We start from the raw sequence: 72,089 nt of genomic DNA on the forward strand, positions 1-72,089 counted from the left end.
CTAGTAGAAACGGGTTCGAACGTATCAAATCTAAGTCAGATCAAAAGCTCATTCAGAATCGCCAGAAAATGTATTCTCCGGCTAACTCCAAATCACCGACATGGGTAGATATCAAAAGAGAATTCGAAGTAAAATTATTATAAACAAATTCATTAACAATAAATAAAGAAAAAGAGTGGTAGCAGACCGTATAGAATCAAGATATGTTTGACTTGGTCCGCAGACATAGTACCAAATTGTCCTGTCGCTTCGAATATCCGACAAAATTCCTCCATGTTAAAATAATTATAATTTTTTAAAATAAAAAATATCCACAGACAATTTGTTAACTAAACTATAATGAAAATGCACATGTGAACAACTAGTTTATTTAAAATATTATTAGTTAATTAAAATTTTAAATTTTAAATCTTATTTAATTCATAGCAACTACTCGTATCCTAAATCTTATTTAAAATACTCAATAAGTGACCCTACTATTCGGGTTAGATGCAAACACACACAATCATGAGTGAGACCTATCATATCAGTCTATATTCCTTAGGTGGTTATCTAAAACGGCCTAATTTGGTGTGTATTTATTAATCTACACATGGTACACACGAGCGAGTATGGACCCATAAGTCGGTTCGCACACCTTTTAGACCCCTTTCTTGTCGAACGAGCATTCTCTGATAGTTGTTGATGTTGGACACCTATTAGGAATAGCGACTATCGTATCAGCATTATGATAAACATAATGATCGTTTTCCTGCCTCATAACGTACGTGTCCGTATCATAGTAAGGGGTATCTTCAGATGTATGAACACATAATGATGCATGAAGTCCTAACATTTTTCCTTTTTTATTATCATGTATGACAACCCCTCTAATGGTTTCCTTCATATTATATCATTATCATAACGTTTTCATACGTGAAATCGAGGTTGTGTATTATGCCAAAAACGTCTTATTACATGTCATTCATATCATACATTTTATCATGTCACATGTATCATATCATAAGCATATCATATCATACCATGCATGTATCATGTCATAAGCATATCACAGCATGCATCATATCGTCAAACATATTATATCGTTCACGTATCATATCTAAAATATATCGTCAAACGTATCATATCATGGCACTTCTATCATATCATTCACGCAGCATATCATAACATAAGTCATAACATTTACATAACGTATCATAGTCATATCATTTCATAACACATATCTTTTTTTTACGCTCGATTATATCATCAAACACATTATATCATAACATATATCACATTATTCACATATCGTTATGTCCAAACACATCTCAACTATTAGATAATGTTGTTATACATCTATAGTCTCAATCACCCTCGTATGTAAATTAACACACTATTTCTCTCAAAGGAGACATGAATTGTAACAATTGCATCCGGTAGAAATTTATACTCATCATAACCCAACCATAATTCTTTATGGGTTAGGTTGAGTTGATTCGGGTCAGTTCGAGTTGTTTAAATGGTTTATTCAAATTTTTGTTTTTATTAAAAGTAAAATGTTAGTTTGTAAATTGTATATTTATTTATTTTCAAACCTCTAATTAAGATTTATAACACAATTTGAATTCATATTTTGAAACTTTATGTGATGTCTCACATTGGATGGAGGAGGAGAACAAAACACCATTTATAAGTGTGTGAAAACCTTCCTCTAGCAGACGCGTCTTAAAGCCTTTAGGAGAAATCCGGAAGGGAAAGCCCAGAGAGGACAATATCTGCTAGCGGTGGGCCTTGGTCGTTATAAATGGTATCAAAGCCAGACACCGGACAATGTGTCAGCCTTCTCGTTGTTCCCTGAAGGGGGTAGACACGAGGCAATATGCCAGTAAGGACACTAGGCCCCGAAGGGGATGGATTTGGTGGCGGTCCCACATTGATTGGAGGAAGGAAAGAACGTCCTGCCTGGGTCGTTACAAATGGTATCAGAACCAGGCATCGGACAATGTGGCAGCAAGGCGATGTGTCAGCAAGGACGCTGGGCCCCGAAGGGGGTGGATTTGGTGACAGTCCCACATCGATTGGAGGAAGGAAAGAGCGCCAGCGAGGACGCTGGGCTCCGAAGGGGGTGGATTGTGATGTCCCACATTGGTTGGGGAGGAGAACAAAACACCAACAAAACATCATTTATAAAGATGTGGAAACCTTCCCCTAGCAGATGCGTTTTAAAGCCGTGAGTAGAACAATGTGCTAGCGAGGCAGTGTGCCAGTAAGAACGTTGGGCCCCAAAGGGGGTGGCGGTCCCACATTGATTGGAGGAAGGAGTGACGGTGTGTCAGTAAGGACGCTGGGCCTCGAAGGGGGTGGATTTGGTGGCAGTCCCACATCGATTGGAGGAAGGAAAGAGCGCCAGCAAGGACGCTGGGCCCCGAAGGGGGTGGATTGTGATGTCTCACATTGGTTGGGGAGGAGAACAAAACACCATTTATTTGGACGTTGGCTCCGAAGGGGGTGGATTGTGATGTCCCACATTGGTTGGACAGGAGAACAAAACACCAACAAAACACCATTTATAAGGGTATAGAAACCTTCCACTAGCAGATGCGATTGAAAGCCATGAGGAGGAGCCCAAATGAAATAATATTTGCTAGCGATGGGCATGGAAGTAATAAAAAATAATAATTATATAAATATAAATAAAATAAATAATAAATGTATAATTAAAAATAATTTTTGAAGTGATTCAAATCTAATTTAGGGACTCATGAAATTTTCTTTTATTTGATGAACGGAATCTAATCCAAAATAAATTCATAATCAAACCAAAATCTACATTTTAGATTGGATTGATCGTATTTCTCGAGTTATCAATTTTTTTAACATTTTAAATAATGAATGTAATAAATGTATTCGATAATGGTTGAAAATACTTCGTATATAATTTTATATGGTAACATATAAATTTTGAATGCTTTCCTCTTAAATATTTGATAGTTAAATAGATAAAATAATAATAATAATAATAATAATAATAATAATATAAGGTTGAATTAAAAATAAAGTTAAATTGAAAAAAATAAAGAATAAACAAGATAATAAAAAAGAAATTATAAAAAAAATAATTAATTTAAGTTGAAAGATATTTAGTATAAAAAAAATGTTTAATAATGTATTAATTATTTTTAGTTAATGGTGGTTTACAGCTCTCTAAGCATCATTAACTCCCTCACCATACCAATTACAATAATTGAGCACTTAAATAATATCCATTTAATAAATAAATAAATAAATAAAAACTCTGAAATTATTAAAAAAATAATAATAATAATAATAAAATATTATCGAATTATATAATGATGTTGAGCTTGAAATATTGATGGCTGATTAATTTTCAAATTTCCACTTACCGACTGCTAAACGCGCTTTTTTTTTTTTCTTTTTCTTAAAATTATCTTTATCGATCGTTGAAATTTTTGGGTTTTCGTTCGTACTATCTTTTTTATCATTAGTAAAAAAAGAAAACGCTTTTCTTGCCTTCTCTCAAGATGATTCATCGAAATTTCGAGACGGTTTATATGAATATGACATAGGGATTATGTCAGGTAAATGTAATTTTGATCGATCGATCATAGTTAGCCTTGAATCTTTCAAAAGAAACGAAAACTTAACTAAGGGTGTTAGGTTTATATCGGGTTAGCCACTCAGGTGAGAGGTATGAAACAAGTTTGTGATGGTTCGACGTGTGATTCTAATTAGGTAACTTGTTGGGTTGGATAATCGAGATGACCTACAAAATAGACTAACATGCTCCCGTGCTTAAGTGAGTAACAAAATCGAAGGGTGTGTTGATTTGAGTAACGTTGGATTGCATGCATTGTTTAGAGAGTGTCTCCCAGTTGACACACTTATTAGATCGTGCATGAGGCTAGTGGTGTCAAAATGGGCGATCTTGTGGTCGTCGTTCTAATCAATGATTTCTCTTGAGACATCGTTACCCATTTGAGTAATTAGCTCTTACTTCATCAGCTTGGCTACACAACCCTCGAGAAATGTACTTTTTCCTGTAAGAACGTGCGAGCCTAATGATATGGTATGTGAATTCTAAACTTTCTTTTATGAGTTCAGAGATTTTGAACGTTTGATCTTTTGATCAACAATATGTGTCGTAAACAATATGAGATATGTATATGTTGACCCGTCAGATAAATACGACAACTAAACTAAAGCTGCATAGTTTTGTTTCTTGACTCTACAATCCTACGTACTCGACACTCCTTGAATATATATCGAACCGCTACGTGAAAAGTAAGGTGATGAATAAATTAAGAAAGCGAGGGAAACAGCTGCAAAGCAACAAAACATGAGAAAAAGGAGTTTTCTTTACAAAGATACTATGTTTGACTTTTTTTGAGATAAGCACAAGAGCCGACATTATTTTACTTTTGACTTAAAACGACAGCCAATGAGAGAAGAACACGTGTCGGGCTCGGAAATCCTTAAGATTCTTGTGGGCCCACTAAGGCAGAGGTTCTATGCTTTGGCCTTTGGGTTGAATCCGACAAAGATTGGGACAAAAAGTGACGGTGGAGAAAAACAATGAACTTTTTTTTTTTATTTTTTTATTTTTATTATTTTTATTTTTTTTATTTTTTTAATTAATTTATTTATTTAATTTTAATTGTAATAGTCCAAAAATAAATAAATAAATAAATATTATTATAAACAAAAATTGTAATAATAAATTAAAAAAAAAAGTCAGATTTGTGAAAACAGGAAAGTCTAGCATATTTATAAGTGATGTTGCAGATCTACTTAGAAAGAGATTTGTTCTGTAAGTTATATTTTCAATCTCTTTCGTCCTTCATCCATTCTGTTATAAATTTTTTTTCCTTGTCCAATTATTTAGATTTTTTGTTAGGTTAAAATCATTCTAGAATCAATAACATTTTAGGTAAGAGTTTTAGGCCAAACAATCATTAAAAAAAATGGCCTTGAATATATTAAAATAAAAATAAAATAAGAAAATACAGTAAAATTTGACCCGAAATATTTGTTAGAATTAAACTTGTAAGAAAATAAAATAAAATAAGGAAATACATTAGATTTTTGGGAGTAAGAAAATAAAAAGGGAGATAGAAAAGGTAAAATAAATTTTGGAAGGAAGAATCTATTAATAAAATTTACTAATAATATTTGTTTACAAAATTAAAAATAAATACTAGAAAAGATTCATAATTTGGACTATATAATAACAATATATTCTCTAAATAGTAAGAATAGAAAATAAATATTTAATGAAAATAGAATTATATATATATATATATATATATNCAATGAGAGAAGAACACGTGTCGGGCTCGGAAATCCTTAAGATTCTTGTGGGCCCACTAAGGCAGAGGTTCTATGCTTTGGCCTTTGGGTTGAATCCGACAAAGATTGGGACAAAAAGTGACGGTGGAGAAAAACAATGAACTTTTTTTTTTTATTTTTTTATTTTTATTATTTTTATTTTTTTTATTTTTTTAATTAATTTATTTATTTAATTTTAATTGTAATAGTCCAAAAATAAATAAATAAATAAATATTATTATAAACAAAAATTGTAATAATAAATTAAAAAAAAAAGTCNATTGACTTGGATACAAAGGACAAAATCGAACTTTGTTAAGGATAAATTGGTGACACCAGCCTAAGCTAATCATGTAAGTGGCCTTATTATCGGCATGGTTATATNTCAGATTTGTGAAAACAGGAAAGTCTAGCATATTTATAAGTGATGTTGCAGATCTACTTAGAAAGAGATTTGTTCTGTAAGTTATATTTTCAATCTCTTTCGTCCTTCATCCATTCTGTTATAAATTTTTTTTCCTTGTCCAATTATTTAGATTTTTTGTTAGGTTAAAATCATTCTAGAATCAATAACATTTTAGGTAAGAGTTTTAGGCCAAACAATCATTAAAAAAAATGGNTTACATTCATGAAACGTTAATGTTAGGTTACATACTGAAGTGCTATGGATATGAGATATTGATAAAGGAATACAGTTAAGTTATGGGTAGAATGGGATAGGTGTGTGATAGATTGATAGAACGATAGCATTAGGATNGACCCGAAATATTTGTTAGAATTAAACTTGTAAGAAAATAAAATAAAATAAGGAAATACATTAGATTTTTGGGAGTAAGAAAATAAAAANTCGACATGACTATGATAGGTATAAGAACGTTAAGGCTATGATAAGTTAGGGAACGATATAACCACGAAGTGTTTACGATATGATATGACATGTGAATGACAGATATATATATATATATGTTGTCATATGATATGAAATATGTTATGGTACGAGATATGTGATAAATTGACATGTTTATGATATGATATATTGTGATTCGATATGTTATGGTATGATATGTATATGATGAAATGTTATGTTAAAAGCATGGGACGTTCTGTTATGTTTCCTAAATTGTGTGTATACAACATGATATGAATGACATGAAATCACGATAGATGATATGAAATTTAACCCCGTTAGAATTATGTATGATATGAGAACTGAAGAATGAGAAACGAAATGATATGAATGATGAATGATATGTGAAATGATATAAAAAAGGATATGATATGTACAGAACGCTAGCGGGGTTGTATTAAATGATAATGAAGATGAAAAAATGTTGGAACCTCATGGATTATGTGTGTTCATGTATTTAGGGATACCCCTATTCCATCACGAGGGTATGGACACATACATCTATTAGGCAGACATAGTATCGTTATGTTTTACATAATGTTATCGTGACAGTTACTAATTCTAATGGGTGTCCGGCAAAAGTTGAGCTACCAAAGAAGGCTCACCCGACAAGAAAATGAGCCAACGGTGTAAGAACTATCTGGTGAGCCCATACTCGCATGTATGGGTTGTGTATATAGTATATGGTACACATCCAAGCTGCTCAATTAGAATAGTATCGTAGCAAAAAATAGACTGATAGGTCCCGTCATTGCATTCGCATGTTCTTGCATTTAACCCCGATAGTGGAGTCATTTGCTAAGTATTTTTAAGCCACATGCTACCTTTATTTCAGACAAAACATTCTTGTATGACTGACGAAAACATCGCAATTCGAGACTATGACACATGCATAGGCTATTTGTATTATTTTTTTTTAGACTTGCTAGAATAGGATGTTTTTTTTTTTAAAAAATTTAAACGCTTATTTATTTTATTTAGTCTTTTGTTGTGTCGTTTTTAAAAGTGTTTTTCAAAACACTTAAGTCCATGACAATGTTTTAAGCTAAACGTTATATTTTGTGAAAGTTTAAATAGACTATTTCTGCATTTAATGTTTATGATATATATACAGTAACGACCTTAAGTTAAGTAGAAAATTTCCGATCGTTACGATAATGAAGATATTAAAAACATTTTAAATTTTAGAGAAAAAGTTTTAATAAAAATAAATAAAGAAAATAAGTTAATTAATAATAATAATAATAAAAGGATAATATGAGATAATCGATCTTATCTCTCCACCAACCCCTCGTTCCTTCTTCTCTAGAATACTTCAATCAACCCCTTTATCAAACAACCTACCAAATAAGTTAATTAATAATAATAACAAAAAAAAAAAAGGATAATATGAGATAATCGATCTTATCTTTCCACCAACCTCTCATAACTTCTTCTCTAAAATACTTCGATCCACATACCTTGTATGGGTAATTCCAAGTTAAGAGTGTGTTTGGCAATGCCAAGTTAAGACCTACCTTGTATGGGTAATTCCAAATTAAGAGTGTGTTATGAACACAGACTCTCCACAATGGTATGATATTGTCCACTTTGAGCATAAGTTCTCGTGGCTTTGCTTTTGGGCTTCCACAAAATACCTCATACCAATGGAGAGAGTATATGATCATTCCTTAAATTAGCCGATGTGGGACTTTCATCGAACAAAGAGTATGAAAATTGGCAAAATTAACGTGTGAACAAGAGAAAAAAGGGAAACAAATACGGAAAAAGAAGATGATAGATCTGAGAAGTATTAAATTGTTAGTCACATGGGTCATTGGAAGACTCTACTCATGCAAAGTCTCTGATGTCCGGAAGTCTAACACATGGGCCATTGTAAAATTTAGAGAAATAGTTTTACAGCAGTTTGTACTTGAAATTGATGTCACAGGCACACATAGGTCATCAAGAATAAATTGGTGACACTAGCTTAAGCTAATCAGATAAGTGACCTTATTGTTGGAGTTAGATAATTGAATGATGTAGGATGGTGCATGCCCCAGGCACCTACATGCACCATATTATTTATGTTATGTATATGTGTTGTATGTAATGACATATGATGTTATGCTATATATGCATGTGATATCCATTATGCCGTATTGTGAAGGAAATGGAACACTGTGTAGGTCATGTTATGTCATGCATGTAGGTACTATGTCATGAATGCAAGGAGAAAGAAATGATGTTAAAGTTATGCTATGAATGTAAATCATAGGGACCTCATGCATGTATGTAGGTCATGTGCAACGGGATACTTCCCCGTTATGTTATGTTAGTATGGACGTGTACCTTCGATATTTTGGATGAGGCATTACGATTATGGTCAAAGTTTTTGATAGCATATAACCCGAATAGAAATAATTAACAACTAGTCACATCCCTCTATAGTACTTTTGAGAGTATTTTAGTTTTAGGGAGTGTAGACATGATTTTGGTGACGGGTCATACACCTCAGTATTGACATAACAATGATAGCAACGACCTATCTAACATGAAAGCTTCGCAGCGGAGGCTTGGAACAGGCATATGGCATGCGGCCATGGACAACACGTCCTAGACAAGTATGACCGGGATATCTGGACATGTGGCCACAGGCAACACGTCTTGGACAAGCATGACCATGACATAACGCACACTTCATTCCGCTCTCTAATCGATGTAGAATTTCACAATCTACTTCCGTTGGTAGCAAATGCCCTCGCTAGCACACCGCTCGGTGTCTGCTCTAATACCATTTGTAACAGCCCAAACCTACTGCTAATAAATATTGTCTACTTTAGCTCGTTACATATCACCGTCATCTTCACGATTTTAAAACACATCTACTAGGGAGAGATTTTCATACTCTTATAATGAATGTTTTGTTTCAATTTTTAACCAATATGGGATCTCTCGAGGAATATACTAAATGAATTTTAATTTATAAAGATAAAATTAAAAGTTTAAAACGTAATTGTCGATTTGACGTTCAAAGGAAACATATTTTAAGAAGTGTGAGAACGAACGTGTAATTAAAACGGCAATCCTAACTGGTTAGTTCATATTTAACCTTAACAATTACTAAAAGTGATTAAGATTATTATGTAATTACTTTTACCTCTCTAAGAACAATCCAAAACACACCTCCCAAGAAAGATAAAATGATTCGTTACTTAAAAACAACCGAGATAAGTTAGTTAAGCTATGTTCAAATTGGTGGAGTATTATGAAAACAAATTCTAGAGAGAAAAAATGATTAAGATTATAATCAAAACATAAAATATTATGCATTTTTTAATTTAATGATGATATAAAAAAAATTATTGTATTTACGACCAATTTTAAATTGATGTGTCGAAGTTATGGACTAGCAAAGCTCAAATTCAAATGATGAGACGGAAAAGTCATCTAAGCCCAAACTCACACTACCGTAAAAAAGCTCTATAAATAAAGAAGTCTCCTTCATTTTTTTGAGTTCAAGAATTCGAGAACCGAACACAATTAAGACGATTCAGAAAACTTTTACATTATTCAACATAACAACGATAGTAAACTATCCACCCTCCTATCCCGACAGACATCGACGAAGTAATCAGACGAGAAGTACCCTTAGTATGGCTTCAAAGGGTTGCCTCTGAACTAATAGATGGCGGAGCGAGAAGTGCCCTTAGTATGGCTTCAAAGGGTTTAGCCTCATGAACTAATAGATGGCCTTGATTTGGAATCTCATGATATTGAATCCATGTTAGCTTTTGTGCTATAAAACGGTTCAATTCAATGGGAACCATTCGGTCTTCACTACCTTGCCACATATGAACAGAGCCCTTATTATCGGGAAATGGATTGGTCAAGGCCATGAGATCAAACTCCCATTTTCCGTAACTACATAGTATGTCTCTATTAAAAGAATCATGTTGACCTTGTTGTAATACTTTTTTCTGAAATTGTTACAAAAGAGAAAAGATTTGAATGCTTTAGCATATTAATTATGTCGAACGTAATCATTTCAAGATACGTACCTGTTCAGGACGTTCTAATAGTCGGTTTAATATGACTTCATCCGAATCAGAAAACATGCCTTCCCTACCCAACTTTGGGAACCATTTTTGTGTCATCCACCAATAGAACAACCAAGGTGTGTAATGTGCAATCCAAAATGTACGTTTGTAAGATGGAGGAAGCTTCTTAAATGATTGTTGAGATAAAGCGGAAGGAAGAGAAGGCCACCAGAAATTAACGGTAGGAACCACCATGGAAGCGCCTAGGAGTCTGCAAATATTGCTCCATCAATCTATATAGTCTATACTCAAATCATTTAGATTGTTGTGTTTATCTAGTCTCTATACTTTCAAAATATTGAATTGATGATAGCGAAATAGACAAATACCTGTGTGGGATATACTTCAGACAACTCCAAATAGCGTATGTTCCAATTGAACATCCCATTACATAAAATTTTGTGCCGATCTCCAATCTGTCAGCTAGTTCTTGAATATCAAACGCCTCGGACTTCACTGAACGTGCTGGATACGCATCACTCTCACAGTAACCAGCTCTATCGTAGATCAATATATATACCTTAAGCTCTTCCATAAGTTCCTAAAAATCAAAAGATCGAATACATTTTAGTGGAGTAATACAAGTCGAGGGGAATATTCGAGCCATGAGTAAGAGAAAAGAAGAATAATTTAGTACTTGAGAGATATGCAATTCCATATCTTTGCAGCTATCAAGGCCATGGCAAATAATGACTTTGAATTGAGCCTCTTCCTTAGAAACTCCGAGTTCTCTATAGGCTAAGTACCTTCCATCATGGAGTTGTACTCGAGGTGAAGTCATCGCAGGACCATTTGGGAACCCACATTTCTTAGCCGGTGGAGGCTTCAAAAGTGCTCGATGAACAACCCATATGATTAGAGCACCTAATGCAATCGTTACTCCGATTGATATAATCATGTTCTAATTATCTGCAAAAACAAGAACATACGGTGATTAACGATCAAACCCATTAGAAACTACAAAAAGAAAGAGAAGAACGATAATCCAATTCGAAACTCAGATGAATTCGGTGCCTTTACCTTTGTTTTTGAATAAGAAACCCTAGCCAAGAGCAAGAATTTATACCATCAAACGAGTATTGAACTCGAAATTGTTTCATCTAGAGTGAGACCAAATAGCTTAGTTGTAACCTTACGTAACGTATATTATGCATTAATTTCAAGACGCTCGAGACAAAGTTAGTTTCAACAAGTTTCACTTTAATTTTGGGATAACTTAGCGTAGAATATACTCCGACATATTCCCTCTCATTACATGCAAGAACCATACGTTTCCCATTTCATTATGAACCTTTTCTCGTTTCTTCTCTCTCTTACATGCAAGACTTTCCATTCATGCCTTATTCCTCCTCATCCTCTCTCAAAAAAGTGCCAAAAACTCTCTTCACGCTCTTCGAGTTGTTTGAGGGGTCCATCATTTCATGGAAACGATATCTCGGGAGACCTGGTTTAAATAGAATTGAAAATTTCGATCGGGAGGGAGTTGAGAATTTTTTTTTTAATTTTTTTATTTTTGTTGGCTAAATGAGGTCGGAGACGATAATTATATTCCTCATACCCGTCTCCACCCATGACCACACACAAATCTCCAATCACTTATATTGAAAAATGGATGGTTTGTTTTGACCCGTTACGTATTGCCCTCAGCTTCACGATTTTAAAATGAGTCTGAAAAGGAGAGGTTTCCACACCATTATAAAGAATTGGGCTGTTACAAATGGTACCAGAGCCAGACACCGGTCAGTGTGACAGTGAGGACGTTGGACCTCCAAAACTCTCTTCAAATTGTTTGAGAGGTCCATAAGCCCATTGAAAGGATATCTCGTGAAGACCTGCTTTAAATGAAATTGAAAATTTCGATTGAGGGAGGGAGTTCAGAGATTTCTTTTTGTTGGCTAGATGAGGTCAGAGACGATAATTATATTCTTCATACCCGTCTCCATCCATGACCACACACAAATCTCCACTCACTTATATTGAAAAATGGAAACTATTTGTAACAGCCTAATCCCATTGATAGCAGACCGCTTTAGTCCGTTACGTCTTTCCCTCAGTCTCACGATTTTAAAACGAGTCTGGTAGGGAGAGATTTCCACACGATTATAAGGAATTGGGCTGTTACAAATGGTACTAGAGACAGACACCCGGCGGTGTGACAGCGAGAACGTTGTACCCCAAAACTCTCTTTAAGTAGTTTGAGAGATCCATCAGCCCGAGGAAGTGAAATCTCGTGAAGACCTACTTCAAATAGAATGAAAAATTTCTATTTCAACTAGCAATGAGGGGGGAGTTGGGAGATATTTTTTCTCGTTTGTTAATAGGGTCACGGGCGGAGAATATATTCTCCGCCGCCCTCGATAACATGCCCTACAAGTGTATGAATATTCCTTTTATTTATGGTTTGTCTCGTTGTCATGCTTTGTTGTAAATTGTCCTAAATTTTTATTTAATTTATAACTCTCTTTCAATTTAATAAATTCATTAAATAAGAATATTATTAATTTGGTTATTAATTTTGTAACCATTTTAATATAATCTTATTTAATTCCACAACATTTGATGATTCAAACAATTGTCCCGAGATAATGGGTCTGCCTAGGAGGTTGTTTATATTGGAATTTGATATCGGACAAGAAGCGGACATCTCCTGCAACGCAAGCTGCATTGTTCGCCAATCGTGGGGAGTACTGCCTGATCATTTCTACAAACTTAAAGTCAGGCAATGTTTTCTATTTACATTCACGTCTCTTAGAAAGAGCCTTGCCTTAGACTTGATTGGAACAAAGCTAAGAAAGAAGGAGGCGGAATGGAGAAAGGAAAGGGACAAGGGTGGTCTTGCTTGTCGGGAACGGGCTTCCCAAAAAGCCAACCCGGGGCCAGAGTCAGCATAGAATGATGGTAGGTAGGCCCAAACATCACACTACACGTATAGATGCGAACCCCCCTCGTTATCGTACGTGCGACTCGGGTCAGAGCATAAGCTAGTGATGCTTTCGGCTACTGGATTCTCACCATCTAGGGTGCAGACGCCTATTACTTACTTCCTTGAAGTCCAGCACTCGGGTCGGGTTGAGAAACTCATTAAGTCAATAGAAGCTAGAGAGGAACAGTATGAGACTCAGAGTAAATCAAATGAACGTACGTTGACCTTGACTTGACAGATTCATCCAATTGAACCCACACTAAAAGGAGGACCACAAGCTCGAGGCTCGATGAAAGGCCACTTCACCAACTGGCATTACCTGCGCTTTCATCTCTCTCAGTGTGGTCAACATTGGGTATTTCCAGAATTTGATAGAGTTTTGTGTGTCACATCACATTTTTTGAGTGACATTTTGGTGAGAGTCTTTGTAGTGTAAAAGTGAGGTATTCCCTTGTAACACTTTGATTATCAGTGATTGTTTGCTACGGGTAGATGTAGGAGAATTTCTTCTCTCTGAACCACGTAAATATCTTGGTGTCTCTTTGTGTAATTCCGTTCATTGGTATTGTGAGTACATTCGTTCCGCTTTCGCTACAACAATCGGTATCATAGTTTTGTGGTTGTAGCATTTGGCGCAAAACAAGTATATGGTCACAATATGAACAACATAGAAGATACACTAGTTCATCTCGATCTAACGTCGGCATGACAAATTCTATTTCAAAACTAAGCATCACGACCTAGTAGCTTGGGTTACATCAAAAAATGAATCCTAATCTAGAAGAGACATACACAAAAGTCGTTTTAATCTCCCTCATTGTCGCACGACAAAATAACGCTCATAAAACTGAAAGAACCTATAATGTCTCACATTTTTTTATAATATTTTTACGATCGTTATGATATCTAAATGGAATTCGATTAAATCTCATTAGAACGAATTGGGTTTAAGTAAATCAAATTAAAATATAATCTTGGTCCAACACGAGTATGTATAATTTATGTTGATCGCAGCCTGTAGGCTTCTTAACAACATAATTTCCATCTAACGAGCGACGTGAACTTCCTTAATCGATAACGTTTGAACGGACTCATGATGTTTGACCTATGTGACGGTTTCAACAAGCCAACCATACGCCTCCCTTCGGTTAATGACATCTTCTCCAACATGAGTGATCACATTTCTATATTTCAACACACCACACCACTCTCGTCACAGTCGTCTTCAATGGCAAGCTACCATCAGCTTTAATTTGCGACTAGTTCGAGCCCTCACTGTGTCTCCCATCGGTCGTACATATTTGCACTATAAAAAAAAAAAGGAGGGATAAGCTTGTCGAGGAAAATGGGTATATAAGTAAGGAATATTATTTCCAATCGCACGAGGTCTTTTAGGGAAACCAAAACCAAATACATGATAACTTATGCTCAAAGTGGACAATATCATATCAGTATGGTGGGCTGTGGTTCCTAACATGGTATCAGAGTCATGCCCTTGACTTATCATGTTTATAGAATCCTTAACTGTCGAACAAAAAAGTTTTGAACTTCGAAGTTGTAGTCAAAACTGACTCAAGTGTCGAACAAAGAGTGTACTTTGTTCAAGGGCTCCAAAAAAGGAGTCGAGCCTTGATTAAGAAGAGGTTATTCGAGAGCTCCATAGCCTCAAGGGAGGCTCTACGATGTTACTTTGTTCAAATGGATGATTTTTAGGGAAGAGTCTCACATTGACTAATTAAGGGGAAGATAAACAAATCCACTGAGAGCTTATGCACAAACGGGATAATATCATACCATGGAGTAAACTGTGACTTTCATTGAGATTGATTAAAAAATATTGTTGGATATTAATTTGCAAAGGATGACTCTTGTTGTCATCTACAAAGCATCGAGAGGACGTCTTTCTCATATTGGTAGAGAAGGACTCGGTAAAGGCAGCATGAGAGACGCTGCAAACAATGCATATGGGTGTGGAACGGGTCAAGGAAGCAAATGTGCAGACATTAAAAAGCGATTTTGAGGCTATCTGCCTAAAGGATGAGATTCTATGGATGATTTTACCATGAAGGTGATAACGATCATCATTGGCACTCGTTCATTAGACGTGTACCGACCCTAGCTAGATTCCTACTTAACTTCTGTATACATAATGTAATCATTTTATGCAAAAATAATCGTAAGAATCATAATCATAAAACATTGTTATGGACTTACATGTTTATTGAAACGTCTTTAAAATAATTTAACGGAAACTAAAATAGATATACGTAAAATAAAACAGAAATACCTTATACGAACCTATACTCTACAAATTTAAATACAAACTACCTTATGCATGTGTCATGGTCGTCTAAGTTGCGATGTCACCGTCAGCCGTACATGGGAGCTTTGCCTTTACCTGGAAAATAAGAGTAGCACGTCGATTGAGTATTTTAAGAAATACTCGGTGAGTGATCCCACTATTGGAGTTAGATGCAAGCACACACAATCATGATTGGGACCTATCATTTAAATCTGAATTCCTTTAGTCGACTATTCTAAGCAGGTAATTGGATGTGTATTTACTGTTCTACACACGACCTATACGTGCGAGTATGGACCCACCCGGTTCGAACATCTCCTGGGCCCCTTTCTTGGTCGGGCTAGCATGCTCTAGTGCTGTTGCCGAATACTTGGTAGGGATAGTGACCGTCGCTGCATTATGATAAACATAATGATCATTTTCCTGCCGCATAATGTACGCGTCCGTACCATCGTAAAACGGACAATTCTCTAATGCATGAGATCCTAACATTTTTCGTTTATTAAACCATGTAAATCTACTCCATTCATTTTTCCTTCCTATCATATCATGCACTTAACATGTTCTTCAACATATCATATTATATCATGCACGTACCATATCATAAAGCATGTCACAACATGTATTATATTGTCAAACGTGTTACACCATAACATATATCATATCATTAGCACATTATATCATAACACGTATCATAACATCATATCATATCACAAACATACCATATTCATATCATTTCATAAACATTTCACACATAACAAGGATATGACACGTGCAGAACCACGAGGCACTTGTCATCATACAAACATAAACTTCTAACCATACCGATAGTAAGACCACTTACTTGGTTGACTTTAGCCAAAGTTCTATCTAACTCCAAATTTGCTTGCTTTCGTCCTTCGAATTTGTTCTCTCTTTATGTCGCGACTTCACCTATTTTGAATATTCACTTAATTTCCCTAGTAAAAATTGAATTCCATGTTTTCGGTAAAAAAAAGAGTATATATATATATATATATATATATATATATATAATAGTTTAACCCTCTCTAAATCTTTTTTTATTTTTTATTTTTTTTTCTATCTCGTCCCCATTTTTGTAATTAAGTTACTATGTACTCTCGATCGATAATCGATTTTTTTTTACGTTTATTGATCGATTTTCTGGATTTATATAAAATTATTGTCATTTAATTTCTAATTCAAAGATAAATAATTGCAACCAAATTAGAATAGCTAAGATATAACTTCTCTATAAATAAATCGGTTGTGGAGAGATGAGAAGTAAGTGTAGAGATGAGAAATGGGTTATTTATTTATTTATTTTTATGGTAGTGGCAGCCGACAACGGTTGCCCGAGGGCATTGCTGGTCGGCGACAACCATGGAGAAGTGAATGTGGAGAGATTCGGGAGTGAGTAGTGTAAGAGTATGTTGTTCGAGAGAATTTTCAATTAAATACTATAACGTTTTCTAAAGTTGATTTCTAGTAGGGGTGTACATTCAATCCGACAACCCGGACCAACTCAACCCGAACTATAAGGGTTGGGTTGGGTTGGAGTAGTATTTCTGGTAGGGTGGGTTCATTTTTCTAAACCCGAACTGAATCGGTTCGATTTTGGGTTCGTGAGACAAAACTTTCGAGTTGACTTGAGCCAAATAAAAATATTTTTAATTTCTTTACTTAGTTTCTTATATATATATATATTTTAAAAATACCTTCATATTTCCTACTATTGACTAAATATATTATTTATTATATAATACAATATAATTATTTAATTTAAGAATATGATTTAAGATAGGTTTATTAATAATGATTCATACATTTTCGTTCATAAATTATACCTATTATAAATTTTAATGTATTTATTATCTATTTGGTATAATATTATACCACAATTTATATATATATTTATTTTTCTAATAATTTAAGACGTGAACATATTTCAATTATATATTTTTATATATTTTTTATTTTTGTTATATACAATACATTTAAATTAATCGTTTTTATTGTTTATTTAATTTCATGATTTATCCTTCTATATATATATTTTTTTTTACTTTAACCCATTCTAAAAAAAATATCGGTTGTATTTAGTTTTATGATAATTTTAAACTATATTAATATCTTACCATTTTTTTAATTAATTTTTTATTTCTGGTGAATAATTATAGATTGATTTGGGTTTATTCATAAACTTTTAATATAAATAAAACTTCAAAAAAAAAAAAAAAAAAATTTNCCCAACCCGAAAATAGAGGGTTGGGTTGGGTTGTAAAACATTTTGTGTTGAGTTGGGTTACCAATCCAACCAACACGAACTACCCAAACTCGACCCGAAAATAAAGGGTTGGGTTGGGTTAGTGAAAAGTTTTGGGTTGAGTTGGGTTACCAATCCAACCAACCCGAACTTGGGTTGGGTAAAAAAAAATAGCTTAACCCAACCCAATCCGGATCATGTACACTCCTAATTTTGATCGTCTCATTTAAATATTTATTTTCAAACTCTTTAAAAAAAGCATTTAAATTATTGTCAAACACTACAAATTTTATGTTTTGAGTCTTAAATTTGAAAAAGAGAAATATAATTGAAAAAATAAAAGGGAAATTAGAATGGGGGAGAAATCATGGTTTTATTTATTTATTTATTTATTTTCTTTTAAATAAATAAAAAAAGAAAAAATGAAAAGGAAATAAGAAAACCCTAACCCTTTGTTCATCTTACCTTCCTTCCGCCGGTACCGTGAGTTTCACCCGAACAGCTCCCTTTCGTTTTCCCTCTCTCTCCGCCGGCTATACCACGACGATTCCAGTAATATCGTAGGGCGGCGAACAGCAGCACCTCGCCGACGTCGTTCTTTGGTAGCTTGCGACCCACGGCGGCAATTTCTTCTCCCTCTCGTCTTCTCCGGCGAGCGACGGACGAAAACACATAATTTCCAGCGTCTTCATCTTCTCTCTGGCGTGCGCAGAGACACACGACGCGGGACCCACGCAACGCGACGCTTCAACTCTTCCGCAACGACGGATGGTTTGTAGGACGGCTGTGCAACCAGCCGACGTGACCTCACGGATTCGTAGCCATTTCTGCATTGGTTAGGGTTTTCAGCAGCGTTTTCTTCAGGTTTGGTAAAGACCCATATCTTTTCGGCTTTAGTTTAGTGTTACCCATTCGGTAAAGGATTTAAATACGCCGGATTAAGTTTATTCAAACACTAACAAGCAAGCCTTCGAGACTGATTTGGAGGGTTCAAATTAAGGTTTAATATTGTTCTGGGAGTCTTCAGAATAGTTTAGGAGCGGTTTAGAACGTTTAGAAGTAGATTAGTAGTCTGATTGTTGTGTGCTAGCTTGCTGTGTTATGTCTTGAATTTGTGATATGGATGCATGCTGTAATCTGTGATGCCTTCTCTTTCGGCAAGGTTCGGTAAGGACCCACTTCTTTTCGGCTTTTGTTTAGTGTTACCCATCTGGTAACGGCCTCAAATAAGCAGGATTAAGTTTATTCAAACACCAACCAGCAAGCCTTTGAGGTTGTTGATGGCGTTTAATAGTTCAGGACTGGTCCAGTGGGTTCAAATTAATGTTTAATATTGTTTTGAGAGTCTTTAGAATAGCTTACGAGCGCTTTCGAACGTTAAGAAGTAGATTAGTAGTCTGATTGTGTCTTCTTGCTTGCTGTGTCATGTCCTGAATTTGTGATATGGATGTTAAGCATGCTGTCATCTGTGATGTCTTCTCTTTCGGAAAGGTTCGGTAAGGACCCACTTCTTTTCGGCTTTTGTTTAGTGTTACCCATCTGGTAACGGCCTCAAATAAGCAGGATTAAGTTTATTCAAACACCAACCAGCAAGCCTTTGAGGTTGTTGATGGCGTTTAATAGTTCAGGACTGGTCCAGTGGGTTCAAATTAATGTTTAATATTGTTTTGAGAGTCTTTAGAATAGCTTACGAGCGCTTTCGAACGTTAAGAAGTAGATTAGTAGTCTGATTGTGTGTTCTTGCTTGCTGTGTCATGTCCTGAATTTGTGATATGGATGTTAAGCATGCTGTCATTTGTGATGTCTTCTCTTTCAGCAAGGTTCGGTATTCGGTAAAGACCCACTTCTTTTCGGCTTTAGTTTAGTGTTACCCATCTGGTAATGGCCTCAAATACGCAGGATTAAGTTTATTCAAACACCAACAAGCAAGCCTTGGAGGTTGTTAGTGGCGTTCAATAGTTCAGTACTGGTCCGGTGGGTTCAAATTAAGGTTTAATATTGTTTTGGGAGTCTTTAGAATAGCTTAGGAGTTCTTTTGAACGTTAAGTAATTAGATTATTAGTCTGATTGTTGTGTGCCAGCATGCGGCGTGATGTCTTGAATCTGTGATATTTATGCTACAATGTACTAAGGTATATTTTCCCCCTTCTTTTTGTGGATATTTCAGATGAGCCTTGCAACTAATTCTCCAGCTCACTCATCTAGTAGTGACGATTTTGCTGCATTTCTTGATGTAGCCCTAGAATCCCATTCTTCTGACTCGTCACCAAACAAAAACGCCGAGGTTGGCAGTAATGTTGAAAGTGAGAGGTACAGCTAATTTCTAAACTTAATAAATTTCCGATGATCTTTGAAATTAATAATGTCTAAAGACTGTGGTTTGGGGTTCTTTTTTTGTTTTGTTAATCTAATGTGTTTATTACTTCAATCTACAATTAAGTGGGACGTATTTTGTAGTTGCCTGGCTCTCTTTTGAATCTCATACAGAGAAAAAGATGAAATGTGAATTATTATGATTAAGAGTGTTGAGTTCCTTTTTTCAGTTTCTGGACGGTATTTTTAAAACAATTGATCATGTTTGGTATGGTACGATGTTCGATAATTCTTGTTGAAATGGGATTTCATGATTGGTTTAACATTCCAGATTTCCCCATGTGACTCTCTTGTGCTGGTTTTATAGCAGTTTGTCGATTCTAAGCTTTAAAATCTCAAACCCTCAGTTTTTAAGACTTTTTTTAAAAAGAAACCTTATTTCCAAGAGGAAGAATGAAAGAATAAGGTCAAGCTGCAAAGCCGTACGAAAAAAAGAAGATTATAAAATCTTAGACTATGGTAGATTATTATTTACCGTACGTGTAATTATTATTAAAAGTCTAAAACTATGGTAGATCGGATTCTGCTAATAACTTCTCATCGCCCAATAAGTGTCGTAAGTAATTTCTATTTCTTTTTCCTTTTGCATGATTTACAGCATTGAGTTGTGGCAAGTGGCGACTATCATTTCTGCACTTAATAACGGGGTTTGTAGGATTGGTTATAAGTTATAGTCATATAACTAAATTGTGGTAGTTTATCTTCATTTTATCAATTTAATCTTTCAAGCAGTTTTTATTCAATTCATTCAATTTTGTAGGATAAAACGTCGTAAGGTGGAGAAGCTGGTATGCTCAGAGGAGGACACTCTGTGTGGAGTTGAAGAGCAAAGTTTAGGTAAATTAAACTGTTCCTACTAACCCCTTTTGTTGTCTATCTCTTACTGGCTCTACTCTTTACTTTCATCATAGCCAATTTGTGGTTGCCACCTGTATCGTACTTAACTTAGTCCTTACTTATTAGACGGCTGACTAACTATATGACGTACTTGCTTATTGTGTTCTTGATGGTTGCCTTCTCTTCCCTTCATGTATGCAAATCTGATTGGAGGCTTGTCACCCTTTTTTATCCATCTTTTATTTGAATTGCATGAGCTTCTCTAAGAATCATCTAATGTTGTCTCCAAAATGATCTAGATATAAATACCTATCGGTGTTTTCACGTAAGAAACTATGAAATTGGTCCATAAGGGTTAGGGAGAACTGGTTCAAGCTTTGGAGGCCATCTACCTAGGATTTATGCTAACATAGGATGAGAGTTAACCACCTTGAGTTGGCTTAGTAGTCAAATAAGGGTTATGAAAATAATAAAAAGCTTAGAGAGAATGAGTTCAAGCCTTGATGGCCACCTACCTAGGATTTAATATCCTATGAGTTTTCTTGGAAACCGAATGTTGTATGGTTTGACAGTTGTCTCGTGAATTGTTGTAATGTGTACAAACTGGCTCAAACACTCATTGGACGAGAGTTGTAATTATATATGGTAGTTGTGATCGATCCTTGGTCTAAATTAAGTCAATTTTAGTTCCTTGGTCTAACTTTCTAATGTATCCTGTTCAGTTCCGTGTAATTGTAGCTTATTAACATAAAGCCTTCATTTCGAAGCAAGTATTTGACTCCTTGTTTTTCTGCATTGGGTTTTCTCTAACTGTTGAATTCTGCTATTTTGAAAATAATAATCATTGCAGAAGTATTATCAAAGCAACAGTTATGCAGTCATCCTGGTTCATTTGGAAATATGTGTATCATCTGTGGGCAGAGGTTGGATGAGGAATCTGGCGTAACGTTTGGGTATATTCATAAGGTTTGTCTTCTTCATATGGATATCTAATTATCTACTGTTCTTTGTTACCATGTATAGAATGTTTGTGTGGGGTGGGCTCAAAAGGCATGGTAGTTTGCAAAATGGGCACCATTTAGAAGAGGAATGAGAAATGATGTCAATCATAAGGCCTTGTAATGGTAGTTTACAAATTGGCGCCATTTAGAAGAACGAGAAATTGAAACGACCCTATTTTTCTACTGAAATAGAGCTGCTACTACATGGATAATATGACTGTTAAGTGCGGAAATATTCATTTAGAATATTCCAAAAACGATGTCATAGACTTAAACGTTCATAATATAAGCTTTAAATAACATGACAATTTTAATAAAATAAAGAAAATAATAAATAATGTCTTGGTCTAACCTAAAGGCTACAAAATAGACAAAATACAACTACCCTAACGTAGGTTCACGTCTTTGATCGTGACGTCACTGTCATCCCGTCATCCATATAGGGATGCCTTACCTTTACCTGAAATGTAAGAGTAACACATGACTTGAGTACTTAAAAAAAAAAACTAAAAAAGTAACCCCATTGTTGGGGCTAGGAAATGCAAACACATGCAACATGGTGGGATCTATTTTAACATATCATAGCATGACCTTAGGCTGTTTGACAGTCAAGGCATAGTTGGATGTGTAGTACTTCTCTACACATGACCCACGTGTGAGCATGTATCTACTAGGCGGGCTTGTACACCCCTTTGGCCTGGCTCGTCGGGCTAGCACTTGCTAACGGGCTCTTGTCGAACACCATGGCGGGAAAGGGCTTGCATAATATTATGACAAACATAAATGTCGTAAATTATAAGTCGTAATGCACGCGTCTGTATTCATCATATTGGAGAAGTATCCTGATACACATAACACACAAATATGCATGAGGTTTCCATAGCATATAATCATGGAATAATGTATGATGCAAGACAAACCTCAATTTATCTAAACGTAATAAGTTAGTGAAGTATGCTTACATAATTTTTCTGTATATTTTGTAATACGTAATATAACTTTCATGACATGGTCTAAGGAGGTTTATGCATCATAGATTAACAATTTCTTAACAACTTTATACAACATGACATGATCACAAAAATAACACAATTTTATTACATGATATAGCTTATCATAGCATATGTGACATAACATGGCATAACATGACAAAACATAGCCTATCATGTCAACCAGGGGCCATAAGGCATGTATCATCATACATTATACAATTCATCCAATCAAGTCGATAGTAGAGTCACTTACTTGGTTGGCCTAGGTGGAAGTAACTACATTTTCTTGATGCTAGCTTAATGCTGAACCTTGCCATTTAATTCTACCTAAGGAGTCCTACACTCATAACTTCAAATTGAATATGTATAAAATAATTTTAACTCTAACTTTAAATAATTTTAAATTAGCTAAAAAAGTAGCCCTACTAACTTTAAATGCCTCCCAATTGTTGAAACTAGTAGGGAAGGGACCTCGCATATCAAATTTAAGCTGGATCAGACAAAAAGTCGACTTGGAGCCGTCAGAAAATGTAGTCTTTGATTGGCTCTGAACTGCTCAAGTGAGATGAAAGGGAACAATTGTTGTAACTTAGTAAGCCAAACGTTCTCTTCTTTATAAATGGAGTCCAAGTCTCCACCTTCTCAACCAAACAAATGTAAGATAACTTTTATGATATTTTATTTTTATTTTTTAATTTTGGGTTATTACATCATACACATCTAAAAGGAGCTTTCATCCTCGGAAGTGTTTTAATGTTGAAACTACTCGAGGAATTTCTCTCTCATCTCTTCTTCCTGATCTCATAGAGCTTCTCCCGCTGGATGGTTTTGCTATAATGACTTTGGCCAAGTAAGTGTGATGTCAGTATTAGTGGTACCAATGCTTCAGTTTCATAAACAGTTATGCTGTGTGAGGTGTAGAAACTTGGAGTGGTAATAGACGGATAAGTTATGCTTGAAGGTGGCACTGATGAAGGCCATTATGTGATTCAAACGAAAGGGCCTAAGTTAGCCGTCTATTTCACTCCAAGTTTCTACTTCAACTGTGACATAGATAAGCTCTATTGCCGTCCTTTGCGATGCACAGCGTATTCCACGTATCCATGCTTCACAAATACGTGACTGACCTGACTCACGTGGTAGAGTACGAGTTCTTACATTTACACAAGAACCTAAGTTACGTGGAATGTTAGACCAAGAAGTGAAGGTTCTATTTATTAGGAAAATGGTTTTTGTTAAGGTCTATAGCAAAACCATCGAGCGGGGAGAAGTCTTGTGGGATTAAGAAGAAATGAGAGAGAAGTTCTCTGAGTAGTTTCAACATTAAGATACTTTCGGGATTAAGAAGAAATGAGAGAGAAGTTCTCTGAGTAGTTTCAACATTAAGATACTTTCGAGGACGAAAGTTCCTTTTATATATGTATGATGTAATAACCCAAAATTAAAAAGGAAAAAATAAAAGAAAGTAAAAGTTGTCCCGCATCTATTAGGTTGAGAAGGTAGACATTTGAAATCATTTGGATTTCATTATAAAAGGGAGGTCTCTTGGCTAACTAAGTTACAACAATTGCTTTCTCTCATCCCACTTGAGCAGTTCGGAGCCAGTGGGAGAATACGTTTTTTATACTCGGGCGCTTCCCTATTGCAAAGTTAGGTATCGAAGCCAGTGGGAGAATACGTTTTTTTATACTCGGGCGCTTCCCTATTGCAAAGTTAGGTAAGCCAATTTCCATAGTAGAATTCTAAGTTATGAGCATAAGATTCCTCGAATAGAATTAAATTTCAAGGGGCATCTTTAAGTTAGCATCAAGGGAGTGTAGGCTTGGTTGGATGAATTGTATTAGGTATTATGATGCGTGCCTCGTGGCCTTTGCACATGTTATTTGTATGATTGATATGTTGTGCTATGATATGCCATATTATGCTATGATAAAATATGCCGGGTAATAAAACTATTTTATTTTTGTGATCATGTTATGTTGTATAAAGTTGTTAAAAAATCGTAATTTATGATGTATAAACTTTTTTAGACTATGCCATGAAAGGTACGTTATGTATTACATAATGTACATGAATTATAAACTTATTATGTTATAGATAAATGGATGTTTGTCTTCCATCATATATTATGCTATGATTACAATCTATTGGGACCTCATGCATATTTGTGTCTCAAGTGTATTGGGATAGTTTCACAATATGATGAGTATGGACGTGTGCACTACGACTTATGGTTTATGACATCTATGTTTCCCATGATGTTATTCGGGCTCTTTGTCTCGTGGTGTTCGACAAGAGCCCATTAGCGAGGGCTAGCCTAACGAGTCATGCCTATAGGGTGTGTGAGCCCGCTTGTTGGGCCCATCCTCGCATGCGCAAGCCATGTGCAGAGAAAGTACTACACATTCAACCTTGCTTGGATTGGAAAACTACTTTAGGTCATGCTATTATACGTTCCACCATGTTGCATATGTTTGCATTTTCTGACCCCAATAGTGAGGTTGTTTAAAATACTCAAGCCATTGGCTACTCTTACATTTTAGGTGAAAGTAAGACACCCTTATATGGATTATAGCGGCTTGCAATGAAGGCCATGGAACTAGTGTTAGTAGTTGCATTTTGTCTATTTTGTAGCCCTTAGGTTAGACAATGACATTTTTTCTTTGTTTTATTTAAATTTTCACGTTATTTATTTTTCATTGTTTTGTTTAAAGCTTTTATTACAAATGTTTTAGTCCATGACATCGTTTTTTAAATATTTTAAATGAATGTTTCTGCACTTAACAATCATGTCAGGTATCTAGTAGCAGCTCTATTTTTATAACACTTGAGAGTCGGTCTGGTTATACAGCTTTGTTATTCTGTTTTTCTCGGACGTCGGTTCTGGCATGCATAGTTGTCTGAGGCATTTTTCTCTCTGTGGGACATAAATCTATGAAAGAATTTGAGTTTACATTTCATCTTGTCAACCTCTTAACCATATATATCTGACTCCACCTTCTCGCCTCTTTGACATTCAAATACTTTACTTGTGCATTCCCCTTCATTTATATTTATCAGTTTCTTATATAAAGAAGGAAAATAGTGAAATAGTCCCATGTAGTTGACATGTTTATGTTGCCCTTATTTTCATATTTGTCATTCCTTACCTTAATTCCGAATCCCCTTATTGGAAGAAAATAAGTTTCTTGAAATTTTCAATTTCGAATTGTATCCCTACAAAAAAGAATATTGCAAGTCAAAAGACTACTTCACCTAATCATTCGAATCTTTGTTTCGTAGTCTATAAATTATATGCCCTCTGGTTTTGGTTGAATCCCGTTATATGCATGCTAATGGGGCTAGTATGTTTCTCATTGTGGTTCACCTTCATATTTTTCGTGGTCTATATCATGCGAGTTATAGCAGTCCTAGGGAATTTGTTCGGTGTCTCGGAGTTGTAATCTTCCTATTAATGATTGTGACAGCTTTTACAGGATACGTACTACCTTGGGGTCTGACAAAATAGATTCTAGCTATGGATATTTACTTGCTATCACTGGAGAAGTATCTTCATTTATATATGCGTCGTTGATCAATATATTAGCAATTTCTTATTAAAAAAATGAAAATAGTGGAATAATCCGATGTAGTTTGAGATGTTTTATTAACATATATTCTCCCTTTAGTCATATTCAACTACCGTTGATAAATTGACGGTAAGTACCAATAACTTGTAATGTGCTAGTAGATCGAACTATGTGCTAACGATATGGCCCATCTGATAATCTTGTAGGGACTCCGACTTAATAATGATGAAATTAACCGGCTACGCAACATCGACATGAAGAGCTTGTTGCAGCATAAAAAGCTTATCCTGGTTCTTGATCTGGATCACACACTGTTAAATTCAACCCAGCTGGGGCATTTGACACCTGAAGAGGAGTATTTAAGGAGTCAAATAGATTCTCTAGAAGGTACGTTGTCCTCTCATCTATACACAACTATATCTTCCAAGTCGTCCATATTAACAATCCATCCTTCTCCTCCAAAAGGAGATTTTAGTAAATAACCAAATACATAGTTCTTCACTTGCTGTCGTTTCACTATATGACTGAAGATCTGTTAAGAATTTAGGCTTCAATGGCCTGTTTTGGGATGAAGGGTTTGACATAATTTCCTTATATAAACTCTGGAATGCGTATCTCAAGCCTTTTTTACTTTCAATTGAGCATTTTTTTTCTCTTGTTCCCTTGGACCATGAAGCGAATTGCACCTTTTTCTGGTCTTGACTGTAAAATTAGTGTTTAGTTTAATTTTATGCTTGGTTTCTAATTAATCTTTAAAATTTGACTTAATTGTTTAACCTTCCAACGAATTCCTGATGTTGGTTGCTCTGTTTGTTTTTGATGCTGTGATGAAAATTTTGAATAGATGTCACGAAGGGCAGCCTTTTCCTATTGAATTCCGTGCATACGATGACAAAGTTGAGACCATTTGTCCATACGTTTTTGAAAGAAGCTAGTCAATTATTCGAGATGTATATATACACTATGGGGGAGCGAGCATACGCGTACGAAATGGCAAAGCTGTTGGACCCCAAAAGGGAGTATTTTAATTCCAAAGTCATTTCTAGGGATGATGGCACTCAAAAGCATCAAAAAGGTCTTGATATCGTGCTGGGTCAGGAAAGTGCTGTTCTGATCCTCGATGATACCGAAAATGTAAGTGCATCTTCAATTAGCTAATATACGTGATCTCTTGCATCTGCCTAGTTATCACCATTGAATGAGTGTGTAACCGTAGGATTCCCGTCATACATGGAAAGAGGCCGATAACTCGAGTAATGCACTCGGTTGAAAAATATTTTCTTCCATGTCTGCGAAGAAGGTCTAAATTCGTTCAATAGATACGAATCTTGTCTCTTGCTATGAAAGTATCTTAATTCGTAAATTTAATGCAGCATATTGGCTCCCGAACTCCGAAAGTTTTTTGTTTATCCTGTTCGTTTATGATTTATTTTAGTTGAAGAAGCTTTCCATAATCTCGAGTTTATCTTTCTTTATTCTTTAGGCTTTCTTTTGTGTTTTTTCTTGAAGAATCTCCCTTCATTACTCCTGTGGATTATCTTGTAATGGGTAGTTTTCTGAACTGCCTATTGTTCATACATATGGAGCTAAACATTGTCAATTGATATGATAGGCATGGACAAAGCATAAAGAAAACTTGATATTGATAGAGAGATATCACTTTTTTGCTTCAAGTTGTCACCAATTTGGCTTCAACTGTAAATCTCTATCTGAGTTGAAGACTGATGAGAGTGAAACTGATGGGGCACTGGCGACCATCCTGAAAGTTCTTAAGCAAGTTCATAATATATTCTTTAATGTATTTCTCTCTCCCTCTTGTTTCCAAACTTTAGTTCTTTATTTGCCCCAATCTCACTGTTGGGAATTCTTCTGCAGGAACTCTTGGATGATTTGGTTGACAGAGATGTGAGGCAGGTACATGCTTCTTGTAATGATTCCTAAATTTTTGTCTTTAAACTTCAGTTCCCATTTTGATTATGTAGCTGTTGACGGATAACACATCGGTTAAGTTACAGGTTTAAGCTTTGAACTATCGAGATTCATGTCTAATAAGTCCTTAAAACTTTATATTTCCATTTTTGGACTGAGAGTGTAACAACCAAGGCCCGCCGCTAGCAGATATTGTCTTTTTTGGGCTTTTCCTTTTGGGTTGCTGCTCAAGGTTTTTAAACATGTTTGCTAGGGAGAGATTTTCACGCCCTTATAAAGAATGTTTTGTTTTCCTCTCTAGCCGATGTGGGATCTCACAATCCACCCCCCTTCTAGGTCCAGCGTCTTTGTTGGCACACGTTCCCCTCCTCAATCGATGTGGGAACTCCAAATCCTCACCCTCTTTGGGGCACAGCGTCCTCGTTTGCACTCGTTCCTCTTTCTGGGATTTCACAATCCACCACCATTCGAGGGCCCAGTGCCCTCGCTGGCACACCGCTGGTGTCCACCCCTCTTTGTGGCTCAGTGTCCTCGCTAGCACACTGGCCAGTGTCTGTCTCGGATACCATTTGTAACAATTACACCTATAAAGAATGTTACGGCCCAAGCCTACTACTAGCAGAGATTGTCCTCTTTAGGTTTTTCCTTTTAGGGGCTTCCCCTCAAGGTTTTTAAACACGTTTGTTAGGGAGAGGTTTCTACACCCTTGTGAAGAATGTTTAGTTTTATGTACTTTAATTTCTTGATAGTTTTGACGTTTCAAAATTCATGGATTTATTCGAGGGAAAATTGAAAGTTTTAGCTCTTATTAGATAAAATTCATTGTCGTGAAAGTTTTGATATTAAAATTTTTATTACCTTCAATTAAACAGGTTTTGAAGACAGTTCGAAGCAAAGTTCTGGAGGGATGCAAGGTCGTCTTCAGCCGAGTCTTTCCGACCAAATTTCAGGCCGAAAACCATCATCTTTGGAAGATGGTAGAGCAGCTGGGAGGCACTTGCTCAACCGAACTCGACTCGTCTGTGACACACGTTGTCTCAACAGATCCTGGAACGGAGAAGTCACGTTGGGCATTGAAAGAGGAAAAGTTTCTGGTCCATCCACGGTGGATAGAAGCATCGAACTACTTCTGGAAACGGCAAGCCGAAGACAACTTCCCGGTCGAGCAAAGCAAGAAACAATAACACAGGTTCTCTCTTTACAGCAAGTAGTCTCATAATTCCTCTTAAATATACATCTTTGCATTGGTTGGGGGCTTACTTGCTCAGCTGTTTGTAGGTATTCATCTCTTCAAGGGTTGATTCAAAGTCCAGCTCTTTGGTTCATGTAGATGTGTAGATGCGTTGTGTTGTAATTTGGGGTAACCATTTTGAGTTGTGGGTTATAATTGCATGGCTGTTACTTTCCCCAGTTTGGCTTGTGTTCCTTTTAAAAAACATTCAAGCCCTATGGTTCTGTATTTGTAATTCTTCTCATGTATTTATCGGAGTTTAGATAAGAACACGTAACTCGGAAGTTTCGTGAAGGAATCTAGCAGATTTATATATTAGAAATAACAATGAGGTTGCCTTCGAGTTGGTTTATAGGTTCACTTTTTTTCGTTGAGAAATTCCCGTACTTAAAAAGTTGCCTTTTTGCTTGCATGCTATATAAGACCGCTCTCTCTTGCTTTCAAAATCTCTCTCCCGCTTTCTAAAATTTTCTTTTGAAATGGGGACCTGAAGTTTGTATACACGTTGTCCAACTGTAGGCAACGTGATCCGAAGTTGGCTTGACTCACTCAGTGCTAAGAGTGAGTGTCGCACAATGGCTAAATCTATTGCCTAGAAATTGTGATTGTGTCAGTTGGGTTACAATCCAACATGCAACTGATGTTGGTGGTGTGTTGTGACTTGTGAATGTTGATTAAAAAAACAAATGTGACAACCCAACACGAGTCGGGTTATGTTGGGTTGTGAGCTCTATTCGGCAATTAGCTTTAAATGTTTTGTCAATGGAAGAGATTTTTCTAATTCAATTCAATATCAAAGTGATTGCATAGAAGAACGGATTTGAAACAAAATACTTCGTCTATGGACATTGTATAAAGAATAGAATATGATCCTAACCGTTCATCTTAGGTCACTCCAGTACGATGGATCGAGAGAGTCCACCAAAGATAATGAAAGATTATAGAGGATGAAACTTTCCAACATCCATTTAAACTCGTTGTCGTGTGGCGTTAATCCCATATCAAGAAAATTGGTGTTTTGGTGAATTTGGTGAAATTCTCTTTTAGTTAAACTATTAATTAAATTTTAATTTCACTTCGAACTCAATTTTGATGAGGTTTAAATATTTCGGTGCACGAGACATTTGGTGAGTGCTCGAGTGTGTTTTCGTTTTGTAATTCCATCTTTTGAACTTCGGTACAAATATTATCGTAGTCTTTGCCCATGGTTATAGGAATAGTATCCAAAGGTGTAGTACTAATGGAAGATAATGTATTTCTAGCGGCCTATGTCCACTACTAGGAGATATTGTTCTCTTTGGGCTTTTCACTCTTAGACTTTCTCTCAACGTTTTTAAAACTGGTTTGTTAGGGAGAGATTTTCACACTCTTATAAAGAATGTTTCATTCCTCTCTACAACTGATGTGGGATCTCACAATCCCTCTTCTAGGGCCTAGCGTCTTGCAGGCACTCGTTCCCCTCTCTAACTGATATGAGATCTCACAATCCATCCCCCTTGAGGGCCTAACGTCCTTGTGGCACACCACCTGGTGTTTGGCTCTGATACCAGTTGTAACAGTACGAGCCCACCGCTAGGAGATATTATCCACTTTGGGTTTTCCCTTCCGTGCTTCCGCACAAGGTTTTTGGACTTTCCCTTCTGGGCTTTCCCATTATGGGTCTACTATGGGGAGAGTCTAGCCTTACTCAGACCAGTGCCTTGCACCGTCACGTGACTTTCTTTAATACCATTTGTAACAGCCCAAACTTACCACTAACAGATATTGTCCGCGTTGGCTTGTTATGTATTGTCGTCAGCCTCACAGTTTTGGAGATGGGAACGAAGAATTCCTTATACAGATGTGGAAACCTCTCCACAGAAGATGCGCTTTGAAACCGTGAGGCTGACGACAATACGTAATGAGCCAAAACAGATAATATCTACTAGCAGTGGGCTTGGGCTATTACAAATGTATAAGAGCTAGACTCCAAGCGGTGTGCTAGCGAGGACGCTGAATGACAGGTTTCAGACTCAACACCAAACCGACCCGAATTTGAACCTGCAAGTTTCTTCTTCCTTACTCGACTCATTACAATTTTTGGTGTCTTTCTCTCTCCTATTTTTCGCTTGGCCTCTTTTTTCTCTCCAACAACAATCACTAATTTCTTTGGTTCGTCTTCTCTCATAGGTCATGACGACAAGAAAACTTACACAAGGAGACGGTCGTGGGATCAGTGCCAAAAACACAAACTTGCTCTCGAAACTCCTCTTTGACGGTAGTCACTCACTAATTGCTCTGGTTCTAACGTCATGATGGCAAGAAAACTTACACTAGAAGATGATCGCGAGATCATTGCCAAAAACACAAACTTTTTGTGTATGGTTTCAACCGATAATTTAAGGAAAACACTGGCTTACCGACTCGAATACTTGACATAGTCGGTCGTTTCTACTGCTATTCGATTGTCCTTCACCGCTCACTAATTATTGTAACAACCCATGCCTAAGATTCGAAATCCAAATTCAGCACCTATTGGCTCTGACATTCTCCTGCAACATGGTCATGTTACCTACTTCTCGCTTCTTAAGAATGAGAACTACCTTCACATACCAACACAAGTTCTTCCCGCATATTTTTGTTCTCGCTCACATGCATCCCAAGAAAATTTCTAGATGTCACCCAACATAGAATTGTTCGAAGAAAAGCACACTTAACCATGAAGATTCTTATGATTGAGCTATCGAAAAGAAAGACGCACCTTGTTAATACAGGTAGTAACTTTCACTTCCTTTGAACTTTTTTTTTTTCATCCTGTCCCTAGGACCGCTCTCATTCAGATGTACCCTTCCTTTACTTGAGTGTAATATACCCACCAACTTTTGCCTTAGTTCGTCCCCGAACGACATCTTAGTAGGAGAGGTATGACTCTAATACCATTTGTAATGATCCATGCCCAGAATTCGAGACATGTTGGTCCCGACATTCTCTTGCATCTTCTCGGACATGATCACCTTACTTACTCTTTGCTTTTTAAGGAAATGTTTGTTTTACGTTTTGGATAAAGATTTTAATACTTTACTTGAGAAAAGTCTTTTCCCAAGAATAAAAAAATGTGCGGCTTTTGTGCAATCTCTATCCCATGCAAATGATTGGGGTTTTAGGATTGTTTTCATTAAAAAAAAAAAAATAAATAATAAATAAATAAATAATAATAATAATAAAAAATAAAAAATATATATAATAAAACTCATCCTTCGTTTCCTTTGCTTTTTTACTTTTTTATTTTGTATTATTCCTTACTTCAATTATTTATTTTTCTCCATTTTCTTTTCTTTTTTAATTCTTATTTTATTTACTTTGTTGTTTTTTAATATGATTTTTTTTTATAAAAAAAATCAATTATTTATATTTATTATTGTAATAACCGAAAAAAAAAAATGGCAACCTCCCTCAGTCACACGTTCCAACAAATTTTTTTTTTTAATCATACAGTTATATTTTAGATATTCCCTAATTTTGTTACAATTTAGATTTTAGTTAGAAATTAAATACGAAGATATTATAGTAAGTTAGTAGAAAAATTATTTAAAACTGGCCAAACAAAAGTAAGGGAGAGAAACAGAGTGGTACAACATAGATAAATTATTATTATTCTTACCTAGTGAATATAATGTTGTAACAAACAATATTTGGATTAAATGATCTAAGCGACATGAAATAATATTGACATATTTTTAATTTAAGTTTTACTGTCAAACACAATTTTGACACAATGGAAACATGGAATTCGATTTTTGCTGAGTCAATTAAATTTATGTTCAAAATAGGTAAAACCTCAATATAAGTGAGAACGAATTCGAATAATGAAAGCAAGCAAATTATGATGTATGAGTTATGATGATTTATGAGTTGTATCTCGTATACTAATATATGATGATGTATGAGTTTGTCTAGACGAAAACGATGTAACGATATCCGTTACATCTCATTGGTTATCTCCAAATTTCTTAATGTTACTTCTGAAAGCTCTTAAGTATTTTTGAAATATGGTACTCATAGTAGGGTAGTTTGGATTTTTTTTTTTTTTTTAAATTTCAGGGAATGAGAATAATTAAATTGAGTAAGGAAAGGAGAGGAGAATGAGAATAATTGAATTGAGTAAGCAAAGGAAAAAGGGAAATGCTCGAATTTGAATGAGACACATTCTTGGGTGTCAAGCAAACCAAACTAAGGATCGGTTATAAATATTAATAAAATATGATATATATGGTAAACTATAATTGAGTACTCAATATCCTCAACAAAAGGGTAGGTCATAAGAGTAATGAGGCTGTCACCACTAAAGAGCAAGGATATGGTGGTCGAGATTACTACCCAAAATCTGAAATCCCATATGACAGATATTGGAGATGGTTTTGAAATGAATCGCAAAAGAGCTTCAATCTATAGAATACCAGAGCATATAAAGAAGGTTAATCCAAACGCATTCAAACCGCAGGTGGTATCGTTCGGGCCATACCACCATAGGGAACCCCATTTGTTGCCCATGGAGAAGATAAAACATTTATTTCTTTACGACTTTGAAAGCAACTGCAAATTGTCCATTGAAGATATGGTGAATGAGGTGTGGGACATGTTGGAAGATCTACAGAGATCGTATGATAAACTTGAGGATGAATGGAAAACAAAACCAGCCAAATTTTTGGAGCTCATGATCTTGGATGGTTGTTTTCTTATTCAACTCTTGTTGGGAAATTCACCTTTATTCATATTGCCGCTTAAGGATGGACGGCGAGATATGTTGCTGCTTGAGAATCAGCTGCCCATGAAGCTTCTTGACAAGCTGTGTTTCATGTTAAAGTTAGACAATATAGAAGTATGTCTATCTCTATTGAGTAAATATTGTCCTCTTTTAGTTTTATTTTTTCAAGCCTCTTTGCTAGGGAGAGGTTTTCCGTTGGAGAGGTGAACGAAACATTTTTATAAGGGTGTGGAAACCTCTTCCTAATAGACCTGTTTCAAAAACCTTGAGTTTAAGCCCAAAAGAGAAAATTCAAAGAGGACAATATTTGTTAGCAGTGGACTTAGGTCGTTCTACTAATAAGGGTGTGAAAATCTCTCCCTAGCATGTTTTAAAAATCTCGAAAGGAAGCTCGAAACCCCAACAAAGATAATATCGGCTAACGGTGGGCTTAGGCCGTTACCTTATTTACTATCTTATTATTGCTTGTAGCTAAATAATTATGTTTGATCATTTGAAACATGTCTTGTGATGCATGCACAGAATATCAAATCGCTTGTTTGGCGGTCATCGAACTTACCCACTGAAGTAAAGGAAAAATTAATGGCGAATGACTACTTGCACCTTCTCGATATGTATAGGACGGAATTGGAGTTTCACACGGGGAATGAACTGTATCTACTTCAATGCAGCCACTTGGGAATGAGTCATGAGATTCAGCTAGCTAGACGCTTCGATAAAGCTGGGATCAAACTCAAGAAAGGGTGCAACATTAGAGACGTGGATTTTGATGAAAACAAAGGTGTGTTGAGCCTCCCGTTCATCGAAATGAATGCTAACATTGAATCAGGCTTATTGAACGTGATGACATTTGAGAAGCTTGTTGGGATTGATAACATAGTAGGCTCTTTCGTCATCTTGATGGGTAATCTACTGGAGAAAGATGAGGTAGATTCATTCAATCAGCTGGCCAAAGGCACGGTTTTAAGCATGTGGGACAAATACGCTTATGTCTACTATTCGGTGAACAAGCATTGTAAGAGGCCATGGAGAATATGGTGGACGACTCTAAAAAATGTCAGCTTTCAAAGTCCGTGGATCATTATCTCTGCTCTTTCTGCTATTATCGGTTTTGTGCTCCTTATTATCCAAACCATATACGGAGTGTATGGCTACTATCTCCCACGTCGATCTTGATCCAACACCACTAACATGCTTTGGTTTCAATCTAGTTTTAGTTATTTTGTATTTTTAGCGTATTATTTGTGTGTTTGTGTGGCGATATCCTATCTCTTACATTATTTTCATGATCTCGAGCTTCAAAAATTTATCTTCTAAGCTCCAAAGTTGTCTCCAAAACTTTCCAATTCATCATCTTTCTTGTACGTACATAGAAATCTTCCAAAATTGCATTCCAAAACAAAGTGATCAAAGTGGTAAGAACTTGCTTTTCATTGAGGAAGTGGATCAAAGTGAATGCAAGGAAGAACTGATTTGAAACAAAATACTTCCGCTATGAACATTGTATAAAGAATAGAATATGACTCTAATCGTTCTTCACTCCAGTACGATGGATTGAGGGAGTCCACGAGAGGTAATGAAATATTATAGAGGAGTTCATTCAACTACGTAAGATCCTTAAACCTACCATGACCATCATCTGCGACCTATTCTTTTGCTTCCTTCCCTTCCCGAGAGGGTAGAACACAGGAAAAGAGAGATTTATAACAAAGAGAGAATCACCGTATAAAAGAGAAACGGAAGACATATAAACCAAATATCGGAGAAATTCGCAAAAGACCATGTCCTCCCATCCACCATATTAACAACTTCAACCACAAGTTTTGGGTTATAAGCATAATTTTCCAACGCCCAAATCCTTAGCTCAAGCACACATCCATTTAAACTAGTTGGTGTTTTGGTGAATTTGGTGAAATTCTCTTCTAGTTAAACTATTAATTAAATTTTTAATTTCATTTAGAACTAATTTTGACAAGGTTTAAATATTCGGGTGTACGAGATATTTGGTGAGTGCTCGAGTGTGTTTTCGTTTTGTAATTCGATACTAATATTCTCGTAGTCTTTGCCCATGGTTATAGGAATAGTATCTAAAGGTGTAGTACTAATGGATAATAATGTATTTAGTCCACCACTATACATATTGTTCTCTTTGCGCTTTCACTTTTAGATTTTCCCTCAACACTTTTAGAACGTGTCCGTTAGCCATAGATTTTCGCACCCTTATAAAAAATACTTCAGTTCTCTCTCCTACTGACGTGGGATCTCAAAATCTACCCTCTTTTAGGGCTCCGCGTCCTTGGTGGCACTTGTTCCCCTCTACAACTGATGTGAGACCTCATAATCTATCCCCCTTGGGGACCTAATGTCCTCGTTGGCACACCACCCGGTGTCTGGCTCTGATACCGGTTGTGACAGTCTGAGCACACCGCTAGGAGATATTATCCGCTTTGGATTTTTCCTTTCGTGCTTCTGCACAAGGTTTTTGGGCTTACCCTTCTAGGCTTTCTCATTATGCGTCTACTATGGGGAGGTTTTAGCCTTACTCTGACCAGTGCCTCGCACCGTCACGTGACTTTCTCTGATACCATTATAACAGCCCAAGCTCATTGCTAACAGATATTGTCCGCTTTGGCCTGTTATGTATTGCTGTCAGCCTCACGGTTTGGATTGGGGAACGAAACATTCCTTATATGGGTATGGAAACCTCTCCATAGAAGATGCATTTTAAAACCGTGAGGTTGAAGGCGATATGAAACGGGCCAAAGTAGATAATATCATCTAGCGAAGGGCTTAGGCTATTACAAATGGTATCAGAGCTAGACTCCGGGCGGTGTGCTAGCGAGGACATTAGATGACAGGTTTCAGATTCAATCGACCCGAATTTGAACCTGCAAGTTTCTTCTTCCTTACTCGACTCATTACAATTTTTGGTGCCTTTCTCTCTCCTATTTTTCGCTTTGCCTCTTCTTGCTCTCCAACAACAATCGCTCACTAATTTCTTTGGTTCGTCTTCTCTCGTAGGTCATGACGACAAGAAAACTTACACAAGGAGATGGTCGTGGGATCAGTGCCAAAAACACAAACTTGCTCTCGGACTCCTCTTTGACGGTAGTCACTCACTAATTGCTCTGGTTCTAACGTCATGATGGCAAGAAAACTTACACTAGAAGATGATCGTGAGATCATTGCCAAAACACAAACTTTTTTGTGTATGGTTTCAACCGATAATTTAAGGAAAACAATGGCTTACCGACTCGAATACTTGACATAGTCGGTCGTTTCTACCGCTATTCGACTGTCCTTCACCGCTCACTAAATACGTAACGACCCATGTCTAAGATTCGAAATCCAAATTCAGCACCTATTGGCTCTGACATTCTCCTGCAACATGGTCATGTTACCTAATTCTTGCTTCTTAAGAATGAGAACTACCTTCACATACCAACACAAGTTCTTCCACCATATTTTTGTCCTCGCTCACATGCATCCCAAGAAAATTTCTAGATGTCACCCAACATAGAATTGTTCCAAGAAAAGCACACTTAACCATGAAGATTCTTATTATTGAGCTACCGAAAAGAAAGACGCACCTTGTTAACACAGGTAGTAACTTTCACTTCCTTTGAACTTTTTTTTTTCATCCTATCCCTAGGATCGCTCTCATTCAGATGTACCCTTCCTTTACTTGAGTGTAATATACCCACCAACTTTTGCCTTAGTTCGTCCCCGAACGACATCTTAGTAGGAGAGGTATGACTCTAATACCATTTGTAATGATCCATGCCCAGAATTCGAGACATGTTGGTCCCGACATTCTCTTGCATCTTCTCGGACATGATCACCTTACTTACTCTTTGCTTTTTAAGGAAATGTTTGTTTTACGTTTTGGATAAAGATTTTAATACTTTACTTGAGAAAAGTCTTTTCCCAAGAATAAAAAAATGTGCGGCTTTTGTGCAATCTCTATCCCATGCAAATGAATGGGGTTTTAAGATTGTTTTTATAATATTAAAAAAAAAAAAAAAAAAAAATCGATTTTTAGTGAGGCAATTAAGTTTATGTTCAACATAGATAAAACTTTGATATAAGTGAGAACGAATTCGACTGATGAAAGCAATCAAATTTAGACTTAGATAGAAATTTGGCTAAGACTAACTGGTCGCACTACAAGATAGGTTGGAAATTATCTCCAAAATTCTTAATGTTACTTTCGAAAATTCTTAAGTATTTTTGAAACACTAATAGTAAGGGTATTTTTTAAATTTATAAAAAATGTTTTAAGGTACTTTCTAAAGGAAGTGTTAACGGTTTTCATCTAAAACTAAACTTCGTAGAAATTTTTTTAAAAGTTTAAAATATTATAGAAAATTTTGAAAATTTATGGGTATTTTTTAGAGTATTTTTATTAATTTTAGAGAATGAGAATAATTAAATTGAATAAGCAAAGGAGTAGAGAATGAGAATAGTTAATGAAATATGATATATACGGTAAACTATAATTTACTATTAAATTAGTAGGTCAAAAGAGTAATGGAGCTGTCACCACTCTATTACCGAGTGGTCCAATCTCTAGAATCCCATTTGTCAAATGTTCACGATGATCTTGAAAGCAAAAGCAATGGAGGTTCAACTTATAGAATACCCGAGCATATAAAGAAGGTTAATCCAAACGCATTCGAACCGTGGCTGATATCGTTCGGGCCATATCACCATAGGGATGCACATTTGTTGCCATTGGAGAAGAAAAAACATTTAGCACTTAACAACTTTAAAAGGCGCTGCGGATTGTCCACTGAAGACATCGTGAGTGAGCTGTGCGTCATGTTGGAAGATCTGTAGAGATCGTATGATAAACTTGATGATAAATGGAAGTAGGTTCTTATTTAAAAACCTTGATGGGAAGCGTGAAAGAGAAAGTCAAAAGGTGACGGTATCTACTAGCTTTGGAGTTGGGTTATTGCACTAATAAAAGTGTGAAAATCTCTTCCTAGTAAACGTGTTTTAAAAATATTGGGGAGAAGGTCGGAAGGAAAAGCGCAAATAGGATAATATCGGCTAGTAGTGGGCTTACGCAGTTACATTAATTTAAACAAAGGTGACATGAATTTTGATTTAAACAAAGGTGTGTTGACCCTCCCGTTCATCGAAATGAATGCTAACGTTAAATCAGGCTTATTAAACGTGATGGCATTTGAGAAGCTTTCTAGGATTGATAACATAGTAGGCTCTTACGTCATCCTGATGGGTAATCTGATGGAGAAAGATGAGGTAGATTCATTCAATCAGCTGGCTAGAGGCACGGTTTTAGAAAGGTTGGGCAACTACTCCTACATCTACGAATTGGCGAATGAGCATTGTAAGAGGCCATGGAGAATATGGTGGACAACTCTCAAAGATGTCAACTTTCAAAGTCCGTGGACCATTATCTCTACTTTCTTGTTGGGTCGTTCACCTTTATGGACGTTGCCGCTTGAGGATGTACTGCGAGATGTGTTGCTGCCTGAGAATCAGCTGCCCATGAAGCTTCTTGCCAAGCTATGTTCCATGTTAATGCTAGAGGGAGAGGGAGAGCATAACAAAGTATGTCTTATCTCTACTTAGCTAAAGCACATTCTTTTTTTAGCTTTCCTTTTTCAAAATCGTGAGGAGAAGCCCGAGAGAGAGAGAAAGTCCAAAGGTGACAATATTTGCTCGCGGTGTACTTCGGTCGTGACACTAATAAGGGTGTAAAAATCTCTCCCTAATAACTGTGTTTTAAAAATCTTGAGGGAAAGCTCGAAAGGAAGAGCGCAAAGAGGATAATATCTGCTAGTGGTAGGCTTACGCAGTTACATTTGTAACTATCTTCTTTGCTATCTTATTGCTTCTAACTAATATAATTATGTTTGATCATTTGAAACATGCCTTGTGATGCATGCACAGAATGTCAAATCGCTTGTTAGGGAGTCGCAGAAGATACCCGCCTATTTAAAGAAAATGTTAATGGAGAACGACTACTCACACATTCTAGATATGTATAGGGCCGAATTGCAGTATTACGAGGGGGAATGAACAGGAACGACATCAAATCAGCCACCCAAAAATGAGATTCACACACTTTGAAATGATATTCGGACAGTTGGGAATGAGACTCAGCCACTTGGGAATGGGTCATGAGATTCAGCTAGCCAGACGCTTCCATAAAGCTGGGATCAAACTCAAGAAAGGGTGCAACCTTAGAGACGTGGATTTTGATCAAAACAAAGGTGTGTTGAGCCTCCCGTTCATCGAAATGAATGCTAACATTGAATCAGGCTTATTGAACGCGATGGCATTTGAGAAGCTTTTAGGGATTGGTAACATAGTAGGCTCTTTCGTCATCTTGATGGGTAATCTGCTGGAGAAAGATGAGGTAGATTCATTCAATCAGCTGGCCAAAGGCACGGTTTTAGGCTTGTGGGGCCACTACCCTACGGTCTACAAATCGGTGAATAACCATTGTAAGAGGCCATGGAAAATATGGTGGACGACTCTCAAAGATGTCAACTTTCAAAGTCCGTGGACCATTATCTCTACTTTTTATGCTTTGATCGGTTTTGCACTCCTTATTATCCAAACCGTATACGGAGTGTATGGCTACTATCTCCCACGTCCATCTTGATCCAACACCACTCGTATGTTTTGGTTTCAATCAAGTTTTAGTTATTTTCTTTTTCTTATTTTTATTATTTGCGTATTTGTTTGTCGATATCCTATCTCAGACATTATCATCGCGATCTCAAGCTTCAAAAATTTATCTTCTAATCTCCAAAGTTGTCACCAAAACTTCCCAATTCATCATCTTTCTTGTATGTACATAGAAAATCTTCCAAAATTGCATTCCAAAACAAGATATACGTGTATGCTCACATTAATAGACACGATGGAGGGGAAAATCCACATAATATCATGCTGAACATAAATATTGTAAAGAAAGCGTCTGTACTAGTCATAACAAAAAGTATCCTGATGCACATGACATATATAAATTCATAAAAATCATAACATCAGTTTACGATGTAAGTCAAACCTCCATTCATTCATAACATGACGAGCTCATGAAGTAGGTATACGTAATTCTTGTCATAACTTTCATACTTAACATAATTTACATGACATGGTGTATGGAGGTTTATAATATAATTTACATGACATGGTGTATGGTGTATGGTGGTTTATACACCATAAATTATCAATATCATAAACGTTATTCCAAAACATGACAGAATCACATTACACATAACTTATAACATGGCATAGCATAACATACCATAACAACCTTGATCATGATATGTGTAGAAGGAACGAGACAACGTCATCATATATCATACAATCGTCCAACCAAGCAAGTTATAAAGCCACTTACCTAGGTATTTTAAGCCGTAATTAGCTTAGATTTGCTATTCCAGGTCCAATTCAACCTATGTGGGCACAAACTATCAGGTTAGGAAATATTACAGAGCTTATGAACTTGTGGGTTCCTTCTTTCTTACTCGACTCATTGCGACTTTTGGTGACACTTTTGGTGATTTACCTTTCTCTCTCCTATTTTTCCTTCCGCCTTTTCTCGTTCGGTTAGGAATCATGACTCTCCACAATGGTATGATATTGTCAAAGAGTATAAGCTCTCATGAATTTGCTTTGGACTTCCCTAAAAGGCCTCATACCAAAGGAGAAGCAATGTGGGACTCTCTCCCAACAATCTTCCCCTCGAACAAAGTATACAATAGAGCTCTTCTGAGGCCTATGGAGGTTGTTGCCTCCCCTTAATCGAGGTTCAACTCCTTCTCTGGAGTACAAAGTACACCCTTTGTTCCACACTTTAGTCAGTTTTGACTACACCTTCGATGGTCCCAACTTCTTTGTTTGACATTTGAGGATTCTATTGACATGACTAAGTTAAGGGCATGACGACTTTGATACTATGTTAGGAATCACGACTCTCCACAATGGTATGATATTAAGCTCTCATGGCTTTGTTTTGCGCTTCTCCAAAATGCCTCATACCAATGGAGATGTATTCCTTACTTGTAAACCCATGATCATTCCCTAAACTAGCCAATGTGGGACTCCCTCCCAACATGCTTTATGACGGCAATCGCTCATTGATTGCTCCAATTCATGTGGGTTCCTTTTTTCTTACCCGACACATTGCGATTTTTGGTGCATTTCCCTCTCTTATTTTCTGTTTTGCCTATTCTCGCTGTCCAACTCTTCTTCGACGACAATCGCTCCTTGATTGCTCTGGTTCATCTTCCCTCATAGGTTATGAGGGAAAGAAAACTTGCACAAGGAGATCGTTGTGATACCAGTGCCAAAAACGCGAACTTGCTCTCCAATGCTTCTTTGACACACATACATGCATGAGTTTCCCATAATTTACATTTAAAACATAGCATTAACATCATTCTTTTCCTCATTTCATCTATGACATATTCCATACATGCATTATGTATACATGATAAACATCACATAATCTTTACATGGCAAGACGTAACATTTCTTACATAGTATTCATTTTGGCCATAACATGATATAATAGATATCACATGCATACATAGCATAACATCACATTTCAATACATAAAGCAAACAAGCATAGCATAAAATATTATGGTGCATGCAGGAGCCATGAGGCATGCACCATCATATGTCATATAGTTATCTAACTTCAATAGTTAGGTCACTTACTTGGTTGGCCTTGGCCGAAGTTACTAATTACTCACCACCTCGAAAACTATATTCCAACGCTTAGTTCTCACCAATATCAATTCATATGACATACTTAGGGCATATTAATATCTTAGCTAAACATGATAGGCTCTTAAACTGGCCTTAAATAAGAGTCTTACAAACCTTAAATGCTAAGGCCAAAATGGCTGGAAAATGGTATAAAAATTTGTATATCGAGCCACGTAAGCCAAGAATTCAAGCTGCCAAGCCGTCAAACCGAGTCGAAGCGAGCCGCCAAGTCGAGCCAACGGAGCCACGAAGTCAATCCAAAAAAAGTGCAGTTGAGGAGCTGATCACATGCTAGGCACGTGCTAAGTCGAGGGACGTGGGTCGACGTCGGAATCAAGGCACGGGTTGCCGGGTCACGAGTACGGGCCGCAAAATGTTGGGTCGAGCTTGGATGCGGACTGGGGCCTTATGGGCTGGGCCAACGTAAGTCTGGGGTGCGTGGGTTGTGCGGACTCCTTTTTATATTTAATATATAACTTTTAATATATTAAAATTTATTAAAAACATAAACATTAATTTTGGACGAAATAAAAATATCTCAAAATTCGTCTAAAAAATACTTTAAATTTTAAAAAATTTTAATAATATTTTTAAGCTTTCAAAAAAATGTCTAAAAAAATACGTTAGTTTTGGATGAAAACGTTAGTATTTTGATTAAAAAATACTAACGGTATTTTTTAAAACTTTTTTAAAAGTTCAATGGTATTTTTTTAAACAAGCCCGTGTTGGATGAAAGTACTACATTGACTAATTTAGGGTTTCATCCAACATTAGCTAATTTAGGGAATGATGAAGGAATACTATCTTCATTGATATATGCCTTCTTGGGAAGCCAAAGCAAACCCATGACAGCTTATGCTCAAAGTGGACAATATCGTACCATTATGGAGAGTCGTGTTCATCTAACATGGTATCAAAGCTATGCCCTAAACTTAACCATGTTGATAGAATTCTCAAATGTCGAACAAAAGTTTGTGAGCCTCGAAGGCATAGTAAAAAATAACTAAGACTCCAAAAGAAAAGGAGTCGAGCCTCGATTAAGGGGAGACGTACTTTATTCGAGGGGAGGAAAATTATGATTATTTTTTCAACCCTATTTTTATTAATTCTAAGGAATGAGAATAATTAAAGTGAGTAAGCAAAGGAAAAAGAGAAATGTGGGAATGTCAATGAAACACATTCTTGGGTGTCAAGCAAAGGAAACTAAGGGTCATTTATATATACACAATAGAGGGTAGGTCTTAAGAGTAATGGAGCTGTCACGGCTACATAACAAGGATGCATTGGTCGAGATTATTACCCAAAATCTAAATTCCCATTTGGAAAATCTTCCCGATGATCTTGAAAGGAAAGGCAATGGAGCTTCGATCTATAGAATACCGGACCATATAAAGAAGGTTCATCCAAAGGCATTCAAGCCGAAGCGGGTATCGTTCGGGCCATACCACCACGGGGAACTGCATTTGTCTCCCATGGAAAAGATGAAACATTTGGCGCTTCGCTACTTCGAAAGGCGCTGCGGGTTGTGCGTTGAAGACATCGTGAATGAGCTGTGGGACATGTTGGAAGATCTGCAGAGATCATATGATAAACTTGATGATGAATGGAAAAAGAAACCAACCAAGTTTTTGGAGGTTATGATCTTGGATGGTTGTTTAATGATGCAAGTCTTGTTGGAGGATACCGATGTATCGAAATTTACTACTACGGATGTACTACGAGATATGTTGCTGCTCGAGAATCAGCTGCCCATGAAGCTTCTTGACAAGCTTTATTTGATGTCAATGCCGGAGCATAACAAAGCATGTCTATTTCTACTTTTACTTTCCAGTAGTAATAGCTCAAGCCTACGCGAGCAGATATTGTTCTCTTTGGGCTTTTCCTTTGTTGAAGATTGTTGGGAGGGAGTCCTACCTTGGTGGGAGGTGGGAGGGAGTTCTACGTTGGCTAATTTAGGGAATGAGCGTAGGTTTATGAGTAAGGATTACATCTACATTAGTATGAGGCCTTTTGTGGAAACCAAAAGCAAAGCCATGAGAGTGAGTTGTGGTTCCTAACACCCTTTTGAGCTTCCCCTCGTCTGCTAGGGAGCGATTTCCAGTTGGAAAGGAGAACGAAGCATTCTTTATTCTTTATAAGGGTGTGGAAACCTCCCCCTTTATAAGCGTGTGGAAACCATGAATGGAAGCTAGAAAGGGAAAGCCCAGAAAACAATGCTAGAGGTGGACTTGGCCCAAAGAGGACAATATCGGCTAGCGGTGAACTTGGGCTTTTAAACTAATAAGGCTATAGAAACCTCTCCCTAGCCGACACTCTAGCCGTGGACTTGGGCCCTTACACTAATAAGGGTGTAAAAACTTATCCCTAGCATAAAGATACGAAAGAATCAAAATCCAAAAAATCTTCTTTGTAGTTATAATGTCCAAATATCAAGTCGGCTCATTCGTATTTATATTGATCATTAGGGGCCTCTTGAATCTTCTATTTAACTACTTTTTTTCTTTGATTTTTGTATAATGCTACTTTTCTCTTGTTTTCTTTATTATTGATAGGAGTTTTGTTGTCGTGTTTTAAAAATCTTGAGGAAAATCTCGAAGGGGCAAGCCTAAAGAAAAAAAATATCTACTAACTGTGGGCTTAGGCCGTTACATTAGTACTATTTTATTTACCATCTTATTGCTTCTAACTAATATAATTATGTTTGATCATTTGAAACACGGGTTGTGATGCATGCACAGAAGGTCAAATCACTTGTTTGGGAGTTCAGGAACTTACCCACGGATGTAAAGAAAACGTTATTGGAGAGAGACTACTCGCACCTTCTAGATATGTATAGGGCGGAATTGGTTTTCTACAAGGGGAACGAATGGAAACCACTTCAACGAAGCCACTTGGGAATGGGTCATGAGATTCAACTAGCCACACGCTTCCATAAAGCTGGGATCAAGTTCAAGAAAGGGTGTAACCTTATGGACGTGTATTTTGATCGAAAACGAGGTGTGTTAAGCCTCCCGTTCATCGAAATGAATGCTCATATTGAATCGGGATTATTGAACGCGATGGCATTTGAGAAACTTTATGGGATTGATAACATAGTAGACTCTTTCGTAATCTTGATGGGTAATTTAATGGAGAAAGATGAGGTAGATTCATTCAATCAGCTAGCCAAAGGTGAGGTTTTGGGCATGTGGGGCCACTACACTTACGTCTACAATTCAGTGAATGAGCATTGTAAAAGGCCATGGAGAATATGGTGGACGACTCTCAAAGATGTCAACTTTCAAAGTCCGTGGACGATTATCTCTACTCTTTCTGCTTTGATCGGTTTTGCGTTCCTTATTATCCAAACCGTATATGGAGTGTATGGCTACTACCTTCCACGTCGATCTTGATCCAACACCGCCACTCATATGCTTTGGTTTCAATCATGTTTTAGTTATTTTGTTTTCTTATCGTATTATTTATGTGTTGTGTGGAGATATCCTATCTCTGACATTATCTCTTCACAATCTCGAGCTTCAAAAATTTATCTTCTAAGCTCCAAAGTTGTCTCCAAAACTTTCCAATTCATCATCTTTATTGTACGTGCATAGAAAGTCTTCCAAAATTGCATTCCAAAACAAGATATATGTGTAGGAAAAAAATGTGTGATAGAATTTGCCATCATCATGCAATTCATGTTAAAGGGTTACTTATAGATACATGTATAGGTACATGTATAATAAATACTTGTATGAACAGATACAGGTACATGAAGGTTCATTAGTTCATATTTAATTAAGTGCATGGTTTTGGTTTATACATGAATCATACTTAATTAGGCGTATGACTTTTGGATCATGAATGGTATTGGGAAATGAAATTACCTATATATACATATGTTGGCATTGGTGGAAAATGTAGAAAAACAATTTAGCATCATTTCTAGTAACGTAAAGTTCTCCTCCTAAAGTTCTACCAAATTTCTCTGCGATCACCAACAAATGGTATCAGAGTTCAACCTGTCATCCCAAGATTTGATGGTCACTATGATCATTGGACAATGTTGATGGAAATTTTCCTCAAATCAAGGGAGTTCTTTGATATGGTGGAGACGAGTTATGAAGAGTCAAGTGAAGGTGAGGTACTCTCAACTATTCAACAACAACAGTTGGCAACATCAAAGTTGAAGAACCTAAAAGTCAAGAACTATTTATTTCAGTCCATTGATCAAAATATCTTAGAAACGATGCTTTAGAAGAAGACGTCCAATGAGATTTGGGATTAAATGAAGAGGAAGTATTAAGGCTCAACGAGACTAAAGCATGCTCAAGTTCAAACAATTAGAAGAGACTTTGAAATTCTCCAAATGCAAAAGGGAGAANAGAAACGTTTGTTGATGTCATTCCATACAATGAAGGTTGCAGATCAAAGCCTAGAGCTCTGGTATCAATTGTAATGACCTTAGATTTTTATTGACCTAAAGTCGCTCCCGTATACATAACCTAACTATTTTATGCGAAAATAATCATTCGAAACATAATAAGAAAACATTTTTATGGACTTACATATTTAATAAAAGGTTTTTAAAACAAATCAACGGAAAATTAAAATNATGAATAATTATTTTGGCAAGGTTATAAGTCTTGCAAATAAAATGAGGATGCAGGGTGATTCAATCTCTGATGTTGAAGTTGTAGAAAAGATTTTGCGATCTCTAACTCCAAAGTTTTATTATATTGTATGTTCTAGTGAAGAAGCAAACAATGTCGAGAAGATGCAAATTGATGAACTTCAAAGCTCCTTGTTAGTGCATGAGCAGAAGCCCAATCGCACGAGTGCAATACAGGAGATGACAGCCTTACAGATATCCACACTAGGTGAAGCTTCAAGCTCCAGAGGTAGAGGGCAAGGAACAAGCAAAGGTCGTGGAAGAAGCGGTTGAGAAAGAAGTAGAGATGTTGTGATATGAACCAAGAGACATCAATCATACAATATACTTCAATGAAGATGTATAGAAAATATTGTTGAAATCATCAAAAGATATTTCAATTCATGTCACATTGGAGAAGAATGAAGTTTCATGTGATAAATTTTGGGTGGATTACAATTAGAGTTATTGTATTTCATTAATGTAGTTTAAGAGTTTTTATTTACTTTAGGTTTCAATTACATAATGGCTAATTATGGCCATTAAGTATGAATGTTACAATTTTTTAATAGTTCCATTTTTTAGGCTATATAAAGTCGTGTATGTTGTATTTGTAAGCAGACTTGGAAAATATATTAAAAGAAGCATTTGTGCTTTTCTTTAGCCAATGGCTAAGTTTCTTTGCAATTCTATGTAGTTTAGGTTGCATGTAGAATCATTCAAGCTCGACATGATCAATCTTGCTTGTGGAGTGATTCGAATCTCAAACAAGTGTTTGAGATATTTGATCAACAAGAATCATTCAAGCTAGACATGATCGATCTTTCTTGTGGAGTGATTCGAATCTCAATCAAGTGTTCTTGCCTTGAGATATTCGATCAACAAGGTAATCCGAATCTTATTCCCCTTGTATTGATCCCTTATCTTATCATGTTGGCAGGTCATCAGATCTAATCAGAGGCAATTATGACAACAAAGGCAAAGGACATTTTGACAAGTCTAAGGTGGAATGTTATAGATGTGGACGTCTTGGACATTCCAAAATGAATGCTATACAAGGCTGAAAAAGGAAAAAGGAGAACAATTCAAGTTTGTGCAGAAAAGAGAAGAAGAAACGTTTGTTGATGTCATTCCATACAATGAAGGTTGCAGATCAAAGCCTAGAGCTCTGGTATCAATTGTAATGACCTTAGATTTTTATTGACCTAAAGTCGCTCCCGTATACATAACCTAACTATTTTATGCGAAAATAATCATTCGAAACATAATAAGAAAACATTTTTATGGACTTACATATTTAATAAAAGGTTTTTAAAACAAATCAACGGAAAATTAAAATAAATGTGAGTAAAAATAAAACAGAAATACCCTATACTAACCTATAGTCTACAAAATTAAATACAACTACCCTATGCATGTGCCATGGTTTTTAAAGTTGTGATGCATCCATCAATTGTGCACGAGACCCTTGCCTTTACCTGCAAAAAAAAAAAAAAATAGCACGTGATTTGAGTCTCTTAAGTCTACCTTAAGAAATACTTAGTAAGTGAACCCACTATGGGAGTTAGATGCAAATACATACAATCATGAATGAGACCTATTATTTAAATTAGTATTCTCTTAAGTGACTATTCTATGTCGGACTAGCATTCTCTCGTGCTCTTGTCGAACACCCAATAGGAATAGTGACCGTTGTAGTATTATGATAAACATAATAATCATTTTTCTTTTTGTAATGTATGTGTCTGTACCCATCGTAAACGGAGAAATTTCCCGATGCATGAGGTCCCAACATTTTTTTCATTTATTAAACCATGTAAATCATTCCATTTTCCCTTCATATCATATCATTTTACAACATAGCCTTTAAAACATGTATCGGGGTTGAATATTGTATCATTCATACTATACATCTTATTATGTCATGTCATGCACATAACATGTCCTTCAACATATCATATTATATCATACACGTATCATATCATAAAGCATGTCACATGTATTATATCGACAAACGTGTTACACCATAACATATATGATATCATTAGTACATCATATCACACCACATGTCATAACATTAACATATCATATCCTAGTCATATCATATCACAGACATATCATAGTCATATCATTTCATAAACATTTCACACATATCAAGTATATGACACGTGCAAAACCACGAAACATATATCATCCTTCAAACATAAACTTATAAACATGCCGATAGTAAGACCACTTAGTTGGTTGGCCTTAGCCAACGTTCTCCCTAAAATAAATGTTGAGCCTATCCTTTCAAGCACATTTCAAGTGTTGCCGAGATACCTCCTATTAGAACAATTACTCAATTTCCTTAGTAACTATAGTGTCCTAATCTAACTTAACTTAAATTGAGGAATTGAGCATTATACCGACCATAATCGCCTTAAATAAGGTTGAATTGTACTCTGGGAGGGTAAAAAATGTAGAAATCAGTATCAAATAGTCTATATCGAGCCGAATGACCAAATTTTGAGACGAGAAGCCGAGCCAAGCCGAGCCGCGTTAAGCTAACTGAGCTGAAGGAATCGGTAGAAATAGGTGATGACACATGTTACTAGGAGGGATTGACGCGCACCCGAGTTGCTAACCGGGTCGAGGCACGAGTCTCAGGTTGCTTTTCTCGAGCACGTGGGTCGGTGTTACTAGGTCGTGGGCCACTCGTGATTGTTGGATCGTGTACTGTTGTAGTGTGTCTAGGCCGAGAAGTAGATTGTGGGCTTCGTGGTACGAGCGCGGCCTTAAGTGGGTTATTTTCTTGGCCTAACTAGCTCTAACCATAGAATTTTGTTTCTCTCTCTTATCCCTATGCCTCCCTCTATCGTCCTCCTCTCTCTTGATATTCTTACTCTCTCCGAACTTACTAATATGTTGAATGACGAGATGGGTGTGGAAGTTAGTTAAAAGGGATAGGGCATGGGTTTCGTCGTGTAAAAACATTCATATTTTCACTAGTCGAAAATCTAGTCGAAAATCATGAGACTTCTGACTATATTAAATATTGATATGAACCTTATAAATTATATATATATATATATATATATATATATATATATATATATATATATATATATATATATATATATTTGTATGTAATATATCTGATATATTAAATATTGATTTGAAGAACTTTTCAAATTTTTGATTCAAATAAATGGATCCAGAAAATTTCTTATAGACAAAAGTTCATAATTCACTCAAGATTAAGATCGAGTCACATATGATCTTTTTATGAAGTAATAATCTTCTCAATTAATGAATTTATAAATAAAGATTAAATATTTTGAGGTCCAATCTTGTACAAACTCATTGTATAAGATATCTCCACTCGTATGTCTCTAAAAGAACTACTTTGAGCGGTATCAATAGAACTTAATACAACTTCAAATACATGGTTTCAGAAATTTATCATCTGGATATATCCTTCATAGTTGGCAGATAAAATACTTCGAGTAAACTTGACGATATTGACGGTAGCTTTTTGAAGGTTAGAAGTTAGGGAGGCATCCAATTCCAACCAGTAGAGTTAAGATGTTTGATGATGTGCGTAATATATATAGTTTAATATATGGCGTACTTGATAGGCTTGATGCACTTTTTGGCGATATGATGAGTATGATGATTGCATGACGTTTGTCTTAATATGTTGATATTTTCCATATTAAGCATAGACCGACATAGGACACAACCCTAAGAGCATGAAAATGATATTAATATAAATATCAAACGAGCATGTGTTCCTTAATGTAACAAAGAGATGAGACTAAAGGGTTGTGTCATAAGAGATGATAAGATGGAATATAAATATCAAACGAGTATGATGATGAGGGTGTTCATGGGGAGCAAGACACCAAGGGGTTCCGCTGACCTCCGGACGTCGCTACAAATTAGCTTTATCAGAGAGGGTCCAGGGGGTGTGCGAGCCCCATAGGGATTCACACTCGTACGTGTGGATCATGTGTAGGAAAGTACTACACATCTATATTAGTCCGAGACTGAAGGCCACCCTTAAAGAATAGAGATAGGTCCCAAGAGCATGATTGCATGGGTTTGCATTTGCATGACCCCTATAGAGGGTCCACTCACTAAGTAATCTTAGAAATACTCAGGTCGTGTGCCACATCATTTTTTCAGGTAAAGGCAAGGCGCACATGTATGGAGGGTGGCGGCATCGCAGCAGAGACTATGTCACGTGCATAGACTCATATTTAAATTCCTAGTCTTAGGTTAGAAAAGGTTGTTTTGCATTTATCATTTTAAATTATTTTGTACTTGTTTTTATTTTCTCTAAATTTCAATATTTTGTATTTAAACACGTAAAATATTAATATATTTTCTTAAATGTTTTCAACATTTAAATTGCAGATGATATTTTCTTTTAAGAGTTAGATTCCGCATTTTAGTAGAGAATGAAACATTAATAACAACTCTGAATGAGTAGAAATTTAAGGCCGTTATAATTATTTTTTTTATAACTCTTTTAACTTATTTTCTTTTCTTCAATTATATAATTTTATAATGTACCTATCTCAATTAATATAATCGGTGGATTTTATTTTTGACACCTACGTTGTATTGAATATTTACGATTAAAAGTTTATATAATTTTATTAAATTCATTTATTTAAAGAAAATTTCTAAGATTTCACCCAACGTAGAATTGCTTTAGGAAAACCATCTATCATATCTCATTGATTATCTCCAAATTTCTTAATGTTACTTTTGAAAGCTCTCAAGTATTTTTGAAACGTGGTACTAATAGTAAGGGTATTAATGAAACTTTTGAAAACTCGAGCGTATTTATTAAACATTTTTTAACCTTAATTTTATAGATTTTTTTTTTTTTTTTTTAAGTTTAAAATATTTGTGAAATTTTTGAAATTTTATGGATATTTTTAAGAATATTTTTGTTAATTTTATGGTATGAGAATAATTAAATTGAGAAAGCAAAGGAGAAGAGAATGAGAATAGTTAAATTGAGTAAGCAAAGGAAAAGAGAAATGCTCGAATTTGAATAAGACACATTATTGAGTGTCAAGCAAAGGAAACTAAGGGTATGTTATAAATATTAATAAAGGGTAGGTCATAAGAGTAATGGAGCTGTCACCACTGCGGAACAAGGACACGGTGGTCGAGATTACTACCCAAAATCTAAAATCCCATTTGGCAAATCTTGGAGATGATCGTGAAATGAAACCCAAAAAAACTTCCATCTATAGAATACCAGACTGTTCGAGGGTTCCATAGACCTTAGGGGAGGCTATAAAGTGTACTTTGTTTGATGGGAGGATTGTTGAGGATTGTTGGAAGGAGTCACAAGTTCGCTAATTTAGGGAATGATCATGGGTTTATAATTAAGGAAATACATTTTCATTGAACCAGGCCTTTTGAGAAATCCCAATGCAAAGCCACAAGAGCTTATGCTCAAAGTGGATCCGTGATTCCTAACACAGACCATATAAAGAAGGTTAATCCAAACCCATTCAAGCCAAAGCGAGTATCGTTCGGGCCATACCACCATGGGGAACTGCATTTGTTGCCCATGGAGAAGAAGAAACATTTAGCATGTCACGAAATTAAAAGGTGCTACGGATTGTCCATTGAAGTCATGGTGAATGAGGTGTGGGACATGTTGGAAGATCTGCGGCCCATGAAGCTTCTTAACAAGGTGTATTCTATGTTAAGGTGAGAGAATAACCAAGTATGTCTATCTCTACTTAGCTCAAGTTCACCACTATCCAATATTGTTTTTGTTTTAAAAACCGTGAGGGTAAGCCCTAAAGGTGTGGAAATCTCTCCCTAGCATGTTTTAAAAATCTTCCACCCACTCGAGTAAAGGAATTGTTAGTGGAGGATGACTACTCGCACCTTCTAGATATGCATAGGGTGGGCGGAATTATTGTTTCGCAAGGGGAATGAACGGAAACCACTACAAGAAAGGCACTTCACGCACTGCATGTGTATTTTCATCGAAAACAAGGTGTGTTGAGACTCCCTTTCATTATCAAAATGCAATTGAGCTAATCAACTTGGCTTTGATAATCTTGGCTCCTTCAGAATGATATACAATCGGTAGAATAAAGAAAAAACCACAGCCTTTTATCTAAGAGTTTGGTTGTCGACTTGGCCGTTTTAGGACTCATCGATGTCGTTTCGGATTCTCGCAGGGAACTCGTCTTCTCTCTCGACTTTTCCTTTTCGTTTCTTCGTTGCAGGTGGTCGGAGTCGTGTGGGGTGTTGGCTGAAGGGGTGAGGGAGATGTTTGGGGATCCATGGAGGCGTGTTGCCCGAAAACTCCAACGCGTTGTCGTACTATATTTAAAAAAATACCAACTTTTGAAAGTAACACTAACGTCATTTACCTTTATAAAAAAAAGTAAATTTTTTTTTACCATTAACAATATCTCAGTGATTATCTCCAAGTTTCTTAATGTTACTTTGAAAGTTCATAAATATTTTTGAAACGTCATAATAACCATAAGAGTATTTATAAAGTTTTTTAAAAAGTTTAAATGTGTTTTTGCAGTTTATAAAAATGTTTAAAACCAAATTTTTTAAAAACATTTTTTTTAAATTGTTTTGAAAGTTTAATGATATTTTTTCCACTAAAACTAAACTTTTTTTCATATTTTAAGGATATTTTTTAGATTTTTTTAAAAATTTAAAATATTTCAATTTATACTTATTTTCATTAATTTTAGGGAATGAGAATAATTAAATTGAGTAAGAAAAAAGAGAGAGAGAAAGGGGGAATTTAAATGAGAATAATTAAATTGAGTAAGCAAAGGAAAAGAGAAATCAAAAAATTAAATGAGAATAATTAAATTGAGTAAGCAAAGGAAAAAGAGAAATGTCGGAAATTAAATGAGAATAATTAAATTGAGTAAGCAAAGCAAAAAGAGAATTGATGGAATTTGAATGTGTGATGTCCCACATTGGTTGGGGAGGAGAACAAACGCTATTTATAAGGGTGTGGAAACCTTCCTCTAGAAGACGCGTTTTAAAGCCTTGAGGGGAAGCCCGAAGAGGGGTGGATTGTGATGTAGAAGAACAAACCACCATTTATAAGGATGTGGAAACCTTCCCCTAACATACGCGTTTTAAAGCCTTGGAAAACCCGAAAGGGAAAGCCCAAACATTGGTTGGGGAGAAGAACAGAACAAACCACCAGAAAACCCGAAAGGGAAAGCCCAAACATTGGTTGGGGAGAAGAACAGAACAAACCACCAGCCTGGGGAAACCCAAAAGGGTTGGAAAACCCGAAAGGGAAAGCCCAAACATTGGTTGGGGAGAAGAACAGAACAAACCACCAGCCTGGGGAAACCCAAAAGGGAAGCCCAAACATTGGTTGGGGAGAAGAACAGAACAAACCACCAGCCTGGGGAAACCCAAAAGGGTTGGAAAACCCGAAAGGGAAAGCCCAAACATTGGTTGGGGAGAAGAACAGAACAAACCACCAGCCTGGGGAAACCCAAAAGGGAAGCCCAAACATTGGTTGGGGAGAAGAACAGAACAAACCACCAGCCTGGGGAAACCCAAAAGGGTTGGAAAACCCGAAAGGGAAAGCCCAAACATTGGTTGGGGAGAAGAACAGAACAAACCACCAGCCTGGGGAAACCCAAAAGGGAAGCCCAAACATTGGTTGGGGAGAAGAACAAACCACCATTTATGAGGGTGTGGAAACCTTCCCCTAGCAGACGCATCCAGCCTGGGGAAACCCGAAAGGGAAAGCCCAAACATTGGTTTGGGAGAAGAACAAATCGGGTGTGGAAATCTTCCCCTAGCAGACGTGTCCAGCCTGGGGAAACCCGAAAGGGAAAGCCCAAACATTGGTTNGCAAAGGAAAAGAGAAATCAAAAAATTAAATGAGAATAATTAAATTGAGTAAGCAAAGGAAAAAGAGAAATGTCGGAAATTAAATGAGAATAATTAAATTGAGTAAGCAAAGCAAAAAGAGAATTGATGGAATTTGAATGTGTGATGTCCCACATTGGTTGGGGAGGAGAACAAACGCTATTTATAAGGGTGTGGAAACCTTCCTCTAGAAGACGCGTTTTAAAGCCTTGAGGGGAAGCCCGAAGAGGGGTGGATTGTGATGTAGAAGAACAAACCACCATTTATAAGGATGTGGAAACCTTCCCCTAACATACGCGTTTTAAAGCCTTGGAAAACCCGAAAGGGAAAGCCCAAACATTGGTTGGGGAGAAGAACAGAACAAACCACCAGAAAACCCGAAAGGGAAAGCCCAAACATTGGTTGGGGAGAAGAACAGAACAAACCACCAGCCTGGGGAAACCCAAAAGGGTTGGAAAACCCGAAAGGGAAAGCCCAAACATTGGTTGGGGAGAAGAACAGAACAAACCACCAGCCTGGGGAAACCCAAAAGGGAAGCCCAAACATTGGTTGGGGAGAAGAACAGAACAAACCACCAGCCTGGGGAAACCCAAAAGGGTTGGAAAACCCGAAAGGGAAAGCCCAAACATTGGTTGGGGAGAAGAACAGAACAAACCACCAGCCTGGGGAAACCCAAAAGGGAAGCCCAAACATTGGTTGGGGAGAAGAACAGAACAAACCACCAGCCTGGGGAAACCCAAAAGGGTTGGAAAACCCGAAAGGGAAAGCCCAAACATTGGTTGGGGAGAAGAACAGAACAAACCACCAGCCTGGGGAAACCCAAAAGGGAAGCCCAAACATTGGTTGGGGAGAAGAACAAACCACCATTTATGAGGGTGTGGAAACCTTCCCCTAGCAGACGCATCCAGCCTGGGGAAACCCGAAAGGGAAAGCCCAAACATTGGTTTGGGAGAAGAACAAATCGGGTGTGGAAATCTTCCCCTAGCAGACGTGTCCAGCCTGGGGAAACCCGAAAGGGAAAGCCCAAACATTGGTTGGGGAGAAGAACAAACCACCATTTATAAGGGTGTGGAAATCTTCCCCTAGCAGACGACGCGTTTTAAAGCCTTCAGGGGAAGCCCGAAAGGGAAAGCCCAAAGAGGACAATATCTGCTACTGGTGGAGGGAAAGCCCAAACATTGGTTGGGGAGAAGAACAAACTACCATTTATAAGGGTGTGGAAACCTTCCCTAGCATACGCGTTCTAAAACCTTCAGGGGGGAGCCTGAAAGAGAAAGTCCAAAGAGGACAATATCTGCTAGCGGTGGATCTGGATTGTGAGCCTGAAAGGGAAAGTCCAAAGAGGACAATATCTGCTAGCGGTGGATCTGGATTGTGATGTCTCACATTGGTTGGGGAGAAGAACAAACCACCATTTATAAGGGTGTGGAAACCTTCCCCCAGCAGACGACGCATTTTAAAGCCTTCAGGGGAAGCTCGAAAGGGAAAGCCCAAAGAGGACAATATCTGCTACTGGTGGAGGGAAAGCCCAAACATTGGTTGGGGAGAAGAACAAACCACTATTTATAAGGGTGTGGAAATCTTCCCACGATGCGTTTTAAAGCCTTCAGGGGAAGCCCGAAAGGGAAAGCCCAAAGAGGACAATATCGGCTAGCGGTGGAGGGGAAGCCCAAACATTGGTTGGGGAGAAGAACAAACCACCATTTATAAGGGTGTGGAAACCTTCCCTGGCAGACGCGTTCTAAAACCTTCAGGGGAAGCCCGAAAGGGAAAGTCCAAAGAGAACAATATCTGCTAGCGATGGATCTGGATTGTGATGTCTCACATTGGTTGGGGAGAAGAACAAACCACCATTTATAAGAGTGTGGAAACCTTCCCCTAGCAGACGCGTTTTAAAGCCTTGAGGGGAAGCCCGAAAGGGAAAGCCCAAAGAGGATAATATCTGCTAGTGGTGGATCTGATCGTCTCATCAGAATGAGACCATTCTTGGATGTCAAGCAAAGGAAACTAATTGTCTGTTATAAATATTAATCAAATATAATATAGATGGTAAACTATAATTTAATACTAAACTAGTAGGTCATAAGAGTAATGGAGCGGTCACCACCACAGAATAAGGATGCAGGGTCGAGATTACCCAAAATCTAAAATCCCAGTTGACAAATCTTCCGGACCATTTGAAAGCAAAGGCAATAGAGCTTCAATCTATAGAATACCAGAGCATATAAAGAAGGTTAATCCAAACACATTCAAACCGCAGCCGATATCGTTTGGGCCATATCACCATGGGGAGTTCGCTACTTTGAAAAGCGTTGCGGATTGTCTATTGAAGACATGGTGAATGAGATCGTATGATAAACTTGATGATAAATGGAAAACAAAACCAGCCAAATTTTTGGAGCTCATGATCTTGGATGGTTGTTTATTTATGCAAGTCTTGTTGAAACCTTCATCTTTATGGATGTTGTCACTCGAGGATGTAGTGCGAGATATGTTGCTACTTGAGAATCAGCTGCCCATGAAGCTTCTTGACAAGTTGTGTTCCATGTTAATGCGAGAGGGAGAGCAAGAGCATAACAAAGTATGTCTTATCTCTACTTAGCTCAAGCTCATTCCTTTTTGAGCTTTCGTGTTAGGGAGAAATTTTCTTTTTTTAAAACCTTGAGGAGAAGCTCGAGAAGGAAAGCCCAAAGGTGACAATATCTGCTCGTGGTGGACTTGGGTCGTTACACTAATCAGGGTGTGGAAATCTCTCCCTAGTAAATGTGTTTAAAAAATATTAAGGGGAAGCTCGAAAGAGAAAGCGCAAAGAGGATAATATCTACTAGGGGTGGACTTAGGCAGTTATATTAGTGTAACACAGTAGATTCGAGGATCACCGATGAGCTCTGGGAAGAAGATCTTTGGTTAATTAAGCTTCATTCTGTCAAAAATATATGGGGCTGAGACTCGAATGAGGAGATATTCAATTGTTCACAACGGTATGGATTGAAACATGAGGGGCAAAACGTGTAAATGATTAGGGCTACCAAAACTCAGGCGACTCATCGAAGTTCTCGCGAATTCTCTAACGAACTTTTTTTTTTTCAACGGTTACATTACCTTGAAAATAAAAGGCAGAAAAATAGAAGAAAAAGAGATGCATTTCAAAACTACTTGGATTTCTAATTAGGCGAAGGTGCTCGTGGAGTCAAGTAACATTCATTGATCTCTGATCAGATTTGTTTATGGATTAGCTAATCGTCTTCGAGCTCCCAACTCTATGCAAATAAAAACAAAAAAACAAAAAATACCCTTAAATTTTAAAAAGCTTTGTCCATACCAATTTTTAAAAAAGTTTTAAAATATCCTTGCTATGAGTACTGTGTTTAAAAATACCTATAAAATTTTAACAGTAGCATTAACCTCCTTTTACCTTTATAAAAATAAAAATAAAAGAAGTTTAAAATCTTTTTACCACTAGACGAAAACCATCTATGGATATTTTTAAAAACCATCTATGAAACGTGGTACTAATAATAAGTGTTAGATGATAAAAGTCCCACATCGGCTAATTAGGGAATGATCATGGGTTTATAAACAAATAACACTCTCTCCATTGGTGTGACGCCTTTTGGGAAAGCCCAAAGCAAAGCCATGAGAGCATATGCTCAAAGTGGACAATATCATACTATTGTGGAAAGTCTGTTCGTCTAACATGGTATTAGAGTCATGCCCTAAACTTAGTCGTGCCCATCCTTAAAATGTCGAACCAAGGACTCTAAAAGAAATGATGAAAGTCCCACTACGGCTAATTTAGGGAATGATCATGGGTTTATAAACACAAAGTGGACAATATCATACCATTGGGAGGTGTTGGATGTCCCACATCGGCTAATTTAGGGAATGATCATGGGTTTATAAACACAAAGGAGAGTTGTGTTCGTCTAACAATAAGGATCGTTTTTAAATTTATAAAAAAAGTTTCATGGGTATTAACGAAAACTCATGAAGGGTATTTTTTAAGATATTTTTTAAACAAAGTGTTAAACTTTATAGAGGTTTATAAACACAAAGTGGACGATATCATATCCTCGTGGAGAGTCATGTTCGTCTAACAATAAGGGTATTTTTTAAACGAAGTGTTAAACTTTATAGAAAAGTATTTTTTAAGGTATTTTTTAAACAAAGTGTTAAACTTTATAGAGGTTTATAAACACAAAGTGGACGATATCATATCCTCGTGGAGAGTCATGTTCGTCTAACAATAAGGGTATTTTTTAAACGAAGTGTTAAACTTTATAGACTTTTTCTTTTAAAGTTTAAAATATTATAGAAATTTTTGAAGATTTAAGAGTATTTTTAGTGAAGTGAGTAAGCAAGAAGAGAATGAGAATAGCTAAATTGAGTAAGCTAAGGTTAAAGGTTAAAAGAGAAATGTTGGAATTTAAATGAGACACATTCTTGGATGTCAAGCAAAGGAAAGTAAGGGTCTATAAAGGGTAAGTAGTTGTCACCACTCAAGAACATGGATACAATGGTGGAAACGATTATCCAAAATCTGGAATCTCATTTGGCAAATCTTCAATCTATAGAAAGCAAAGGCATTGGAGCTTCAATCTATAGAATACCAGAGTATCAAGTTTATGCAAAACTGTGCCTCACACTATTGAGGACATATTCTATTTATATTGGCAAAAGATTAACTAATAGATCCGATTTCATAGGAAACTAACGAAGTAAGCCTATCTTTATGGCATGACTAACTTCAAGCTATTCTAATGGATTGACCAATTCTAACAGTCCCCTTCAATCCCAACAAGTCTTGTACATGTTGAGATTGTTACAATGTGTAGTAAAAGGAGTTTTAGACAGTGGTTTTGTCAGGATATCAGCTACTTGATCACTTGATGAAATGAACCGAACTTCCATTGCTTTACGTGCTACTTGTTCTCGAACAAAATGAAAATCAACTTCAATATGTTTCGTTCTAGCATGAAATACTGGATTTGAAGTTAAATATGTAGCTCCGAGGTTGTCACACCAGAGGCGAGGAGCCTTTGATTGATACACGCCCAGTTCCTTCAGTAATGACTTGATCCAAATCATTTCTGCAGTAAGATTCGCAATGGCCTTGTATTCTGCTTCGGTGCTTGATCTTGACACTGTAGCCTGTTTTCTGGAACTCCATGAGATTAGATTTGCTCCAAGAAATACAGCAAAGCCGCTAGTTGAACGTCGATCATCGGGACAACCAGCCCAATCAGCATCAGAAAACCCCGACAACATCATGGTTGATTTCTGAATTTTCACTCCTAATGCTAGTGTGCCTTTAACATAACGAAGAATTCTCTTCACAGCACCCCAATGAGCATCAGTAGGTGTATGAAGATATTGACACACTTTATTGACAGCAAATGCCAAATCAGGCCTAGTCATTGTCAAATATTGTAGTGCTCCCACTGTACTTCTGTATTTGAATTGTTCTTCAGCTGATAAGGGTATTCCTTGTTCTCTGAATAATTTTTCAGCAGAACCCATTGGTGTAGACATAGGTTTGCATTTTTCCATGTTTACTCTTTTCAACAAATCTAAGGCATATCGTCTCTGTGACAGTATGATACCATCTCGTGTTTTCTTGACTTCAATACCCAGAAAATACTCAAGACCACCCAAATCTTTTACTGCAAAATCTATTTTCAATTTCTGAATCAACCTTTCGGTTGCTTGATCAGAGGAGCTCACAATAATTATATCATCAACATAGATGAGCATATAGATAGTTATCTCTCTGTTTTTGAGAATAAAAAGAGATGAATCAGCTACTGAAGCCTTGAAGCCTAACTCAATAAGTTTTCCAGTCAACCTTGAATGCCAAGCTTTTGGGGCTTGTTTCAGGCCATAAAGGGCTTTCTTGAGCTTGCATATGTAATTCTTTGGTTTGGCTGAGTCTTGAAATCCTGGTGGTTGTCGCATGTACACTTCCTCTTTCAGAATTCCATGCAAAAATGCATTTTGGATATCAACTTGTCTCATATTCCAGCCCTTGGTTACTGCTAGCGAAAGAATGACCCTGATTGTTGACGGTTTGATCACAGGGCTAAAAGTATCAGTGTAATCAACACCAAATCTTTGCTTGAATCCTTTGGCAACTAATCTTGCTTTTAATCTTTCAACTGACCCATCTGCTTTTCTTTTCACTTTATACACCCATTTACTATCAATGAGATTTATTCCAGGTTTGGGTGGAACTAGATCCCAAGTGGCATTTCGTTTTAGCGCTGAGAGCTCATCATTCATTGCTCCTCTCCATCTTGGATGTTGCATGGCTTCCTGCAGGTTTCGAGGTTCAGTAGCAGTCTCTATGATCGGAGTTGTGATAGTTACAGCGCTTGCGAATTTTCTTGAGGTTTCTGAATATCTGATAGTTCCATCAGTGAATTGTTTAGCTTGTACAATGTTATTTCTCAACCTTGTTCGCATTGGATGTTGACTAGCTGCTTCAGTTGGTTGATCAGACACATGTTCATGAGTTTGGTTTTGAGCATTGATCGAACTGCTCTCAGCTTCATATTCTGCAATTTCCTCTGAACTTCTTGTATTATCTGCAGAAGATAAGCTGACACCAGACAAGTTGTCACTAGCAATATTATCAGTTTGACCATCATTCATATGGGAATTACTAACAACTGGTTCAATATCTGTAAGAGCATTTTCAGTGTAAAAACTAGCAAGTTTGGCTAAGGCTGGAAGTAGAACAGGATGATGTGGATTTGTGGTTTTGTTTGGTGGCTTAGATTCTTCAAAAGGAAAAATATTTTCATCGAAAACCACGTCTCTAGAGATGTAAATACGTCCTGTACTTCTATTTAAGCATTTATATCCCTTATGAGAAGAACTATAACCCAAGAATATACATCTAGTAGTTCTGAAACTCAGTTTCTTGTTGTTGTAAGGCCTTAAATTAGGCCAGCAAGCACAGCCAAACACCCTAAGCATGGAGTAGTCTGGACTTTTACCAAACAATTTATGAAGTGGTGTGTCTTGTTGTATGGTTCGGCTGGGCATTCTATTTATAAGAAAGCAAGCTGTGTTGAAAGCTTCATCCCAGTAGGATAGAGGCATGTTGGCTTGAGCGAGTAAAGCAAGGCCAGTTTCTACAATGTGTCTGTGTTTTCTTTCGACTAACCCATTCTGCTGGTGTGTGTGAGGACAGGAGATATGATGTTCAATGCCTGTGGATTTGAAATAATTGTGTAACCGATGGTATTCACCCCCCCAATCTGATTGGACGGAGCGAATTTTGGTATTTAGCATAGTTTCAACATGTTTTTGAAATTGAAGGAACACAGACTCAACATCAGATTTGCATCTCAGAAAGTAAATCCAAACATAACGACTAAAATCATCAACAAAGGAAACATAATATTTGGAATTATTTACTGACGCAATGGATGGACCCCATACATCAGTGTGAATTAATTGAAGGGGTGCTGTAGATACATGCTGAGAAGAACCAAATGGCAATTGATGTGCTTTCCCTAATTGACAAGCATTACAAATTGAGGAAGAGGGAATATTAGTATCTATAGCTAAATTATTATCTTGTAGAATTCTAATGGTAATTGGAGATGCAGGGTGCCCTAGCCTTCTGTGCCATTGTTCTTTCGAAAGTTTGGCTGTCAGCAAGGCTTGACTGAAATTATGCGGTAGAACGTATAGGCCATTCTTACATCTACCGTGGAGCAGGAGTTTCTTCGTGACTCGGTCCTTAACCAAAAAATAGTTTGGGTGAAATTCTACAACAGCATTATTATCAGATGCTAGTCTTTGTACTGAAATTAGGTGCTTATTGATTTTAGGAACATATAGGATATGTTTCAGAACAAGAGATGAACCAGAAATTAATGAATTCCCAATATGAGAGATAGACAAACCTGCGCCATTTGCAACCTGAATTTGGTCGGTGCCAGTGTAGCGTTCTCTGGTGGTAAGCCTCTCTAGGTCATTGGTGATATGATCTGTGGCTCCAGTGTCAACATACCAGTTTGTGTCACTAGTGTATCCACTTGTTGCCAAAGCTGCTTGTTTGAGATTATTTTCGGCTTGATATGCCTGATCAAATCTGTGCCAGCATTGCAAAGCATCGTGATTGGGCTTACCACAAATCTGACAGACAATGCCTGAGCTGCTTTGTGTCTTTGATGGTTGACGTCCAGGATTGTTCACAGTACGCCTTGATTGTCCATGACCACTATTTAACTGACGACTACGACCGCGACTACCTCGACCTCCATTGGCACCTCCACGAATGGATATCCTATTGACATTGTTAGCAGATGAAAGTTGCTCAAATGTACCCTTACGCAAGTGCCGCATCTCATAGCTCAGCATGTGAGCATACACGTCGCTGACAGTGTATACATCTGTTCTGGTTGTAATGCTTGTGACTAGAGGATCATAATCTGGACCAAGTCCTTGCAGCATGTAGGCGATGAGTTCTTCATCCTCTATTCGCTTGCCAATGGCAGCAAGTGTATCACCAAGATGTTTTACTTTACGAAAGTAGTCAGCAATTGTCATGTCCTTTTTCTGGATAGTAGAGAGTTCCATACGGATCTGCATTGCTCTTGCTCGAGATGTGGAAGCAAATTGTCGCTCCAGCGTAATCCAGGCTTCTCGTGCAGTGGTGATTCCAACCATCGTGCTGAGAACCTCCTCAGTGACTGATGAGTTGATGAGGCTGAGTACCAGCTGGTCCTGGGGGTACCAGACTGTGAACTCAGGGTTGATGATAATTTTGCGATTCCCTGTTTCTTCACTTGGTTCAACGGCGATCGTCTGGCTTGGTGCAGGCATGGATCCATCCACAAAACCAACAAGGTTTTGGCTACGCAAGTAGGGAAGGATTTGGGTAGACCACAGTAGATAATTTTCTTGTGTAAGCTTAACACTAATCACCTGACTGATCGACGGAGAAGACATTGTGTTGTTTGGGATTGACATGTCTAACAGCAGAGGCTATGGATCTCGTGGATCTTATTTCGGCTCTGATAGCATATCAAGTTTATGCAAAACTGTGCCTCACACTATTGAGGACATATTCTATTTATATTGGCAAAAGATTAACTAATAGATCCGATTTCATAGGAAACTAACGAAGTAAGCCTATCTTTATGGCATGACTAACTTCAAGCTATTCTAATGGATTGACCAATTCTAACACAGAGCATATAAAGAATGTTAATCCAAACGCATTCAAACCGAAGCTGGTATCGTTCGGGCCATATCACTATGGGGAGATGCATTTGATGCCCATGGAAAAGAAGAAACATGAAGCATTTCAGTACTTTAAAAAGCGCTGCGGATTGACCACTGAAAAGATTGTGCATGAGTTGTGGAACATGTTGGGAGATCTGCAGAGATCGTATGATAACCTTGAGGATGAATGGAAAACAAAACCAGTCAAATTTTTGGAGCTCATGATCTTGGATGGTTGTTTAATAATGCATATCCTTTTGGAAGATACATATTTACCAAGATTTAACAATGTGGATGTACAGCGAGATATGTTGCTGCTTGAGAATCAGCTGCCCATGATGCTTCTTGACAAGCTGTATTCCATCTTAAAGGGACGGGAGAAAAAAGTATGTGTATCTCTACTTAGCTCAAGCCCATTTTTAGTAGATATTGTCATTTTTGAGCTTTTCTTTTCGAGTTTTCTTATTAAGGAGAGGTTTTCGATTGGAGAGGGAACAAAACATTCTTTATAAGGGTGTGGAAACCTCTTCCTAGCATACGTGTTTTAAAAACCTTGAGGGAAAGCGCGAAAGGGAAAGTCCAAAGAGGACAATATCTCCTAGCGGTGGACTTGGATCGTTACATTAATAATAGTGTGGAAACCTCTCCCTAGCAGACGTGCTTTATTACCCTCAAGGGAAAGCCCAAAGATGACAATATCTGCTAATGGTGGACTTGGGTCGTTACACTAATAAGGGTGTGGAAACCTCTCCTTAGCAGACGTGTTTTAAAAACCTCGAGGGTAAACCCAAAAGGGAAAGTCCAAAAAGGACAATATCTCCTAGCGGTGGACTTGGATCGTTACATTAATAATAGTGTGGAAACCTCTCCCTAGCAGACGTGCTTTATTACCCTCAAGGGAAAGCCCAAAGACGACAATATCTGCTAATGGTGGACTTGGGTCGTTACACTAATAAGGGTGTGGAAACCTCTCCTTAGCAGACGTGTTTTAAAAACCTCGAGGGTAAACCCAAAAGGGAAAGTCCAAAAAGGACAATATCTCCTAGCGGTGGACTTGGATCGTTACATTAATAATAGTGTGGAAACCTCTCCCTAGCAGACGTGCTTTATTACCCTCAAGGGAAAGCCCAAAGATGACAATATCGGCTAATGGTGGACTTAGGTCGTTACACTAATAAGGGTGTGGAAACCTCTCCGTACCAGACGTGCTTTAAAAACCTTGAGAGTAAGCCCGAAAGAGAAAGCTCAAAGAGGATAATATCTGCTAGCGGTGTGCTTGGGCTGTTACACTAGTACTATCTTATTTACTATCTTATTGCTTGTAACTAATATAATTATGTTTGATCATTTGAAACACGGCTTGTGATGCATCCACAAAAGGTCAAATCACTTGTTTGGGAGTCGAGTAACTTACCCGCCTATGCAAAGGAAAAGTTAATGAAGAAGAACTACTCGCACCTTCTAGATATGTATAGGGCGGAATTGCAGTATCACGATGGGAATAAACAGAAACTACTTCATCACATCCACTTGGGAATAATATTCAGCGACTTGGAAATGGGTCATGAAATTCAGCTAGCCACACGCTTCCATAAAGCTGGGATCAAACTCAAGAAAGGGTGTAACCTTAGGGACGTGAATTTTGATGAAAACAAAGGTGTGTTGAGCCTCCCGTTCATCGAAATGAATGCTAACATTGAATCAGGCTATTTGAACACGATGGTATTTGAGAAGCTTTCTGGGATTAAGAACAAAGTAGGCTCTTACGTCATCTTCATGGGTAATCTACTGGAGAAAAATGAGGTAGATTCATTCTATCAGCTGGCAAGAGGCAAGCTTTTGGACATGTCGGGTCGCTACCCTTACATCTACAATTCATTGAATGAGCATTGTAAAAGGCCATGGAGAATATGGTGGACGACTCTCAAAGATGTCAACTTTCAAAATCCGTGGACCATTATCTCTACTCTTTCTGCTTCGATCGGTTTTGTGCTCCTTATTCTCCAAACCTTATACGGAGTGTATGGCTACTACCTCCCACGTCGATCTTGATCTAACACCACTCATATGCTTTGGTTACAATCCAGTTTTAATTATTTTGTTTTCTTATCGTATTATTTGTGTGTTTGTGTGGTGATATCTCCTCTCTTATATTATCTTCATGATCTCGAGCTTCAAAAATTTATCTTCTAAGCTCCGAAGTTGTCTCCAAAACTTCCCATTTCATCATCTTTCTTGTACGTGTAAAAAACAAAACAAAAAAAAAAAAAAGAATCTCAGTCACACTATGTTTTCGTCCGTAAAACTGAAGTAATAAAAACTCCATCAAAACTCATTATTTCTTATACAACTCTTGGTCTTTCATCAATAAAAGTCTTTCACTTTTCCAATAGCTTTTGAATTTAAAAGTCACTGAAGAAAATAACCTTGAATGTTTATTCAACATACGTACATAAAAAACCTTCCAAAATTGCATTTCAAAACAAGATATACGTACAGAGAAAAAAAAATGTGATAGAATTTGTCGAGATGTTGTCTATAGCATGAACACTAAAAACTGAAAAAGGAGAGGCGTGTGCACTTGTTTGGGAGGTAGTTTTGTAGTGTTAGAACGCTTTATGCAACATTTCAACACTACTCGTCGTGTCTTTGGTTTGAGCATGGTAGCACCTATGCATTGTCTTTAAGAAACAAACGAAACCTTGACTTAAACCACACTCCAGAACCCACATGGCCTGAGGGAGAGAGGAACTTGGACTAGAAGTCGAGGCTCCTACTTTGCCAAGTGGGTTTTGAGGGTCAACCCGATCTAACCCCGAAACTCAATTTGAATGCTCCTAGATCTAACTCTTCATATTAATACATCATTACGATTGACCAATAATAAATCCATCCTGACCTGATAGTTATTCTATTTTTGCAATTACTCATCTTTGTGTATGGAAATTGTACCAAGACTGGTGTGACTTGATAGTCACATCAATAGCTATGATCACGATTTATGCTCTAAATCCTTGATAGTCACATTAATATTATTCACGATATGAAAAAACCAATTTTATTAGTTTGAATAACATGTGGCTGACATCAGAGAAAATCATGTTAAGTAGAAACCTATAGAGTCTGTAGTATATGAATAAGATTAAGTACCTTGTCGTGTTAATATTATTGATACAACTCACTTTTATAATTGTTACAAAAATCATGTGGTGACATATGAGTGCGGGCATTATATATAGAATGAATTTGTATAAAACTAGACGACATAAATCTATTAATTAAAAAAATTAATATTTGATAGGATGATCTTATGTGATTGGATCTTAATCTTGAGTGAGTCATGAACTTCTGAGAAGATTTTGTCCTTTTATTTGTATGAGTAAGAATGACTTTTGTAGTTAATTTAATAAGTTAATCATGTCGAGGACATGACCAAATAGGGAGCTGGAAACATCATCTTACAAGATGGAATTCACTCATTTCTCATAACAAGAGTAGATCAGTAGTTCCCTTATGTGTTGATTTCGAGACTTGAACAATGGGGTCGCACCCTCTTATTAGCTCGAGAGTAACTTAGTTTATGGTTGGATCATAAACAAATTGCTTATTAGAACACAATTGTAGGTTCATAATGTTGAACACAATTGTGGGAAACACTCGCACTCTTTATTAACACAATCGAAAAGAGATTACAAGACACTCTACCAGACAGTGCTGTACTGTGTTTTGAATTTTTTTGAGATGAAAACATGGGTGGGTGAAGGGATATTTATTGCAGAGATGCGCAATTTATTCCTAAAATATCAACCATTTATTCTTAAAATCCTTACATAGTTTTCATAAAATATCTAGTTATCTTTATTCCTAAAATATCTAAATCATTGGCTCATACGATTATTGGACTTAATCTTATTACGCTAGTGATAATATTTTAACACTCCCCCACCACTAGTTCTCATTCGTTACACCATGTTAAGCTAATAGTGAAAGCTTTCATGTCTGCCACTTGATCATCTGTTTTGATATGTTGCATCTCGATTTCTTCCTTCGGGACTTCCTCTCTAATGAAATGGCCACTTAATCATCTGTTTTGATCTGTTGCATCTCGATTTCTTCCTTCAGGACTTTCTCTCTAATGAAATGGTAGTGCCCCTCTTGAAGGAATGAACTCTTCATCCACGTAGCGGAAGCATTGGGAGCCATTTTGATTTTATTAAGAATCAAAAGAAAAGCAATAAATAGAACTCTACCTTTGTAGAAACCTTAACTTGCAAGACTTCTTAGAGTATTCCAACCATTCAACATTATACAAGATCTTCCTTACTATGACTTGAACACAAGGTCAAGACTTTTGGGAGACTCTTAGAAGAAAATCTGAAAGGGATTGAGAAGGAGAGTTTCGAAAATTCTCTAGAGATATAATTTCATTCTCTAGAGAAAGTGGGAGGGATTCGTATGTTTTGGCTCAACCCGTAGGTCCTATTTAGAGGGACTCTTAGATAATCTTTGTCAAATAATATATTTGTATATTTAATATATTAGAATATAATACCTTATATTTACATATTATAAGATATTCTATTAATTAATTTGAAACTGATTCAAATTTCAAATATATTTTTATTTAAGGTATCAAAATACGACTTAATGTTTTATTGTATCCAATACAATAAATATATATTTCTTTTTTAATATATCTAATATATTAAATATTAATTTCAACTCTTCAAATTAATATATTTTTCTCCATTTATATTTAATATATCTAATATATTAATTAATAATTTAAATCCTTCGAATTAAATATATTTTATCTATTTATTTAATATATCTAATATATTAAATATTAATTTGACATTTCAAATTAAATTTATTTTCTCCTTTATATTTAATATATCTAATATATTAAATGTCAATTTGAACCCTCCAAATTTTCTTTTAAATAAATTCAACCTTTTAGCGTTACTATGAGCTACCAATGGGACCTTATGTACCTACCAATTATAAGCTCCAATGATATAAAATTAATTAATTAAACTCTTTAATAAATCAATTTTCATTCATTAACTATAGGTCACTCCACTATAGACCTAGAGTTACACTCTTATGCACTGTAGGACAAGTTATGTCCATTGATATAACTATTACAAGTAAGTCGATCATTCACGAGTTGTTCATAATTACAGCTGGATCAAAAGTCCGTTTTACCCCTCTAATTACATCTTTCACCTTAAGTACCATTGAGGATCTAATGAACAATTTGTTTATGATCCATTCATAAGCCAAGTCCCTCTTGGGCCAATGAGAGGGTGGGGGCCCCATTGTTCAAGTCCCGAAATCAGTACTTAAGAGAACAACTCATCTACTTCCTTGAGAAGTGAATTCCATCTCATGATACTATGTTCCCAACTCCCTATTTGGTCAAGTCTCCAAAATGGTAGACATGTTAAATCGGCTAAAGAGTCATTCTCACCCATGTAAATTAAAGGACAAGCCTTCACAGGCAGAAGTTCATAACTCACTCAGGATTAAGATCGAGTCACATAAGATCATCATGTGAAATATTAATCTTCTCAATTAACAGTTTTATAGAGAGAGATTAAATATTTCTTGGTCTAGTCTTATATAAACTCATTGTATAGGATACCCCCACTTACATGTCTCCACATGAACGATTTGGATCAAATCATTTGTAACGATTACAAAGTAGGTCGTATCAATAGTGTTACCAGAATAAGGCACCCAACCTTATCCATATACTATAGACTCTTTACGTTATTACTTGAACACGATCCACTTGTATGTCAACCATATATTGTTCAAGATTATATTAATAACCTTGGATTTTCATACCATGGATAACAATTAAATTACAAATAAAATAATAAAAATTATTGTTAAAAACTAAATAATTAATTACTAGGCTTTAGGACATAAATCCCAACACCTCCACATGCATTTTTCTACACCAGATTTTCTGCTAGACGAATTGTAGATTGGTTGTCGCAATGAAATGGTACTGGATAGGCAATTTTCTGGTGCAAATCTTCCATCAAGAGTTTAAGCCATGTACTTTCCTGAGCTGCTCCAGTCGTTACTTTATACTGCTTTTGTAGTTGACAATGATATTATTGGTTGTCTTTTGTTGCACCGAGAAATTGTTCCCGAACCAAACTTGTACGCATACCCAGTGGTTGATCTTCGAGTATCATGGTCTCCTACATAGTCAGCATCACAGTATCCAACTAACTTGTAGTCTTTGCTTCTTTTGTACAAAATAACATAATCGATTGTACCTTTGACATATCACCAGATCTGTCGGGCTGCATCCAAATGAGACTTCTTTGGACTTTGCATGTACCGACTCATGACTCCAGCTGCATAAGAAATATTAAGCCGAGTTAAAGTTAGGCAGATAAGACTACCTACTAGTTGCCGGTATTTCGTTTTATCATTCAACTCTTTGCCTTCATGTGCACAAATCTTGGCTTTTGTCTCCATTGATGTTGAAACTTGCCTGCACTCCAACATGTTAAACTTCTTAAGCATATCTCTTGTATAATTTTGTTGACAGAGAAAAAATCCTTCACCTGTGCGATCAACTTTTAGGCCCAAGAAGTGTTGAAGCTCTTCTAGCTCTTTCATTTGAAATGGCACTACTAAATTTTCTCTTATTTGATAAATTTCTCTTTCATTCTCCCCAGTGATAATCAAATCGTCCACATAGACCAACACAATTATTAATTTTCCTTCTCATTCTTTGATGAATAAGCTGAAGTCTGAATGCGCAACTGAATAACCACATCAATACGTAAAGGATTTTTTAAGCTTGCATACATGATTAGGATTAGTTGCACTCTCAAATTCCTTTTGTTGGTTCATATAAATCTCCTTGTCTAACTCTCTATGCAAGAAAGCATTCTTCACATCCATCTGTCATAGTTTTTAATCTTTACTTGCCGCGAGTGCTAGCAGGATCCGTACGGTAGTGATCTTTGCCACTGGACTGAATGCTTCATCATAGTCTAGTCCATATTGTTGAAAAAACCCTTGAACGACGAGTCGAACCTTGTATCTCCCGATTGATCC

At 36.7% G+C, this 72,089-nt stretch overlaps 5 protein-coding genes and 1 non-coding gene across 8 annotated transcripts; 4 read left to right on the forward strand and 2 right to left on the reverse strand.

Annotated features, from left to right (window-relative positions):
* Positions 1-9,682: 9,682 nt before the first annotated feature.
* LOC111796927 lies at positions 9,683-11,438 on the reverse strand. Its single transcript, XM_023679739.1, has 5 exons — positions 11,335-11,438; positions 10,952-11,223; positions 10,644-10,855; positions 10,276-10,525; positions 9,683-10,194 (listed from the first exon to the last, which is right to left on the reverse strand). Exons 2-5 carry the CDS (start codon positions 11,210-11,212, stop codon positions 9,877-9,879), a joined length of 1,041 nt encoding a protein of 346 aa, XP_023535507.1. The 5' UTR covers positions 11,213-11,223; positions 11,335-11,438; the 3' UTR covers positions 9,683-9,876.
* Positions 11,439-18,236: 6,798 nt separating this feature from the next.
* On the forward strand, positions 18,237-30,089 carry LOC111796920 (RNA polymerase II C-terminal domain phosphatase-like 4). Of its 3 annotated transcripts, none has more exons than XM_023679729.1 (10): positions 18,237-18,674; positions 19,973-20,115; positions 20,939-21,015; positions 21,866-21,981; positions 26,784-26,964; positions 27,422-27,711; positions 28,190-28,375; positions 28,453-28,491; positions 29,379-29,695; positions 29,785-30,089. In XM_023679729.1, exons 2-9 carry the CDS (start codon positions 19,973-19,975, stop codon positions 29,688-29,690), a joined length of 1,344 nt encoding a protein of 447 aa, XP_023535497.1. In that variant the 5' UTR covers positions 18,237-18,674; the 3' UTR covers positions 29,691-29,695; positions 29,785-30,089. The 3 variants fall into 3 exon arrangements, with proteins under 3 accessions (XP_023535497.1, XP_023535498.1, XP_023535499.1); XM_023679730.1 differs by having other exon boundaries at positions 18,237-18,669; XM_023679731.1 differs by lacking the exons at positions 18,237-18,674; positions 19,973-20,115 and adding an exon at positions 20,139-20,825.
* A 3,913-nt stretch (positions 30,090-34,002) lies between these two features.
* Positions 34,003-35,819, forward strand: LOC111796922 (UPF0481 protein At3g47200-like). Its single transcript, XM_023679734.1, has 2 exons — positions 34,003-34,595; positions 35,004-35,819. Exons 1-2 carry the CDS (start codon positions 34,044-34,046, stop codon positions 35,655-35,657), a joined length of 1,206 nt encoding a protein of 401 aa, XP_023535502.1. The 5' UTR covers positions 34,003-34,043; the 3' UTR covers positions 35,658-35,819.
* Positions 35,820-44,490: 8,671 nt separating this feature from the next.
* LOC111796797 (UPF0481 protein At3g47200-like) lies at positions 44,491-46,798 on the forward strand. Its single transcript, XM_023679556.1, has 2 exons — positions 44,491-45,042; positions 45,979-46,798. The coding sequence occupies exons 1-2, from the start codon at positions 44,491-44,493 to the stop codon at positions 46,630-46,632; spliced, it is 1,206 nt and encodes a 401-aa protein (XP_023535324.1). The 3' UTR covers positions 46,633-46,798.
* A 17,322-nt stretch (positions 46,799-64,120) lies between these two features.
* Positions 64,121-64,256, reverse strand: LOC111797789. Its single transcript, XR_002815614.1, has one exon. It is a non-coding gene; the product is annotated as a small nucleolar RNA Z247 (small nucleolar RNA).
* An 800-nt stretch (positions 64,257-65,056) lies between these two features.
* LOC111796798 lies at positions 65,057-67,052 on the forward strand. Its single transcript, XM_023679557.1, has 2 exons — positions 65,057-65,386; positions 66,381-67,052. Exons 1-2 carry the CDS (start codon positions 65,057-65,059, stop codon positions 67,050-67,052), a joined length of 1,002 nt encoding a protein of 333 aa, XP_023535325.1.
* Positions 67,053-72,089: the final 5,037 nt, after the last annotated feature.

This window comes from Cucurbita pepo, chromosome LG06 (assembly GCF_002806865.2).
Source record: "Cucurbita pepo subsp. pepo cultivar mu-cu-16 chromosome LG06, ASM280686v2, whole genome shotgun sequence".
NCBI classification, from domain to species: Eukaryota; Viridiplantae; Streptophyta; class Magnoliopsida; order Cucurbitales; family Cucurbitaceae; genus Cucurbita; species Cucurbita pepo.

Coding starts and splice junctions, on each gene's coding strand:
- LOC111796927 (XM_023679739.1), bottom strand. CDS start 11,212: ATGATTATATCAATCGGAGTAACGATTGCATTAGGTGCTCTAATCATA. Junction 10,856..10,951: donor TGGAATTGCATATCTCTCAA/GTACTAAATTAT, acceptor TTTGATTTTTAG/GAACTTATGGAAGAGCTTAA. Junction 10,195..10,275: donor TATTAGAACGTCCTGAACAG/GTACGTATCTTG, acceptor TAACAATTTCAG/AAAAAAGTATTACAACAAGG.
- LOC111796920 (XM_023679729.1), top strand. CDS start 19,973: ATGAGCCTTGCAACTAATTCTCCAGCTCACTCATCTAGTAGTGACGAT. Junction 20,116..20,938: donor AGTAATGTTGAAAGTGAGAG/GTACAGCTAATT, acceptor TCAATTTTGTAG/GATAAAACGTCGTAAGGTGG. Junction 21,982..26,783: donor CGTTTGGGTATATTCATAAG/GTTTGTCTTCTT, acceptor ATAATCTTGTAG/GGACTCCGACTTAATAATGA.
- LOC111796922 (XM_023679734.1), top strand. CDS start 34,044: ATGAGGCTGTCACCACTAAAGAGCAAGGATATGGTGGTCGAGATTACT. Junction 34,596..35,003: donor TAAAGTTAGACAATATAGAA/GTATGTCTATCT, acceptor ATGCATGCACAG/AATATCAAATCGCTTGTTTG.
- LOC111796797 (XM_023679556.1), top strand. CDS start 44,491: ATGGAGCTGTCACGGCTACATAACAAGGATGCATTGGTCGAGATTATT. Junction 45,043..45,978: donor CAATGCCGGAGCATAACAAA/GCATGTCTATTT, acceptor ATGCATGCACAG/AAGGTCAAATCACTTGTTTG.
- LOC111796798 (XM_023679557.1), top strand. CDS start 65,057: ATGGAAAAGAAGAAACATGAAGCATTTCAGTACTTTAAAAAGCGCTGC. Junction 65,387..66,380: donor TAAAGGGACGGGAGAAAAAA/GTATGTGTATCT, acceptor CATCCACAAAAG/GTCAAATCACTTGTTTGGGA.